The following is a 72089-nucleotide window of genomic DNA, read 5'->3' as shown; positions in this document are numbered from 1 at the left end:
AAAAAAGCAATATGGCCTGGGGCTTTTAACATTAGTATACTTTTGACTCGCTAAAACTAGCTCTAATAATACAGTGTGAATTTTCTTCAAAAAAGTTTCACATCGAATCTTCAAACTCTCATTAATTAAAATCAGTTGATCTGAACGTTAACTTATTGATATATGACAAAAGCGTTAGTAGTATATTGCCGAGGGTTTAAGCTTTATGCCTATATAATGACAATGTTGCTGCTAACATATACATCCAACGCATACAAAGATATACCCATATTTCTCATTTTCATTTTTTTTTTAATTTATGAATCCCATAAAATAAGAATAGGATTTATTGCTTGTCAAATTATATATTTATGCTGAATGTAACTCCCAGCTATTTGTATTTCCTTGTAAAATACTGTAATAACATTTCCTAAGCCGATGTAATCCAGTTTTTATAGGAACACGGTTGGTCTGTAGCTGACATAATTACATTTTGTATACCTACTATAAACAAAAGCGCTAAAGATTTGAAGAGGCCCAGGTTATGTTTGTCGTTTGTTTTGCGTTCAGTGGATGGTAGTAGGTTCTTGATGGTCTGAAGCATTTAAACATATATTTCAGAAATTTCTGTTAAAGTTGAGAAATTAGGATTTTAGAGGTGACATTTGAAATTCAGTAATATAAGCAATCACTCAATCTCCAATTAATATCTTTTATGCCCCACCTACGATAGCAGAGGGGCATTATGTTTTCTGGTTTGTGCGTCCGTTCGTCCGTCCGTCTGTCTTTCCGTCAGACCGATCTTCCATCCTTCCGTTCGTCTGTCCTTTCGTTCGTTCAGGTTAAAGTTTTTGGTCAAGGTAGTTTTTGATGAAGTTGAAGTCCAATCAACTTGAAACTTAGTACACATGTGCCCTCTTATATGATCTTCCTAATTTTAATGCCAATTTAGAGTTTTGACCTCAATTTCACGATTCACGGAATATAGAAAATGATAGTGCGAGTGGGGCATCCGTGTTCTATGGCCACATTCTTGTTAAACTCAATATAAATATAAAAAAGTTGTGGTATGACTGCCCATGAGACAAATAAACTCCAAGTTCCATAGAAGTGTATGTAAACAGTACTAGCTAACCGTAGGGCCTTCAACAATGAGAAAAACCCATACCGATTATATAGTCGGCTATAAAAGGCCACAGGACCCCCTTTTCAAAAGTATAGCAAATAACTAAAGCATGACCGGAGCGGGCCACCTCTAGCCAGTCAGTTGGCCCCCACCTATGAACAATTCAGGATCCGCCGCTGTATTTCTGATCTGTTTTTCTTATACTGTATGGAATAGGTCTAGTAAATTAGGTATATGGAATGATTATAAGGTGTACATGTCCAACTTGCAGGTGTCGTCTAATTTTCATGGCTCAGTGGTCTAAGTTAAATTTTTGAGTCTTGATCCCTTTTTTTTCAAATAATATATGCAATAGGTCTTCTTTATCGGTGTATGTAAATATTTTATGATGTAAATGTCAGCCTAACAGGTTTTATTTGACCGTAACCTCAATTTCACGGTTCATTGCTCATTCGATATGCATTATCTATGTATCAAACTATAAGCAATAGGTCAACTATATGTGTTGTATGGCAGGATTGTAAGTTCTACATGTCCATGTCTGCCTGGCATGTTTAATCTGACCTTGACCTCATTTTCATGGTTCATTGGTCAATGTTTAGTTTTCTTGGTTAAGTCTATTCCGTATAAACTATTAAATTATAGGTCAACTATATTTAGTGTATTGAATGAGTGTAAGGTTTGTACATGTATTTCTCGTTTGGTTTATATGAACTTGACCTCATTTTCTTGGATCATGTTCAGTTTATGTAATAGTTGTAGAATAGCTTTCTACTTAGGACACTATGAACATAATACCAATGATTAGTAAAGAAGGCGAGACATTTTAGCGTGTGCGCTCTTGTTTTCTTCTTCACTGGTTAATAATCTCGTCTCGAATGCGGGGAGAATTGTGTCTAATCACAGGCACGGTCAAACTAGATTAAATGTTTATAGTTGCTGTTTATTGTACATGCACGCAGCTGTAGGAGAAACACCATCTAAAAAAGACAAACAACAAAATATCGCCTTGCTACTCTCATTGGTATTTTTACCATTTTGGACGAATGCACCCCTCCTTCTAATACTGGACCCTTAAATGCTATATGACAAAGCACAACAAAGAAAAAAAAGTTGATTTTAGATGCGGAGAAAAAAACGGATGAAAAGAAAAAAAGTTTTCCCAGCTATGCTAAGTAAAAGAAATACTTACCCTACAATTGAACAGACTTGAATTAATTCCCGTTCAAAATTGCCTCAATTGAAATTCAGATTATATGTTATATGTCAAAAGATAATTTACAAAGGATTATACTTTAAAATCTTCTCTCTTTCTCACGGTAAAGCAAAAGAAATAAAAATCATTAAACTGCAATATTGAAAATTTGAAAGTTAAACCTTTTATTTATTTTCACTAAGTACATAGTTACTTACTCTGAAATAACCTTTTCTGCAAGCACCTGTTTTAATTTTAAAGTACATATATAAGGTAATCGAAAATTCTTTTGGTTTCACTAGACACAAGTCGATGAAAACAACTTGCTAATAAAGTGGAAGTTAGATGCAAAACAACGTGTTTATATAAGGTTGAAGTAAGATGCTAAACAACGTGCTTATAAAGTTGAAGGACTGAGTGAATTGACAAATAAATAGACTTATGATAATGATAGTTGGAATTCTGTTGGATTCATAAAAAAAATCCAACCCGACCAATTTTTGCCAGGAAGCATTGATTAGTTCTAATTTTTATCGATTACTTTGATTGGTTGATTAACATCCAGTGGTCCAATTCTCCATCAGAGAAGTAAGGTATTTTAAGTCACCGTATGGCTTCAACGATGAGCAAAAATCATACTAATATGTGGCTATAAAAAATCCGAAACATGAGAAATGCAAAACAATTGAAATGAGAAAACGAATGGTCCAGAATATGAACAGACTAACAAACGAAACACAAATATAATATACAACAACGAACTGGAACGAAAGTCCAAGTTTTTCCCCAAGTTTCTTTTCCTCAAAGACCCCAACGCGTGGGTATGTGAATAGTAACAAACACATAAGTATGACTATTTTGAATGGTAAGATAAACAACAACCCTTGCATAAAGAAATCGTTAAAAAGACCTTAGACACATAGCACGTGCAGTAACCAAAAGTCCCGTAAATAAAACCCCATGCCTCCACAAATTATAAATGTTCGGTTGTGGTATGTAACATGACATTGTATTTTAGCATTCTCGATTTTTTTGGTTTCAAGCGGCTATATCATTATAGTGTATTTAGCTATTTTCTTAGTGATATCTAATTTTATGTGCAATTGTTTGTTATTCAATCTGATTATTCTTTACAGCGGATTTCATTGAGTGTGTAGCTAAAGGTAATATCTTTGGTAAGCTTGCTTGTTACCTAAACCGTGAATTCATTGTTCGGTCAGGTAAACTACCCTGAAGAGTAGATTAGAATAGCAGATAACCAATATATCTGTCTGTTGGACTAGGCTTCTTTGAAAGGAGGGTAGTATACCTGACCTTACAATGACTTCGCGGTTCAGCTAACAAGCAAGATAACCGAAGGTATTACCTTTGGCTACTCACTTAATGAAACCGACTGTAAATGATATTGTTGCTTACAACTTCATTTGTATGGTGAACCTTAGACACACTATCTGAAGTATACCTATTTAACTACAAAACTAACTTTATGCGATATGGGCTTTGCTCATTGTTGAAGGCCGTACAGTGACATATAATTGTTAATGTTTGTGTCATTTTGGTCTTTTGTGGATAGTTGTCTCATTGGCAATCTTACCACATCTTCTTTTTTATATATTTACAATGAAAATCGTATAAAGGGTTGCAAGTTAACGCAAAAGATTGGACATGAGAAGACGTTCATATTTTCCCACAAAACAATTACAGATCGAGTTACCGGTCCTTGTCGGGAGTGTCACAAAACCTTCTTGAGATATTCTTCCACAAGCTTTAACACAATTATTCGGTGCGTGTGCATAGAAATTATCCGCGGATCTATAATTTTTATAGATCGGTTGAAAACTCAAAACTAATTTTCATAATGGAAATTTAGGCGATAGCGATACATCGGAATGACCTCACGGTCATGTCGATGTAAAAGTAAACAATTAATTGTCAAAGTACCTCTTTCAACACATAGCATTTGCTTACATCGAAAAGCAAGCAATACAGGGTCCCAAAATGACTATTGTGTAATACAATTCAAACAGGAAAACCAACGGTTTAATATACATTAAAAACGAGAAACGAGAAACATTAATGAATCACATCAACAAACGACAACCACCGAACAAGGTTCCTGACTAAAGACAGTTGCAAAAAAGTGCAAAGGGTTTATGACTGCTTGGTTTTTGCTTCATTTTTTTTGCATCAAAAGATATATGCACAGCTTAAAATTACACAAGTTTCAATAGAAGTCACAATGGATGTAGAAATTGTACTTTACAAAACTTGTCCGTATAAGTTAGGCAAAGCGCGATAACTCATTATTCCTCTGCCCTAAGAGAGACAGAATAAAGATTGAAATAAACAATTAATTTCCCATAGGCGACAATGGTAGCCTTTTTCGAGATACAGACTTTAGAAAGTTGATTTTCTTAACGAAACCTTGCTAGAATCAAACGGAAAAGTTATTAGGACAGTATTTTTTGGTCTAAAAAATATAGGGTCGCGTTGCTTTTCTTAGTGTATTTTGTACTTATCTCCCATGTCTATCAATTTTGCCCTTAAAAATACGGGTCTTGTCCTAGCGTTGAAAAGTCATCTCAGTGCCTTTAGGACTACGGAATAATATTTATTTTGCCTTTTGTATAAAGCAGAGTGCACGAAGTCTCTAAAAATAAAAAATAACGGGAGCACATATCGACCAAGTCAGGATTCGCCATACTCTTAATTCTGAATACCATGTTGCGCCCATAAAATCTAATGGTGTATTGTAACCTAAAGCAGTATTCTAAATTGCACCAGATTTTGCTCATAAAATGGCTGCGCCCATAAAATCTAATGGTGTATTGTAACCTAAAGCAGTATTCTAAATTGCACCAGATTTACATTATGGACATGGTACAATAGCTATGAATTTTATTTTTGAACATATGAACCAAGTTATCTGCATATGCCAAAAAAGGAGAAGAAAAAAATATGAAAAATTGCATATCCTGGTTGAACAATAGCTCTATACTATTATTTGTATGGTACCGCCTAAAAACGTTAGAAAGCTACGACTTAAAAAATAGACAAATACTAAAAACATATCAGGATAGTAACCTTTACATTGGAACCGATCATTCATCTTTTCTTCGGGGTTGTTTGTTTTTTTTTTTATTACGGGATAAACATTATTTAAGAATTGAATGCTTCTTTTTGTAAATTTATTGGGGTGTAAAAGCGTTGACCGTAGTACATTTTGTATGAAGCGCGGAAGCGCTTCATTCTAAAAATGTACGCAGGGTCAACGCTTTTACAACCCTATAAAGTTACAAAAAGAAGCATTCAATACTTATAATGACATTTTTTAGCAAGGATTATAAAAACACGATTTTCATGAAGTTAAATTTTTAAATTCACCTGTGCACTTTATTGTGGGACCTCGTGTCATCATGAATGAAATGTTATTGTCTCATGCAATTGCTTACGGAATAACATGTGATGTGCAATTAGCCAATCAGAATAACGTATTATAATGAAACATACATCTAATGTAATTATTACGGGATAAAATTAATCGAAACAATCTATATTTATAATAACATATATATACAGAAATAAGTTTTTTTTCTATGTTATCATTTGTCTTTTACTAGTTTTCTTTAAAACAAACGATGTTCCCAAAATCAAACAAATTATTGAGATAGCATGCCCCACCACATAGAAATAGAATGGTTGATGCCTAAAACTTATGGGTCTATATCATCAATGTCTTTGAAGAGTTTGAAAATCAGTGCCGATCAATTACTTATAAAGAATTATGGCCATTGGAAATATTGGTTATACAGAAATTTAAATTCTATGAAACTTATAGAATAGGTTTACATCAGAAATTATTAACTTATTTCTTTTTTTACGACCTTGGGTGGTCATAAAGCCCTCGCACGGTCGGTTCATCTTTGACAGTTTTGAAAATAAGTTCTGGACAAATAATTTCCGAGTTATGCCCCTTGTAAATACAGATTTGAATGGAAATCACATCGGTGAATAACGTTTGCGCGCATTACCATTTACAGTTGCGCGCAGCTTTTGATTACAGTTGCGCGCAGCTCTTGATTACAATTGCGTGCATGTTTTTTGACAGGTAAACCTGGGTTAAATACAGGTAATGATACTTATTTATTCATAATTTGTGCAATTATTTACAAGTATGAGTACTCGTTCCGTTAGTCTTAGTCCCCTGCTCACCAATGATGAGGTGGAAGTGGGATTGCCCTTGTACTTTGGATAGATAAATTATTTACAACGAAGAGGAAATTAGAACTCAGATCTTTTGCATTTTTTCTTCTTCAATTCCCTCGATAATATTTCAGGAAATAATAATAAAAAAAAGTATTTATCAAAGTTTTAGTTGTCAGTTATTGTAAAAAATACGAAACTCTTACACAAAAACACTGACCTTAATTACTGCTAATTTCCTAATGCTTGTGTAGTAAAACTTTGGCTGGCTTACTTGCTTTGTATAAACGTAAGCCGCATCATTGTATATAATATTTAAGATTGACATCTGCAAACAATATAGGCAGGCTTCATAAAACAATTTGACTGAAAATTATTCCAACTTACAATGGTCAATATACATACAAAGCAAGCAACCTAACCAAAGTCTTACCCTGCAGGCATTAGGAAATTAGCTGTAATGTATAATGTCAACAATAACAAAACGACAACAACCAAATTGTCTGAGTTTCCAGTTTTTATGAATCAACATAGCACGTATATCATCGAACAGAAATGATCGCGACAAACAGTTCATTTATGTATATTCACCACGACTGTTTGCCGAAATTTCGAGAACACCGGTAGTCCGATTATTTTTTATAGGTTTTCCACATATTTAGCTAGAGTTGTTCCGCTTTACTTGCTAACCCATTTTTCGAATTATTCATAAAAATTGTTCAGTATAATGTTATGAATAAAAGACATTAGACATTAGACATTATTTTATTAAAGCAATCATGGGCCCTTGTCGGGCAAGATACAAAAACATCATAATACAATGATTATATAAACCTTAGTGAAATACACAAATAATAAATTGATAACATGAGGCCGATTTAATATTAAAAGAATATGATATAAAGTTTATAAATACGGAAACAAAAAAAAGTAAAAATAGAACCGGGAATATAGTATCTCATATGAATAAAAGAAGCTGTTGCACATACGGCAATGAAACAGCAATCCGACGACAATGTAAGTCAAAAGACCAATTAGGGACACATGCATGTTTTCAACCAAAAAAAAAATCAAACAAAACTCCAAAAAACATGTCTTTTCAAAATGTAAGGCTCCTATATCGTCCCGAATCTCTTAAATTGTAAATAAGTTCAACAGAGACAACCAAAGATTTGGCATTCAAATCATGGAAACGTGACTAAGTTTAACTAATTTTTTTTATATATATCTCAACCCTCTCTCTTTTTAAAACCACGATCATTAATAAAAAAAACGTACATAATAGAACAAACAAAAAACAACCCAGTAAAATAAAAGCACTTTGCTTTAAATAACGGTATCATAAGTAACAAGAAACATATAAAGTATATATACATGTTCTTTATATAACATATTAAAAGCTCGAGGTTACTGTAACAAGCTTCACTGAGACCAAGTTACAATATAAATGGGATATGTCAAAAAATAATTATTATTTTTTTCATCTCTGAAATATAATTGAACGGACTACTTCAAAATAGATATACATTTGTAAAGATACCACGTAAAATCGACGAAAAACAACCTGTAGTTGTTATCCAAGAACTACGTCATTTTGGTGTGGTGGCGAGTTTTCTCATTGGCAATCATACTACATCTATTTACCTATATTTACGTGTCCCAAATTTACGGTCATCGAATTTGCTGAAAAACAAAAATCATCTTTTAAAAATTTACTAAATACATTACTTATTTCAAAAGTCTGGAATAATGGCACAAAAGTCCCCAAACAATCCATAACAGAGGTACAACTTTTAACGATCTAGGATGAAAACTGTAGTCAAAATTAATCACACAAAACCGTCAATTGTAAATTTTGCTGACAAAGTTTGTTAGTTCCGAAGTCTGGAATTATGGAAAAATGTCAGATTCTTGGATGAAAACTGTTTGAAGAATTGATAACACAAGTTAGGTTCCTACTGTTTCCTTCTTCAACGCCAGTCAATCCTTCTGACATATCCGTACTATACGTGCTTATTTTCTTATATTTGGACTTCGTCCGACGCTGCAAAAAAAGATAAATAGCTCGTAATCATCACAAGGAATTGCGGATTGAAAGGCATTTGAGAGAGACGAAATAACGAGCAAGTCTTTTTTTCTATTTTCAGGATGATCCGGCTATCAATGAAATTGTTTTCTAGATTTAACTAAACACTACAAATTACACTGCGGCAACATTCAAGTACACCACTAGACAAGAAGCTATGTACAAGCTTTTTCTATTATTGTTTTAGTCATTTAATGATTCATTCGAATAGAATACATTGTTCTGCAACTTAGTAGTGTAAACATTAGTAAATCGATAGGTAATATTCTATCTAACTTATAAATGACATTTTTCTCCTATTATCAGATAGTAATGTAAAGGTGTTTTGGAAATTTTGCTTTTATTTTCAGCAGAAATTATGAAACTCTATATTATATGTTTACTATGAGGGTAAATCTATACAACCGCTTTGCTGATCAATGGAGAAAAAATTTCCTATATATATATAGCAGTGTGAAAATAACCACATAATTTGTTGCTTGAACCTAACATACTTATAATTTAAATTCTACAGAAAAGATACAATGTTCAATACTGGTCGTTTTTTCAAAAAGTGTGACATTTTATTGTCTCCATTACGATCTTGAAAGCTCCAAAAATAAATTAATATATTTCACTAAAAAGCATATGGTGTGGAAATTAATATGTTTCCGATCTATTACCATGATATAGTAGTAGTGAAAAAAGACGTCTTATGGTCTTCTGTAATGCAGGAAAAGGGAAAAGAGTAATACGTAATAGAATTAATTTGAAAAGAATCTTTATTCTATCTTATGCATAAGATACGGGGCGCCGAATGGGACTCTTATGGTTTTGTACAAAATTCAATTCTGTCATAACAAAATCATTTTTGTCTTACAAAACTATGTGCTACAGACTTGTTTTGTGAGAACTTCAGTTTTGTGATGACAAAATTCATTTATGTAGACAAAATTCATTTATGTAGACAAAATTCATTTTTCTCATGACAAAATTCATTTTTGTAGACAAAATTCATATTTGTCATGACAAAAGTCTATTTTGTCTTAAACATATTTGCATACAAAATTGACTTTTGTTACCTGATATGGAAATTAAATCACAAAAGTCAGTTGTGTGAGGTAAGATTCAATTTTGTGAGACAAAATTGACTTTTGTGAGACAAAATTGACTTTTGTGAGACAAAATTAACCTTTGTGAGACAAAATTGACTTTTGTGAGACAAAATTCAATTTTGTCAATTTTGTTGAGACAAAAATCAATTTTGTGACAACAAAATTCAGTTTAGTGACGTCAAAATTCAATTTGTAACAACAAAATTGACTTTTATGAGACAAAATTGACTTTCGTGAGACAAAAATCAATCTTGTTGACACAAAAGTCAATTTTGTCAATTTTGTTTCACAAAAGTCAATTTTGTGTAACAAAAGTCGATTTTGTATGTAAATAAGTTCACAGAAACCAAACTAAACTAATCTGAATACATAATTGACTTTTGTCGCCCAATTTTCAAATTAGGTAACAAAAGTCAAGTCTGTGTAGCAAAAATGAATTTTGTCATGACAAAAGTGACTTTTGTCCGCTGATAGATAATTTTGTATGACAAAATTTTAAATTTGTAGTATGATACAAATTTTGTTAAACTGAACTCATTTTTGTTGAACAAAAGTCACTTTTGTCCGCACAAAATTGAATTTTGAGTACAAAACCACAAGAGTCCCATTCGGCGCCCCGTATAAGAGTGCATTTCTTTCAAACCCAAATTTTGTGAACGTTGTGTAGCGTTTGTTAATTGTCATTTAGTGTTTGATATGTATGCAAGGCTATTCAGGATGAATTAATCTACAAAGCTAGAACACTTTCCATTTCATCAGCTAAGAGACGTCTAGCTTTTTTTTTCGAAAAGCTAATATTTTTTGGGTTGTTGAGCACAATACTAATCAAAATCAAACCTATATTATTTCGATTTGAAGAAACATCACATCATATTTTTTTTACATTAATTACAAAAGATAATCATCTAGTTGGATTGATGTAGGACTTACATTGATACATTATGTAAAAAAAATAATTTAGAATAGCGTTTTTTCTCTTGTCCCTTACACTTTAACAACCTTTATTTAGAAGTGTAATGCTTGTTGGAATGTCAAAACTCTGTCCTTTACTAGCTTAACCACACTATACTATGTATTGTACATTATTTCCTGTCACTAATTGTTCTCCTTGGACTGAGATTTCTTAATGTGTGTGTCTAATTCTATTGCATAGAGTAAGACAAACCATACAAGATACTTTGAGCAAAAAATGTAATTGATGTAGCCTTGCTTGTCTAATCTAGAGTTTCAAATTCAGGTTCAAGTTCGGTAAACATAGTAGAAATATCGGCCTTTTGTCGATCAGTTGTCGCCTGTCATGAATATGTCTTCATGGCGCTGTGTCATTTACAGCTACATTTTTGAAGATGTAAGGGGTATCTCACTATCGAGTTTTACTCCATTGTAGACCAGACAATGTCCTCTTGGATTCCTGTGCATGGGTATTATCTCGAATTACGTCTCGGGAAGCCTTTTGTTGAGCTCTCCTTTTTCATAACGTTGGATCCGATAAATGAGTTGTCCTTTTCAGGTTTTCTGAAATTTATAGGCCTTAGTTTTAAGTACGTTATACATGTCATAGGATATGTCGCTTGCCTTATATTGCATTTACAATTTCGGGTCTTTGATAATATTTACAATGTAGCATGTTTCTTTGCATTGCGTCTCATTGTCTGTCCTTACTATCTTGTAGAATAGCACCATGCAAGTCTAGAGTTGTCAGTATACTATAGTGACTTTTAGTTCTATTAGAATACAGTGTAGGCGGTCCTGATATAAAATAGTCGATTTATTCGCTTATTGCATTTTTAATAATCGTCTGCTTCAATTTGTCTAGGTGGCTATAATTTCAAATGTAAATCTGTGCTGCATATCATTGTGTCTTAAAAGTAATCTTCAAATGTACTTTCTACACATGTTTTGAGCCTTCGTTCGTGTACGTAGTATTGGATTTTCCTGTAAAGTTTACCTTGAGGAATAAGTTTTGTGTTAGAAATAGATAATTATATCCAGCTGTTTATATCTACACACAACATCAATGTTTCCTATTTAAATGTAATGTTCAATTTATTTAACAAAAAATGCATGCAAATATCCTTATCACAAAAGGTGAAAAGTCGCTGCATAAATTAAAAAAACACCACTTTAATACTGATGTATTTCAGTGATTTATTTCATCTGAAAACCCACCACTAGTTATTATCTGCATATACTTAACAAATAATGTTAATAAAACAGAGCAAAAAAAGTAAACAAAATAAACAGGAAGAATATTATGATAGGTTGGGTAAACTAACTTCCCTAGTGATATCAATGCAGGTACTTTCTTTACACTTTCTTATTAAATACAGTTGGCGTATGTGGTTCCTCATACCAAATGACATCACCAGCTTTTATTGTATTACCTCCCTTTGACTCATGCCTCTACATAGGGCGTAGTTGATGGATTATTCATACTAGTGTAAAATATTTTGTGTAGTGAAGATGTAACAGGTTGACATAGCACGCGATTGATTTTAAATAGGTAAGATTTATGTTATAATTATAAGAAAATTATAAGAAATCACAGTAATTATTGTTTAAAATTTATATGCACTCTTAACTTTGCATCGTTTCATATGTGGCTATTGATTTCATCTAAATGATAGATAGTTAAAAACATTATAGTTATGACTAAACTAATAGTGCATGAATGGGGAAATATGAACACAACTTGAAGATGTTCACCACCGAGTTTAAGTCGAGTACAAGTATATTCATTGAAATATAACTGAATATTGGATAGTTTGACTGTTTTTTATGCAAAATGCATATGCCATTATGGTATTAACATGATTAAGGACTTCATCTCTCCATATTAGTACATTAGTCCGGTTAAAGATTATAAGATAAAAAGTGTTTTATACAATCTTCTCTCATACTTGACATCATTACCATCACGAGTGGGTTGTTTCAGCAGTGTGAATGTGAGGATTCATCGTTTTAACATGATTTTGTTTGTTACTGTTGCTTTATCATATAAAACGAGTGTAACTTCATTCGTTTATTTTTTACAACCGTTTGAACTTGTTGGATTGTCTCCAGCAAAATCCTATTCATAATGCATTTCTAAGACTGTTTTGCCATGGCGAATTTTTACATAAGCATGCCTATTGTGAATCTCAGTGCATCATCGTGGTGGGACACAGTACACGAAGCATAAACGCCGATTTTTGTCCACGCTAAAGACGTATTGGAATTGGAACTCACAAAATGCAACCAACTGTTCAAGCGGTATAAACCCGTATACGTTTCACAAAAATTATAATTATAGAATTTTCATTGGAGATGAACAAAATGCGTTCTCTCTATTATTGTTTTATGAATCAATCAAAACTTAAATATTTTTTTTTTTTATTATATATATTTTATCAAATCAAAGAGATTTACGTTTATATACAATAATTGTCTATTAACACAGATGGCCTAATAAGGTACAAATCTCTCCAGGGAAATTAATAGCTATATTGTTTGATATTTTTAGCATTTAATGGAAATGAAACAATACATGTTATAAATATTTTATTACGTTATGGTCTACATGTGTCCTCGAATATGTGAACTCAAGCATGTCGAGTGTATCAACCGATCTGCATCACTGGCTTGCACTGAATTATTACAACACTTTGATGTAGTTTTTTTTTGTTTTAATGAAGAAAAAACCCAAAGCATTTGACTTAAAGTTTGGATAAATTGACCAAATGTGAATTCAACGCGAAGTATTTTAGCAGACAACACAAATATAAATCTACATAAATTACAGCTGATTTCATTGAGTGTGTAAGCAATGGTAATATATTTGGTTAGCTTGCTTGTTAACTGAACCGTAAGTCATTATTACTTCAGGTATACTACCCTCCTTTCGAAGTAGCCTCGTCCAACAGACAGATAGATTGGTTTTCTTCTGGACTAGGCTACTCTTAAAGTATGGTACCTAACCTAACAATAACTTCACGGTTCAGCTAGCAAGCAAGCTAACCAAAGATATTACCTTTGGCTAAACACTCAAAGAAATCAGCTGTAAAGTCGTCCCGAAGGTTAACTGAGGTATAAAATATGGCCATTCTTGGACTTCTCTCGCCTGCTAAAGTTAGGTGTCCGTTTTGCTGTACGGGGTGTTCACGTTGGGTCGCAATGGGAACGTAATTCGGATGCTAGTGTGGAAAGAGCTCCACGCTCTTTGTGTGTTTAAGAACCCTTCCATCACTTGAACAATCTGAGGCTTGTAGCCGTACGTGTTGTTCTTTGACAAAGTTCAAACCCTACCCAAAATACCCGAATTTTACAGTGGCAGACCAAAATGGCATTCAATATGTCAATCATTTTTACAAATGCAAGATTACTGTGGGCAATTTTCATGTGTAACTATAATTCATAAATCACAGTAAAACTCAACATCATACAACTTCCGCTTGTAATGTACCAAACAGGTAATTCTTATTAGCAGTGTTTTTGGTTTTTTAAGGATAGTGTATATTGGTTCTAAACTGAATTATCAATTGAAAAAAGATCTCTGAAATTATTCTTGTTTTGGATTTTAAGGCCATGTACGACGACAAGGTTTTTTTTATTCATCTCTGTAATAAGGAATGTTTGGACACACAAAGAGCATCGAAAACATGGAAAAATAAGAAAGATAACCAAACCATCTGAGGTCAACCAGGAAAATGTGATATATAAAAACACAGAAAATATTTAAACTGTCCATACTGATAAATTTGACAAAGTAAACGAAATATTGGAGATAATGGTTTAAAGTATATAGGCAAAACAAATATTCATACCAATTGTGTAAACAAAAATATGCAAATACCGCCTACAATTTCGAACAATACGTCATATGTGTCTTACACATTATAATTAATTGGTCAAAGTGCATCTTTTACTAAAGAATACACTAGGTAAACGAATAAATTTATATGAACCCACGCGATTTTTCATATGAATTTCAAACATATCTTTGTAGAACACCTTCAGATTTTTTATTACATATATATGATTGTCACCACGCCTAAGGAGGACTTTGATAGAAATATTGAATGGTGACAAATCTGGTTTTGGTTCTTACTTACCTGTGAGATAGGTAAAAATTATATAGATACATATGTCATAGATGACTGCAGGAAATACACACAAACAATTTAGAAGTTTGCTGACGGGCGTGGTCTTCATTGTTGCTTACTTCTCTTGGCCTTAAGGAAAATCGAATTTCTTATTTGTATGGATGCATTTAATTGAATCTATCACTTTTAAGGAAACCACTTGCTGAAAAGGTAGGCCAATCTGTTGTGGTTATTGTTCGTTGATTTTTTGTCAATTATTTTAAAAATTCCAAGTATGCAATGAGGCGGTTAACGATATATAGTAATTTTACTTAACGTAGTAAATTTGAACTTATTGCAATCCGCATTTTACTAGTAATTGCATTTTTGGAGAGATTATTGCATATGCCTGGTAACCGTAAGTAAAATCGAAATAATATTCGTTTGTTTGTATGTGCGTGTGTGAATAAGAATATGAATTGTTATACGCCTCTAAGTCTCACTCTTGAAGGCCTCGTGAGGACATGTTACACTTAAACAACATGCTTAGAAACTTAATGTTAAGTAATATAGACAATATTATTGACTTAGTATAATGCACATATTATATGCTGTATCTTTACACTTTGATGTCATTGTGGTAGAAAACAATTAATCTAAATACAGTTGTGTGTGAGTGGAAAGGAACGTACGATTCAGTGTTGTAAATAGCATACTGACTTGTATGCAAGTAGACCTTCTCAGAAGGTTTTGTTTGTCTTGCTAAATAATATAATTGCATATGACTATAATCATTGCAATTTATTCAAACGAGATGTACGATCTTTTGTATTTTTGATGTTTTTCCCACCAAGTAGTCTTACCCGTCAGTGCAAATATGTCATTCTGACTAATTTGCTTAAACCTTCTGATAATCCATAAGACATTTTTTTCTTTACCCAACGGGCCAATTTGGTATACCATTTTCTCCTAAGGCACCGAGTCAACTTTCTGTACTTGGTTTAGCTCGTATACCAGCCACCGTTCACGTCAATTTAAACCGTTAAATAATTCAGTAGAGGAAATTTACGATGAAAAAAAACAACCTGCAAAGGTAATACAATTCCAATCAAATTTTCTTAATTCGTTGCTATTAAAATTATATAGAGGTGAAAAATTCATCAGAAAATCAATTTAAAATTTGAAAAGTCCTAAGGGAAAAGGATGAAAGAAACTTGGATCGAATCTTTAATCTAAATTAAGTATGTGTGATGATTTGTTAGTGTATACAATATTATATTGTAATAATCATAACATAAACACTTATACATCTAGTTCAAGTAGGATAAGAAAACAAGAGAATTATCACTTTTACAAATTCCTCTCCATCTAAGATAGTTGTTAAGCTACATTATGTAATAAGATGATTTATAAAGGCGGCTTAAAATGTTTACATTCTTGTTATTACAGGTAACAAAATGATAGATGTATTTAATGCTTGAGTTAATTACTGGTAATTATCTCAGTCATGGACAAACCAGGGGAATTTTCCTACATGTACTTCCTTAACTCTATACTTATTATTCTCACCTCACCGACCGAGCAAGGGCTGTATAGCCAGTCAAGGTCGTTAAAAACTTCCATTTGTTGTCTTATTCTTTTTTTCTAATAAAGTGCGAAAAAATCAACACAAGGCTTATCCTTTCCCTTTTTCCTTTGTTGAAGACCCAGTATGCACAGTCCCCGAGTCCCTATACGAACCTTTAAAAACTGTCCTTTAACCGTGTATAAGGGTGTGTGTGATTTTTGTGAATCATTATATAGTGCATCGGAACGCTACTTAAAATTAGCACACTATCAGACTAAATATTTTATAATTAGGGGAGACGTTCCACATAAACTTTAAAATAAGGGTATTGTCTATTTGAAACTGTGATCCCTTTAATATTGGGTGGATCTATCAGTTAATATTGATTACCTATATTTAAGGATATAATCCGACACAATAATCCCTTATAAAATGATAGATTTGTTACGTTAAACACTATTATAGATGTTTTTATTGGGATGAATTTGGTTTAAACTTTATTGTTGCTCGTTGCGTGGTAACTTTTGCTTAATTACATGTGTAGGTATTCCGTGTGAAGACGTTACTAGTGCTTTCATACACCTACATAAAACGACATAATGTATTCATTTTTACATACAAGTTATCATTTTCCGAATGACCTGTTTGACATACTTTATGACTTAATATGTATATCATTTTGATGTGACTAACCTACAGAACATCGACTTTCTTTATAAAGAAGTCAATAAAAATATAAGTGCTATTTAAGGAATGTCAGAATTTATAAATTGTACCTGTACCTGTGGTCTCAAATTCCAATAATATATCCATTTCATAAAATTTGGCAACTGAAATACAGTTGCTCTCATGCATTGTTGAATAATTTTGGAAGGTGTGCTGAAATACAGTTGCTCTCATGCATTGTTGAATAATTTTGGAAGGTGTGTGACCAATTTCCCTTGAATCTGTTTTATTCACGATTTAAAAAAAAAAAAGGGGGAGGTAGCAAACTAAGAAAATTGATAAAACCGAGGTGGTGTTATACTTAAGGGTTTAAATGATATACTATTAACCTTAGTTAACCGTTTTACACATTACCATTCACTCTAGTAATCAAGATGTTATTTAGGGACGATATCAAAAGTTCAATGTAGGATAAAAAACTTAATTCACATAGTTTTTTCACTGACCCCCACACCCCCCTCTTAACTTAATTTGTGAAAAATTTCAATGTTGACTGAAATTGAACATACAGTTTCTTTTATATACAGTAGGACATCCATATAAACCAAATTGGTACTAGTATCTGAAATGCAACTAGTAATAACTTGGTTTTGGTTAAGGATATGAAATTTTGTATAAATCAGAACTGAAAATAGAAAATATCTATCAAAATTGCAGTATTGAATAAGTTATAATGTTTCTACAATATGGAACAACACACAATCAGCTATTATATATACGTTTAGTAAAGATTGTAATTATAAAAAAGAAGATTTGATATGATTGCCAATGAGACAACCGTCCACAAGAGACCAAAATGACAGAAATTAACAGTTATATGTCACCGTACGGCCTTCAACAATGAACAAAGCCCATACCACATAGTCAGATATAAAAGGCCCCAAAATGACAGTGTTTTAACAAATTATATAAAAAAATGAAGACTTCTAAAATGGACTTCAGTTATGCGTGAATTTTTACAATATATGTTACAAAGTGTCTTTTGAAGTGTCCTGCATTTCGAATGACTCGATTATTTGATGATTGAGTGTGTCTATTTTAGACGATGCGTTTTGCGAACTTTCAATTACGATGTTTAATGTAAAGCCCTCTTTTTCAGTCTGCAATAAAGACACAGCAAGATGGCCGCGAACAACACGACATCAATGATGAGCAACCTAAGCACTACTACTCCATTTGACGTTAGTGTATACACATGTAGTCATGTAGGACTTATACTTCCAGCAATTTCAGAATATACATGGTCAAAATCAGTACGTATATTCTTGTATTTAATTGGAATGTTGTGGTGTTTCCTAGGTGTTGCAATACTTGCGGATGTATTCATGTGCTCTATTGAAAAGATAACTAGCAAGACGGCAAAAGTAAGAGTTCCAGATGCAAATGAATCGAGTGGGTTCCGAATCCTCCGAGTGAAAGTATGGAACAATACAGTGGCCAATCTCAGTCTGCTAGCTTTGGGTACGAGTGCACCAGAAATTCTGCTTTCATGTATTGAGATTATATTTAACAATTTTGAGGCGGGAGAACTTGGACCAAGTACTATAGTAGGCTCGGCTGCTTTTAATTTGCTAGTTATCTCTGGCATCTGCATTGTGTGTATCCCAGATGGAGAAGTACGCCGTGTTAAAAGTATGAAAGTGTTTGCTGTTACGTCTTTCTGTTGCATTTGGGCCTATGTTTGGTTAATCATAGTATTGATTGTATGGACCCCTAATATTGTTACTATTGAAGAAGCTGTCCTGACGTTGTTGATGTTCCCTGCACTGATCTTGGTAGCATACTTAGCTGACAGAGGATTTTGCCTGAAGAAAAAGGAACTTGAACATGAACAACCTTCGATGGTGGGATTTAAGATGCATGGTAAGTTTTCTTATTCTTTATGGGACTAGTGTGAGTAAACATACTGTTCTATTTGTATAAACATGTGTCATGTAATTTATTAGTCTCTTTTACAAGCATTTTACATTCGGGTATAAGTGTAGCAAGCAAAACAGATACAAGATTATGTATTGGACTGGCCGAAGTGCAATATTTTTGGAATGAAAGTATACATGATGGCTAATCGATTAAGTAAATTAGTAGATTCAGATTTCAGATTTATAGTAGAATGTTGGATCGCTTTAAAGTATCTAGAAGTATAAATGAGGATCAATCAGGTACACCACTCAATTTCTTGGGAAAACTGAAAATTATTGTCAGTATCAAAAACATAATTTAGAGTATAGATTAAACTATATTTGGTAGTTGAATTATGCAAAATAATATTCAATTGGTTTATTGTTTTCTAGCTGAGAAGGGTGATGAGGAAAGTCAAGCTCTAGATAAAGATTCGGATGATGAGGACAATGCTGAGATTATGAGACTGTGCAAGGTATTAAATAAACTCTTATTAAAATAGTGCACAACTGTGTGCGTAGTAATATTTAGATGATCAGAACAATCATACTACTCTTTAAAATAGTGGTTTATGCCTCTGGTTACTGAGATACAATGATGGTCAGCAAATGAAAATGCTTGGGCTAGTCATTGACACATTGAACAGTGCTGGTCCCCTTTTCACCATAACACCACTATGTATAAATTTTATATACCTATGATGTTTAAATTTTATATACATATATGTATAAACCATGATATATATATAAATAGAAACTGCCCTGGGTTAGCTTGTCACATATACTAAATAGCATTAGAGAGTTCTTTGATCTTAATAATATATATGTCGTTATTATAATAAAAAAAATGGATTATTGTTGAAACTTTTTAAGTGGAGATTTACTTACTTACTGAAATATATTTTTTTTGCCATATTTAGAATTTTATTATTTATTTAAGGAACTTGGACATGATGTAAAAGATGAAGGATTACCAGCAGAGGAAGCAGCACAAATGGCTGCCAGGAAGATGACCATGGATCAAAGTCATGATCATTTATGGTACAGAATAAATGCTACAAGAACATTTGGTGGCAGAAAGAAGCTCATACCAAGAGTACTTGGAACTTTCCAAGAGGTACATATCATGAAGTTCCAACATTTACACAATTGAGCTTGGCATTGTCTGGTCTCATTTAGTTCTTAATGCCCCCTCCTGGATCTGCCAATTAAACCATTGATATCTCTATGTGCATGATGATATATCTATGTGCATGATAAGGTTGTGATTTCCTGGTTAGTTGACATTAGAAGGGCACTAAAACTTTTGTTTCTACTTTGATTTTGATTTTATAGTTAGCAAAGCTGTAAAGATTGTCATTGGTTATGGAAAGGCTTATCAGGCTATAAATTTAATTGTGTTTAAACAAACAATAGATTATCAGATCATAATACAAACAGCTTTATGTTGAACGAATTTTGATTGTCCCTTTGGTGTTTAATCTGTCCTCTTTTTTCCTCCTTTTTGTCAATCATGTTAAATGATCTACACAAATCACAAAAGATTTAATGACTTTTGACTTGATATTTTTTATGAAGTCTTATAACGAATCACAACAGATTCATTTCTAACACTTATATAATAATAGTACATGTGAATCATTAAATCTGCATATAGCTTATATCTTATATAGATTTGTCAATTAAGTTATGACTCCTCTCTGTACATAGTGGATGATGTTAGTGAGCAAAAATGACAGAATTATTTGTGGTATACAAAACAAAAGATGAAATAACAAAAATTAAAAATTTTCTTGTGTAGATTTATGACCACATCCAAACACCAGAGGAGGAACGTGGAGATTTGGCAGTAACAAAGAAGAAAGATCATTCTGAAGGAGGAACAAGAGCCGTTGTTGAGTTTACCGCAGCTGAAACAGCTGTATTAGAGTCTGAAAAAAGGGTCAGAATTGGTATTCGTCGTCATGGAAAAATGAAGATACCTTGTACTGTCAGGTAAAATTATTGTTCTTTTTACCCCTGTTCATTATAGTCTTTGAATAAAGGAATGAGTATTTAACTTTGACGGGAGTGGGGGGGGGGGTATTGATTTTATTTGATTCTGAATTTTATTCATCAAATATTTTTCACCACCCAAATTTAATTTTTTTGATTCAAATTTTTAAAAATAAATAAACACTAAATTTATGGCAAATACTTTCAAATTGTTTCAATCAAAATTTATTTTTCCTTCACTTCTCAAAGTTGTGATTCACAATAAAAAAAAATATCATTTTTTTTCTAAATCTTCAAGATTGAGCATCTTTGATACAATTACAGGATAGAAACATTGAATGGTACTGCTGTTGCTCATGAAGATTATATTCCATTTGACCAAGAGGTGAAGTTTGCAGAAAACGAAGAACTAAGACAGGTTTATATTGAAATTGTTGATGACAACGAGTGGGAGCCTGATGAATTTTTTTTTGTCAAATTACATGTGCCAAAGACAGATTCTGGAGAGGAACAACATGTTACTCTGGGAAATATGGCAATTACACAAGTTATTATAATCAATGATGATGGTAAATATTTCATTTGATTACTATTTCAGGCCATTAAAAAATAATATGTTTGTTTGCCCTAACCCTACCTACCTAGAAAATAGCTGCCTACTTAAAATCTGTTATTGCCTATATTAGAAAGGTTTTTTTTATCGGATCTGCATGATGGAAAAAATAACAGACACTTCCATTTCTCCTTTTCAAAATAAAAAAAAGAAATGGCCGACCTTCTTACCCACTATCTCTACCTTTGGGTAGGGTTTGGGCGAACCAAAATATTTTTAAGTGTGACCTTATTCATACAATTTTTATGATTAAATTTCTGGGTGAATTTTTTTGATTTACACATAAAGTTTAAACTTAAAAGGTTTAAACTTAAGACTTAGATGAATCAGTGTTTTGATATCTTCATTTAAAAATTTTATACTATTAAATTTTCTTTTCCACAGAACCTGGTAAACTAGAATTTCAGAAACCAAGCATCATTGCCCAAGAAAGTGGACGAAAAGTTCGAGTCCCAGTACAGAGAACAGGTGGAGCTGATGGTCATGTGTCAGTCAAATGGAGTACAAAAGATATCTCAGCTGTAACTGGCGCTGACTACGAAGGCGGAGAGGGAGAACTAAAGTTTGATCACGGAGAAACAACAAAAACAATCGACATTGTTATCCACGATAGTAAGGTATGGCAACTTTGTTGAGAAATATTTAAAGCCTGTGTTTTTGAAATTCAATCACCACATATATATTTTATAAAAAAATAATTTAAGTTAATAACAATATATACTCTTTCAAGCTATGTCTATACAAACTTTGAAAAATCTGAAACATTTTTATAAATGTAAAGATCCAGCTAAAAGTGAATTTGAATATTTCTTTTAGAAAAAGGAAAGAGATGAAAGTTTCCAGATTACTTTGGGAGATTGTGATGGTGGAGCTGTGTTGGGAAAAATCACCAAGACAATAGTTACTATAGTTATCGATGAAGGTTTGTGTTTGACTGATTCTTAACCAGACGTTACTTATATACTGCTGACTTAGCTGTGCAAAGACAAAAGTTTAATTATCAGTTATTAGAAAAGTATAATCTTCTTTGAATACTATATACTGTAAAAAGTTTTTTTTTGTGCAAAGTGACTATGAGGAATTGGCTTTGCTCATTGTAAGGTGACCTATAGTTGTTATTCTGTGTCATTTTGGTCTCTTGTGGAGAGTTTTCACATCATACCACATCTTCTTTTTTATATTCAGTATGCTGTTGTGTTTGAGTTTATTGTAATTTAATGGTCTATGCTCTGATTTCAGAATTCAATGGTCTTGTCAGCAGAATCATGAATCTCACCAAAGCAAACATGGACGCCCTTCAAATTGAAGAATCGTCATACCCTGCACAATTTGTCGAAGCATTAAACGTTAATGGTGGTGACTTACAAGGAGCTACTGTTTTGGACTATATCATGCATTTCATGACTTTTTTCTGGAAGGTATGTAAAATAGGTTTTCCAGTCAAAAAACAATTGATAAATAATGAATAGACACAAAGAATCGTTAACTTTGTAAAAAACATATATAAATTTAATACAATGCTTATAATTTGTTACATATGCAAAAAAAGATGAGAACAAAACTAATGTTTATGTGAGAGATGCTAAGATGTTCCATTAATATAATATGTCATTCTATTTAAGATGAGTAAAATAATATAGATACTTTTTTTTGCAGGTACTGTTTGCTTTTATTCCACCATGTAAATACCTTGGAGGATGGCCAACATTTCTTATCTCCCTGGCTGTGATTGGTTTTATGACAGCTATCATTGGTGACCTTGCTGGAATTTTTGGATGTTTAATAGATATTCCTAATTCTATCACTGCCATCACATTTGTTGCCTTAGGAACCAGTATGCCTGATACTTTTGCCAGTAAGACAGCGGCTATAAATGAAAAAAATGCTGATAGTTCTGTTGGTAATATCAATGGAAGTAACTCTGTCAATGTGTTCTTAGGTTTAGGCTTACCGTGGGTGTTTGCCTCAATATATCATGCAGTTAAGGTAAGTTATATATTTAATGTTAAAACCAGATAACTCTTTTTGTCAGAAAACACTATCAAACATCCAAACATACTACCCACACTGATCTGTGTCCACACTTGTTAATATAACAATATATTATATATAAATACACCTAAACAAGTGACAACACTATGACAGTTCCATTCATTGGATCCCCGATCCCTAGTAAACTGAAGATGATACACTGCTTATTATATTTATAATTACACTATATATCAGCACAACAATGTTAAATTTGCAACCTTAAAAAAGCGAATGTTTTGTTCTTACCTCGCTCGATTTGAACTCAATCTATCAGGATATCGTGACAACACCGTCTGAATGTGTCCAGCGCCCTAGATCACTCGGCCACCTAGACTGAACTTCAAATTCAGCTTTCATTGGCCTAGTGTTAACTATCCTCTTCAGTAGAATCCATATCCAAAAGCTATCTTCTTCAGTAGAATCTATATCCAAAAAGCTATCCTCTTCAGTAGAATCTATATCAAAAATAAGTAAGCTATAAATAAGACGATATTTCTGAGAAACTTGTGTTTGCATTTAATTTGATATATCCTGCATATTGTCCTTTAATAACTGTGAGTTTAAATTATTGCGATTATAACCCTGTCTCTTTCCTGCATTTCTAAAATAATTGCAATGATTTATAAATTTACAGTAATGCAAAAAAGGTGGATAGATATAGTATAGTAACAATATATTGATTCTTTTTCAGGATGGTGGCTCATTTAAAGTCCCAGCTGGTTCCTTAGGATTTTCTGTTGTTATCTATACAGCATGTGCAGTTGTAGCTATCGGACTCTTAGTGCTACGTAGATTTACAGGTGTATTTGGAAACGCAGAACTTGGTGGACCCAAAATCCCTAAAATTATCTGTGGAATTGTCTTTGTATGCCTTTGGGTTTTCTATATTGTAATGTCATCCCTGCAATCAAAAGGCGTCATTAATGGATTTTAAACTTTTGATTACCTAGTTCTATAAATAGGGTAATATTTTCTTTAAGTACCTTAATTTACAAATGGTGTTGAGAAGAGTTACAATTATCATGTGACATGCTATGTTGCTTTCCATTGGGTGTTTATGGTTTTTGAAAGCTTTTGGTTGTATAATGGCAGTATTGCATTGTGGTAACACTATCACTATTTTATGTTTGTACCTTTAACCATCATGATGATAGACAAGTCTTGCCCTGGATTTGTATTTATGTATATATTTTGAAATACGTCCTACCTCTAAGATGTGTATATATATTTTTTTTCTATTTATTTTGCTATAAACATGACATGACAAAAAATTGTCCTAAAGTGAACATAAAAATGAAACCAATTTCTGGTTTTGGTCAAATATCATTCCTCATTTATGTTTTTTAATTTTTATGTCTCAAATTTATGAGAATGTCTCTTACTTTCCTTTTTTTTTTTAACTTTTTTCTATCAGTTTTATCTTTATATATTCTTGTTACTTATGATTTGATAGTTTTTCTTTGTTTCTATTGTCAGTCATGACATTTTATGACATTGTTCATTTTATTTTACAATGCATTAGTTTTGATGGATTCATTTTTGCAGATGAATATAAAGGATATCTGTTTTGAATTTATTGTCATGTTAATATTTACTTGTTTAAACCCACATTTCTTAGTGGAAGGGCTAATAATTTACTCATACTTATCTTGCCTTCATTCCTTTCTTTTAGAATATAAGTTTTACACAATTTTTAATAGTGATGTCAGATATTGACAAATTTTGGGCACTTTTTAAATATAAGAGCCTTGGGCAAGGCTACCTCTTAAACTGTAGAAAATTTGTTGTTTTTCACATATAACTTTCTGAAGTTTGCCCTCCTCTCAACTTTTTATTCCATCTCTAAGCCCATGTTGGGTCCTTAATTGCATAATTTTTAGTTACTGAATCTAATTTTATTGTATGGATTTCAAATTTTTGGGATGGTGCTTTTTAACTCTTGCCTTCACCATTAGCTAGGTCATAGGTAATTTTTTACATTATGGGTAAAGGTCAAATATGGGTTTTGTTCAAGTTTACTAATTTATAACCGAATTTATTACTTTTGTAAATGTTACCTAATCTTTCTGTGGGTGGGATGGGATCATATTCACATCATTCTAACAAATCAACATTTCAGATTTTTTTCTGTCAAAAAAGTTTTGGATGGATTGAGTAACTTTAGAAATAACTAATTTTTCATCAAAATGTTCATCTACATCTAGAAACCTGGGCATTGACATTAATAAAATGAAGTGTAGAGACACTGTATTATGGTCCCATATAATATTATATTAATCTTATATATGGTTGTTATGTGACCGGTGCAAGAGTGCTTATATTTACACAATTTTTGTGTGTATTATATGTATATATGACCTGTAATATATTATGCTTTATATTTTTATATATACGCCTTTGATGTAATTTATTAATGTAGATAAAAGTAGAAATTTAGTCATGTGACAGTTTACCTTAGTATAAAGAAACATAACATTTGACATCCTGAACTCTTTTTAAGATTTTTGTTTTTTATTTCTTTTGATCAAAAACTCAAAGGATAAACTTATAAATCTTTACTAAAAAAAAGAATCATATTTCAATTATTATGAAACAGACTTGCCTGTAAAAATTGGTTCTTTCCTCAAACATTTCCTTTTAAGATCACTTGTCATTTTCTCTCCATGAACCTCCTCTTATTTGTTCATTGGACTTAATAATGGCTTTACAATCATGGTAGAAATGATAAATAAAAAGCCCCTTTCATTACAATCTAATATTATTTCAAGAAAGAAAGACGGTATATCTTTTAATATATAATAGATCTATAACAAAGAACAACCTTTTTGGGGAAATAAATAAGGAGACTATACAATATTCTTCACTAAGTTCTGATCAGTCGGTTCACATAATAGATGTGAGGTAATAGAGAATTCTAGTGTATGCAAACTATTTCATTTTGAATTGAATCTTCTAGAAATGATGCAAAGATTTCTCATTTTGTGATAATGCAAAGGCATACAAAATGACAGGTCCATTGATATTAATTAACATTATTTTCATGTGGTTCTCTGTTTAAAGAGACTATTCTTTAACTAGGCAATTTTCACCAACCATGACAGGAATATTTTTAAAATGCAAAATTATCGATGCTGACCCAGAATTGACCCTATTGGAAAATAAATAAAAAATGGATTATTAAAAACATTAAAGGGAGTCTGAATAAGTAAGGTGCAAGGATTATCAGACAATTGCCATATTTAAAATCCCAATATTTGTTTTTCTTCCCAATGAAATATCAAACTGGTTGGATTTGATATCCTTTGCACATGTATGATTTAAAAGTGCCTAATTAGGGATTTTATTATAGAAAATGATGTTAATATATCAGATAAGTTAGTGATAAAAGTCTATTAAAGGGCTTCTAGTTGTATATCTTGCATTTACAAATGTAGTTGTGTTGATAATACATGGTAAATTGTACATGAATTTATATGCATTTATTTTTTGCCTACAGTCAAATAAATATATAAATAACATGTTGTGTATTTGTGTCTTATTCCTTTTCAGTTGTGGCACAGAAAGAATGTTTCATGCAGCATTGAGAAGTTTATTTCTAATCTCTAATAAAAAGAGATTTTACTCAATGTAAAAAAGGAAAGAGCTTTTTGTTGTATTTGTAAGTGCATTAGAAAGATTACAAGAACACCAGTTCTAGGTTTATGCATTATCTTACAGAAACTAATAGAAGACACATATTTAATCTAATTTTGTTGACTTTCAAATCTCTCTTATATATGCACATGTACCACGCCTAAGACCAACGATATAAGTTAAACAACAAACACATATTACCGAATCTCAACATTGACGACTTCAAGTTTAACCATCCTAAATACACAAGTATAATTAGACTGCACTCGTTACAAATGGGTTAACCTGAGACATACGTTCTCTCCCTATCCTTATCATAGTCAATAACATTTCTCTTTGTAATATGTACAAATATTATAACGTGTACTTTTAGTCATTGACTGTAGTTTTGACATGTTACGTATTGCTTTTTGGATTCAACATTTACATCATGCTTCCAAAATTACATAAAAGGCGAGACATATCTCTGTATCAACAATTTTTATTGTTAAAATGTGTTGCCCTATTTATCCCTGGATAAAACTTTTATTATATATTTTAAATCGATTTCTGGTGGTTTACGGTCTGTATCTGTACCTTTATTATACTGGAAATGAACGCAAATATGGCTGAGCAAAACTTAGTCGATCTATGCAGGAATTTACATATTTACACATGAACAGAGTATTTTTGTGTCCAGAATGTCATCAAATTGATATATACTAAAGTCTCCCAACTTAAAAAAAGTGGTGGAAAAAGATGAGTTTGTGTAAAAATAATCGTTTACATGCAAGTTTGATACAAAAATCAATGAAATCTGGAAAAACTGGGAAATTTTAATATCTATGTATGGTATTGATTGGGACAACAACTTTTATAACTATGTATATCAACTCCCATGAAACATCAAAAACGTGATTGTATAAGGAAACGGACAGAAGTTCATGACCCGAGAGCAGCTAGTGATTTTTTTTAGATAAAACATAAAGACGTTTATCCAGGACCCTTCTATACTACGTGACATAAATGAGGCCGTTAGTTTTCTCGTTTGAATCGTTTTACATTGTCATTTCGGGCCTTTTATAGCTGACCAATACGGTATGGGCTTTGCTTAATGTTGAAGGCTGTATGATGACCTATAGTTGCTAATTTCTGTGCCTTTTTGATCTCTTGTGGAGTGAGTAGGTCGGTATGCAAGAGCTCCCGCAAAATTTCGACTGAATTGATTGAAAAACATGAATTTGAAACGAATTTTGTTTTCGAAAGTGATATATACTGAACATTTAATATGCATCTTGATCTAAATGGGGCAAAAGAGAACAAGGAGCACTGGTAGCCAAACAGGTTTTACACCTCCAAACAAAACAAAATCAAATATGGCGTCGCCCTTTCAACAACAACAACAAAGTTTTTCACAAGTACTGAACCAAGCTCATGACACTCTGCATACTAGCACACCTCATAATTTATCTAACAGAAGTGTGCCCATTCCACCACAATATCAACATAATCCTATGAACCAGACGTTTGAATGTACAAGTATACCAGCAGACATTACATATCCTGCATATCACAATCCACAACCTCCGTTTGCATCCCAACCATTTCCCGTCTCAAGTGATAGTGTACGTACCCATATAACTATGGAAATGTTGTTCTCGTCAATAAATGTGATGAATCAAAGATTTGAAAGGTTTGATTTGGAATTTACTAACCGCTTCTCTCAACTTGACAAAAAATTAGATGAACGTTTCGGAGCAATAGATCAAAATTTAACAGGGATGAGGCAAGAGATAGATGAAATTAAGGAGACACAGAAAATGCATGATGAAATTTAAAAAACTGAAGAAAAACATCATCACGAAATTTCTGATAGAATGCGAGTGGTAGAAAACTATACACAAGATATAGAAATTGATTCAAACAATGTCAGGGAAGATTTCTTAAAACTTCAGAGTCACTCTATGAAGTATAACCTTATTTTTGGCGGAATTCAACAGACCCTTGATGATGATCACGAAGACACAGAAGCAGTGATTAAAAACTTTATAGAAAAAGAACTGGAAATCCCAAATGCAGATGCTATTCAATTTCAAAACGTGCACAGACTAAGAAAACGTCGTGATGGAAAACCTCGCATTATTATCGCTAGATTTACAAATTACCGTGACCACGAACGTGTACGTAAATCTGTGCCCAATAAACTTAAAACAAAACCACAATTCTCAGTGAACCAACAGTATCCAACCGAAATTAGCAATCGCCGTAAAGCGTTGATTCCTAAACTTAAAGAACTCCAGCGCCGAGGTACAAAAGCTTCCTTAATTTACGACCAAATAATGGTAGACGGACAACCTTATAATCCATCCCGTGACGAGCCTCCTAATCCAATACACAACGGTAGAGGAAATTACAGTTAGGACAACACATCAGACAATCATGGACCTTTAAATTGGACAGTTGACAATTTAAAATTTACCTATCTTAACGTTTGTGGTATTAATTCTAAATTGCTGAATCCAGATTTTGCTACATTAATAAAGAGTTATGACATTCTTATATTTACTGAAACTAAAACTGATGATCTAGATGACTTGAAATTACCACACGATTATACTTTTTATGCAAAACATAGAAAAAAATGTAAAAAGAAATCAGGTGGTATTGTTGTTGTTTATAGAAAACACCTGTCGAAATTTTTAAATTTTATAAATTCTGAATCTGAATTTGTTCAGTGGGTAGAAATTTCAAAGAATTTATCAAACTTGCGAGAAAACATTTTGCTAGGTTGTATTTATATACCCCCCGAAAATACACGATATACTTCTGAAGAGTCGTTTTTGGAAATTGAAGATGAATTAATTAAATACTCAACTGATACAAAAAATATTGCATTAATTGGTGATTTTAACGCCAGAACTTCTACTGTCTCAGATTACATTATTCCTGACGAAAACTTATTAGAAATTTTAGATGTCAATGATTTTTATGATAATGATGATAATATATTTTCATACCTTCATCTTAAAGATAAAGATATCCCTCTTGAGAGGTGTAGTAAAGATCGTGGTAGAGTAAATAAATATGGTAATATGTTAATAGAACTTTGTAAAAGAAGTGGTATTTATATTTGTAATGGCAGATTATTTGCTGATAAACATATTGGTTGTACAACTTGTAAAGATGCAAGTTTAGTAGATTATTTAATTATGTCTCCATGTATGTTTGATATAACATCAGATTTCGGTATTGTTGATTTTAATCCTATGTTTTCCGATGTTCACAATAGATTATATTTTTCATTTTCGTTTCCCTCGAGCAATTCATTAAACAATTCGCATAATCATACAATAAACAGTAATACTTACATCAGGTGGGACAGTACAAAAACAGACGATTTCACTCAGGTGTTGACAAACGATACAGGTAGCTCATTACAACAGTTAAATGATATTTTGAATAGTATTGAAATTGACACAGCCACCAGTGAAAGTGTTAACGGTCTAGTAAATGACCTAGGTCGTGTACTTTTAGACACGGCTGAGACTGTATTTGGTAAATCAAAAAAGAAACTACACAACCCCGACCATGAAAATAAACCATGGTTCAATAAAGAATGTCGAATCAAACGAGATGCATTTCATAAAAGCAAAAGTACATACAATAAAACAAAATCAGATGCAAACAAAACCGTACTAAATCACACAGCTCGAGAATATAAAAAAATTCTACAAGTTAATTATCACAAATATAAAGACAAATGTTCAAATGAGCTGAGAACATTGTCAAAGCATGACACAAAAGGATTTTGGAAAACACTAAAAAAAAATGTCTTACACTAAAAAAGAATCTCCACCAATAGATATAAATACATTTTACGATTATTTTAAGGATTTAAACGCGGGTGAAGAAGATGATATACATGCACCCGATCTTGACATTAATCAGATATCTAGTAACCCCATTTATGATGAAATATTGAATGGAAGTATTACTGAACTGGAAGTCTTGGAAGCCATGAAAAATTTAAAAAATAACAAGGCACCTGGTTCTGATAAAATACTTAATGAATTTTTGAAAAATTCACCACCTTTTTTTATGTCATTGTATTGTAAATTATTTAATATTGTATTAGATACTGGAATTATTCCAGACTCTTGGACAAATGGCATTATTAAACCTGTGTTAAAAAATAAAGGCAATCCTACAGATCCTGATAATTTTAGAGCTATTACTCTTATCAGCTGTTTGGGAAAATTATTCACTTCTATTATTAATACTAGACTAAATTTTTTTGCAAATGAAATTTCGCTTATATCAGAAAATCAAGCTGGTTTTAGGAAAGGATATGCAACAACAGATAATATTTTTGTGTTACATGCACTTGTAGAATTATATTTTTCATTTGGAAAAAAACTTTTTTGTACATTTATTGACTTTAGAAAAGCTTTTGACACTGTTTTAAGAACTGGATTATGGCAAAAACTACATCTTAGTGAAATCAAGGGGAAATGTTTCAAAGTTATCTTTAATATGTATCAAGGTATTAAATCTTGTGTTCAATATAATGGTGAACAATCAGAATTTTTTCCATGTCTGATTGGTGTTAGGCAAGGGGAAAACTTGTCTCCTTTTTTATTTTCTATTTTCTTGAACGATTTGGAACAATATTTTAGAAATTTAGATGGTATTCCTTTAGAACTTTTAAAGGAAAAATTTGAAAACGAACTTCATATATTTTTTGAATTGTTCGTAATTCTGTATGCTGATGATACAGTAATCTTTTCAGAAACTAAAGAAGGCTTGCAACATTCCTTAGATATTTTCCAGTTGTACTGTGAAAATTGGAAATTGAAGGTGAATGTTAAGAAAACCAAAGTTATGGTATTTAGCAAGAGGAAAACTAAACAAAATTTGAAATTTACACTGCAGAATGATTTACTTGAAATTGTTGATACATATTCGTATTTGGGTGTCATTTTTAAATATAATGGTACATTTTTTGATACCAAAAAGAAACTTGTAGATCAAGCCCAAAAGGCACTGTTTTATATTTACAAAATTATACGGAATGAATCTTTACCAATTGATCTACAATTTAAACTCTTTGATTCTATGATAGAACCTATCTTACTGTATGGTTCTGAAGTTTGGGGCTTTGAAAACCTGAAAATTATCGAAAAAACTCACTTGAAATTCTGCAAAAGGGCGCTGAAAGTTAGAAACACTACGCCTAATTTTATGGTGTACGGAGAATTGGGTAGATTTCCTCTTGAAATAAAGGTGAAAATTAGAATGATTATATATTGGTGTAAAATTGTAAATAATGAATCAAAACTATGCAGTTTATTGTATAGACTGATGCTTGGTTTAAGGCCTAAATCTAAATACACCTTTAAATGGGTAAATTGTATAGAAGCAATATTAAACGATACTGGCATTGGATATATTTTTGCCAATCAAACAGGCTACTGTGATAAAATGTACTTAAAACAGATACTTTGTGATCAATTTGTACAACAGTGGTTTAGTAATATTGAAAATTCATCACGAGGTCAATTCTACTCAATATTTAAAAAAGATTTTACTTTAGAAACATATCTGCTAAAACTTCCCGAATATTACAGGCTTTGGATCACACACTTTAGGTGTTCAAATCTGCGTCTGCCTATAGAAACAGGCAGATGGCAAAATATCCCGAGGCATGATAGAATATGTACTATGTGTAAGAGTAATATTGGTGATGAATTTCATTTGCTATTTAAGTGTACTTATCAAAATATTGTTGTATTAAGGGAAAAGTTTCTGCCAAGCTATTACACAGTGAACCCTAATTATAAAAAAATGGAAGGTCTCCTTTCAATATGTAATGTACAACTGTATAAACGTCTTTCTGTATTTATCAAAAACATTGCAAATATGTTCTGAAAATGTTAAAAAACCCATGTTGTATGTTATTGTTATATCTTTATACTATGTCATTGATACCACATAATTACTTCGTCATGTTTATATAATGCTATTATGTATGACCTCATGTTACACATGTATCTGTGTCTGAGTGTTCAAATAAAATCTCTTGAAATCTCTTGAGAGTTGTCTCATTGGCATTCATACCACATCTTCTTTTATAAATTACCTTTATTACAAAACATGAAACCGTGACGGGTTAAAATGCATAGTACATTATATACACACAAATGACAAGAAACATAATGCATAATAAATGTTTTAAACAAGTTGAGTTGATATTAATAATATGTATATAATTGACCAATGTGGACCTTATTTTCGCAATTCCATAGATTGCTGTATATACGGTCTACAACACTAGACTAAATATCTTTTTTGGGGATCTAGAATAGTTTTAAGTTTAGAGCCTGAGTCAAGCTGGTTAAAATTAGGATAATGGGTTTTAATTGCATTTATAAGGGAATTTCTTACATTACTATTAATTTGGCAATGAAGGAAACATTGTTCCTCATCATCTAAAATTTTACAAATTTGCACAGTCTTGTGTTCTTTTTGAAATTGTGTATAACGTTTATATATAGTCTAAGTATAGACTGTTCCTGCTTCATCATAAATTCCCAGAAAATAGGAAAACGGAAATATTTCCTCATTGTATCTTTATTTTAACAAAGGTTAATAATGATGATTGAATAAGGAAACTGAAAAATATCATGACCAAACGAGTATCATTTTAAGTCAAAACGTTTAATCTTCGTTAACAGGAAATCGGAAACTGTGTCCAAATTAAAAATTGTGGCGTCAATTTTTTACAAGAACAAAGGAATCGGAAAAGACTTGATTCGCCAGATTGATACGAATCATAGATTAATCGAGTTTAAATTCTAATTCCACTTAAAACTGTATTATATATATTAAGAAAAGGACAACCTTTTGTATGTTTTCTTGAAAAATCTTTCAATCAATAATAACTTTTACTGGAATTATTCCAATTTTACTCTGTCAACAACGTTAATTGACAAGAAAACCAATTTGCTTTTCGTATCACAACTTTTGGAGTTATGTGTCTAAAAGCATTATTTAGTTTTACCATACCCTCTTGATTGTCTTTCTACCATGCAGACATTAATTTCGAATGTTCCGAATGTTTACTTTATAAGTGTGAATTGGTAAAAGCAGGAGTTTTATGTAATCATTTAAGTGATTATTGCTTTTATTAAATCTCTGAATAGGGAAGTACACAAAATCAGTAAAGTAATTAAGATTGTTTTACAGATTATCTGATTTAATTCCGGGAACTGGTCAACAAAATCATAACTTTTTGTTTAATGAAATACATTGAAAAAGTCACATTACATAAGTTCGAGATTAATGTATCCTTTTATTCGATTGATACAAAGTAATCAACTTCCACTGATCAGCTGACAACAATACTGTAGAAAAATGGCCAAGTAACATAATGCTTAAAATTACAAGGAAACATACAATTGAAAATTGCTCTAATTATACGAGTATTGTAATACATGAAACCTAAGAAAATACAAGGAAATTGTATAATTAATTACAAAAGATTTCAATGACAGACAAAAGACATGCCACCCTACCCGGACACAGTGTCCTGTCTCCAACTCTTAAAACTAGCCGAAATATTATAATACTAGTAATTTTGTTTTTTGGCTTGAAATGTAAGACCATTGTGAATACATCTTGTTTTACGACGAGACAAAGTGTTCTTTGTAAAGGCCATTATGATTCTTCCACAAATATATCTACGACTGACATCATCTCAAAACACTTGACAACATATGTGTTAATTATGGTGAATATTTCTTTTCAACAAAAAATCCGTATTTTTCATGGGAACCAAACATACTTCTCATCTGTTAACGGTTCTTATTAAGACGAACGAATAGCGAATTAGATTATATCACTTCAACTATGCTTTCGCTATAAATATAACTACCTATATCTACGAATAATTCAAAGTCTGAAGACTGAATTCTTTTGTTGTTCGTATCTTCTCCATCTAATCTGAAATACCGGTTACTATAGACAGATGAAGCTTAAGTCTACGCTTAAACTTATACTAGGATCAAAGATGTATGAGTTATTGAGGTCTTTACGCCTCCTGTCATAGTGATGTCTGTCTTTATGCCATTTGTCATACTGCTGTTTGTCTTTTTGCCTCCTGTCATAGTGCTGTCTGTCTTTCCGCCATTTGTCATAGTGCTGTCTGTTTTTACGTCCTTTGTCATAGTGTTGTCTGTCTTTACGCCTTTTGTCATAGTGCTGTCTGTCTTTACGTCCTTTGTCATAGTGTTGTCTGTCTTTACGCCTTTTGTCATAGTGCTGTCTGTCTTTACGTCCTTTGTCATAGTGTTGTCTGTCTTTACGCCTTTTGTCATAGTGCTGTCTATCTTTACACCCTTGGCCATAGTGTTTTCTGTCTTTACGTCCTTTGTCATAGTGTTTTCTGTCTTTACGTCCTTTGTCATAGTGTTGTCTTTCTTAACGTCCGTTGTCATAGTGCTGTCTGTCTGTACGCCTATTGTCATAGTGCTGTTTGTCTTTACGCCTTTTGTCATAGTGCTCTGTCTTAACGTCCTTTGTCATAGTGCTGTCTGTCTTTACACCTTTTGTCATAGTGTTGTCTGTCTTTACGCCTTTTGTCATAGTGCTCTGTCTTAACGTCCTTTGTCATAGTGCTGTCTGTCTTTACGTCCTTTGTCATAGTGCTGTCTGCCTTTACGTCCTTTGTCATAGTGTTGTCTGTCTTGACATCCTTTTTCATAGTGCTGTCTGTCTTTACGCCTTTTGTTATAGTGCTGTCTGTGTTTACGCCCTTTGTCATAGTGTTGTCTTTCTTTACGCCCTTTGTCATAGTGCTGTGTCTTTACGCCCTTTGTCATAGTTTTTTCTGTCTTTACGCCCTTTGTCATACTGCTGTCTGTCTTTACGCCCTTTATCATAGTGCTGTCTGCCTTTACGCCTTTTGTCATAGTGTTGTCTGTCTTAACGTCCTTTGTCATAGTGCTGTCTCTCTTTACGTCTTTTGTCATGGTGCTGTCTTTCTTAACGTCCTTTGTCATAGTGCTGTCTGTCTTTACGCCTTTTGTCATAGTGCTGTCTCTCTTAAAGTCCTTTGTCATAGTTCTTTCTGTCTTAACGTCCTTTGTCATAGTTCTTTCTGTCTTTACGCCCTTTGTCATAGTTCTTTCTGTCTTTACGCCCTTTGTCATAGTGCTGTCTGTCTTTACGCCCTTTGTCATAGTGCTCTCTGTCATTTCACCTTCTGTCATAGTGTTGGTCTATCTTTAAGCCCTTTGTCATACGGTTGTGTCTTTTCGTCATTTGTCCTAGTGCTGTCTGTCTTTCAGCCCATTGACATAGTGTTGTCTGTACTTTCGCACTCTATTATATTGGTTCGTATCGTTTCGCCCTTTGTCAAAGTGTTGTCTGTCTTTTTACCATTTGTCACAGTGTTTTCTGTCTTTACGTCCTTTGGTAAAGTGATGTCTGTCTTTTCGTCATTTGTCATAGTGCTGTCTATCTTTGCGCCCTTTGTCACTGTGTTGTCTGTCTTCAAACCTTTGTCATAGGTCTGTCTGTCATTTCACCTTCTGTCATAGTGTTGGTCTGTCTTTAATTCGCCCTTTGACATACGGTTGTCTGTCTTTTCGTCATTTGGCATAGTGTTGTCTTTCTTTTCGTCCTTTGTCGTGCTAGCGTTGTATTCCGTTACTTTCTTCGACATATTGCGGTCTATCTTTACACCCTTTGTCATAGTGGTTTCTGTCTTTACGCCCTTTGTCAAAGTGCTGTCTGTCTTTACGTCCCTTGTCATAGTGTTGTCTGTCTTTACGTCCTTTGTCATTGTGTTTTCTGTCTTTACACCCTTTGGTATAGTGTTGTCTGTGTTTTCGCACTATGTCATATTAGTGTCCGTCTTTCCACAGTATATTCTAAAAATAAATGTTAAAGTATGACCCTTGTACTATTTTTTTTGAAATTCTGAAAACAACATTGGAATTTATACGCTTGAATATTCAAATCCCATATGGCAGGCGGATATCGACATTGTAAATGAACCACATACTACTTTCAAGGTTAAGAGATAAATAGCTGTTTTAATAATTATTTATTCAGAAACTGGCTCATGTACTGACGGAGAAAGAGTAAATAAAACAGTCGACAACCTTTCAAGGAGTAAAGGAATGAAACAAACTAATTTTGAGAACTGTTTCTCTGAAGGATTAATTGTTCGGTTCATAGCACTAAAATCTTCCTCGAATATGGTATCTGGTTGTAACATATGTTCTAAGTCATCTACTAAACACTGTACGACACTCAAATCGTCCATATCGTCAGACCCGTGAACTCTCTGAACTGTCGTCTGCAACTTTGCCTTAACTTCGTCGACTGTTAAACGTATGCTGTTTACAATCATAAGATATTCTCTAAACAAATCAAGACGAACACCAGACGACACACCATGAGTCTTGTTCAAATATGTATATAACTGTAAAAGTTCCGATAGAGAATTAATTTCTTCTTTACCCTTTGGCATAATAATATTTAGTATTCGAATGTATTCGTCCATTGTTTCATCGAAATTCGTATTTCGTTCTTGTATTCTTTGCACATCTTGAAGAATTGTTGCTCTCCACTTTTCATTAAACACACTATTTATGCGATTGTAATCTAAAATAACAGGAAAAAACAAATACAACATGTTAGAAACAATTAGAGAAATACTGTCACGACTTATCAAACATAATCAAAAATATGTTACAATATTTTTTACGACACAACAGTGTAAGAATAAAAGAAAAATGTGTTTTGTTTTGTTGTTCATATTAATATGACACTAATTAAACAATATACATGTAAATGTATATGTCTTATTTTGGTTTTACTTTGTTGTTTGGTTTATTGTATCACTGACACATACCATATACATCTTTTTTCAACATATTTGGATATCGTTAATTTTTTTAAAACTTTTTTACTTTTCGACAAGGTCTTGATGTCCGATTCTTCTACCTTTTGTTTAATCTTATATTCTTACATAAAGATAGACATGACTTTGTTTGGACGAAGAATTGACATGCCAGGCCGAATAGAGTGAGGTGAACTTTGATAATAACTACTTCTGATAGTTGTGTTGAATTTTGAATTATCGTGCATATATTGAACTCGTGTGAAATGATAAATAAGTTTGTTGTAGGATTAAATATTTATACAATTTTCCAAGGGAAACGTGTATACTGCAAGTTATGTTACCAACCTGTCGCCTAATATTGTCAAATAAAGTCATAATTTATCTATTATAAATCTCCTTAGTTTAAACACGTTCTTAGGAAGTTAAAATAGTCTTTAGATAAGTAAATGATTATTGATTAACAATGAACTAGCTATATTAAAAACATTTGTAAATACATGTACACTTTAAACGTGCAAGTCTGAACCGCATACATGTGGTTGTTACTCAAATAATGATAAATTATAACGTTTTTCATGACACATTCGGTACATAAATGCAAACTTGACGTTTCCCCTCAAATATCTCCCCAAAGACGAAATGACTTAAGGCATAACAATTGTAGTTTCCATTACATATTAACCGTTTAAGGAGGCCGATGTCCTCTTTTCTTACCCTTTCAAACCATTCTATTTGCATCTGAAAACGATACTAATTGCTGTACTATTGCAACGCTGCAATTTATATCGGTTAAGATTTTTGTCTATCTACATAGTATGTAAATAAATGGATGAAAAAATAAAAAAGGTACCCGCGACTATTATTGTATTGCTTAAGTTTTCTAATACAATAATACAACCATTTAGCACACACAGTTTAATGATAAACTATTGCAGCCACAATCACTCAGACGGTCTCAGAATTTTTTTCCCTATATACTTTTTTTTCTGAAACAAGTGCCTGTGGACCATGTATATCGTTTGATTGTTTTAATTTGTGTTGTTCAATTGTTTATATATCGCACAGCTATTTTATCAAAACATTATATAAGTAATACTATGTTTTGTTCGGGATTCTTACATATGAGCTTATATTCCCTTCTTAGGTAACCAATCAAATTGCAATATTAACACGGATATTTCACTACAGTAAAGTATATATACATACCATCAATAGACGATTCTAAGCAAGGATTAGATTCAAACGATGGCGGTGGTAATGTGTCTGTTGGATGAACACTTTCTTTAAACTTTCTAGACAAGAAGAACTCTCGACAATGATCAAGAACCTCGGTAGATATTTCGACTTTTATTCCTACATTTTTAGCACCAGTAGTTTTCAAGGCATTTTCTGTAATGAACACATTTTGGCAGATAGCCAGCAGACGACGTGTTTTGTACATTTGATTGAAAGATTCTAATGCTCCCAATGTTAAAATTTTGAATCGTACCAACAGGCTTCCTGCTTGAATGTCTGTAACAGATATTTCACGAATGTTAAGAGCATTTTCTAAGGCTCTCATATGAACTTCTGTATTTACCAAAATAGCTTCATAATATGTTTCTGTCATTTCTTTAAGTTTTTCTCTCCAAACTCCAGTTACTTCATTTGAGGGATCAATATTTGTGACTGATATTTTTAAACGCATTTCACCTAAAACAGAAAATTCAATACAAATGAAACTGGATATTTGAGTCAATGCTATGAATTCAGACTTAAATTAATGAAGCTAATTTCTCGTCCAAATCAATATAAACAGAAAAAAACTAGTAACCAGATAGTTTTCGCTTTTACTCTCATATTATCATCAAGTATAATTGTTATGGTTGGTTTTTAAAAGTCTAGGTTTGCTAAAGCGTAATTCGTCAACAAATGAGGATCCCATGTCACTGTGAAACTTTAAAAAATAAGCTTTTTTATATTGTAGAGGTTCTGTTCTTCTCATCATCTCCTTTTATTCATAAATATTTCATTATATTCAGATCTATAAGTGAAGCTTCTTACTTTGTGTATTTTTATGATAGCTTCGTGACTCTTCAGGTATATACACATGGTACTGCTATGGAATCACAGTAAGACAAGTTATTTACCATCAACTTTCAAGTACATGACTGCGTTATAAAATACCAGTATACATGCCGTAAGTAAGGCCGTTAGTTTTCTCGTTTGAAATGTTTTACATTGTCTTATCGGGGCCTTTTATAGCTGGTTATACGGTATGGGCTTTGCTCATTGTTGAAGGCCGTACGGTAACCTATACGGTTGTTAATGTCTGTGTCATTTTTGTCTTTTGTGGATAGTTGTCTCATTGGCAATCATACCACATCTTCTTTTTTATACCGATTTAGAAATAAGTGTTTACTAGACCTTTTTGATTTTTTTTTTAACTTATTCACAACTTGTCATGAATCAGACGATTTTCAGCTTCATACATGGTACAGGCATTTGCATATTGCGCATCTAAATCTAATTTCATTGGTTTGGTTGTGTTGTAGTATTGCTGTTTCATTGAACAGTACCTGAATCATACTTTACAACAAAAATAACGCCCCATATCTTACTATATATTTTCAATAACATGTTTAAATTTTTTGCAAAAACAATTTAAAAATACACAAAAAGAACATTGAACGCCATTTTCCTTATATATTATTGACTTAGATAATTTATAAATCAAAGACTTTCACTCAGTCAATATGTTATATATGTACCTGTTGGATTATATTCACACTCGGACTTCGTCATCGGTAAATATAATCTGGACAGGTCAATTTATATGCATTGGCCACGCCAAAAGTCCATATTAGTATCCATAAAACCTTGTTTTTGCTACAAATTTGTAGAAATGTATAACATTCAAATTAATGGAGAGTTTACAAGGCAATTTTTGTGGCGACAATGAAGATTTCAACTTCAAAAGTCAAAAGTCAAAAATCATGTCTATGATATGTCAGACTTCAAAGACGTAAGTATCAAAATGTTTACTCAATTTCAATCACTGTTAAAGAAGTAATATCAATGATTTGTTTAGTGTATACAATTATATGCAAATTAAAATTTGTCTGTCCTAAAATATTTTGGAAACTATATAATTAAATATCTAGATTTTAGACGAACTGTAAATTAATATACGTAATGACGACAATTATTGTAATGATTTTATGGTTCTGGTCCTGACTGGAATTAAATATACATGACTTATATAAAATGAAAAAGTATATATAGCTCTATCATGATAACATCTATCAGAACTTTTAATAATTCATTTCAAAGTAAAGTTTTATGTTACACGTCGCAATGTATTGTATCTTGGGTTTACATGTCATACAGTCCCCTAATTTTTAATGGCAATATAGAAAAAAATAACTCCAAAGAAACTGCAAACACACACTTGCACAGACCTGGGACTATATATGTTAGTATAATAGTCCCAGCACAGACACATTAGTATTTTTAGGGATCTCTCGCCATCGTCAATTATACTTTCACCATAGGGCACTCCCCCTCCTGCATTTAGGCCTAAATCAATATATTGCTTGTTACCCCAATCTCGACCCTGCCAAGCCAAGTGTGGGTAGGTAGGTAGAGAAATAATTTTATTTTTTTCCTAAAAGCTGGAACAATGTCGGTTGATCTAGTAAGCATGAAAATCGGAAATGAATAAAATAATATTTAACTAAGTTTGGACAATAAAATTTTACAAATTGGGTGCATATTTATTTCTATAAGTTTTTCTTGTTTTCGAACCAGTTTATGTTCCTTCTGTATTTTTGTCATTTGATATATTTTGAAAAAATGAAATATTGTTTAAACTGAATATATATTGTGTGCAAATAATTGTGTTTTGTTTAATCCATGTATTTGAATACTCACATGCATTTACTCCTCTATTTGAATATGGTTGTCTCCCTTTTGAACTATGACCTCTTCTTGGTTGACTATTTGCACTCCCCGTTCGACTCGGTGGACGTGAAATACACCCTTCAACAAAAAATCATAATGAAAGACTCATATACATTGTACATTACCCTTTTTCGTAACATTCTATAAAACTAAATATTTTTTTGATAATTTTTTCTTTCTTAATTTTGTAAGATCTTTTAAAGAATAAACTCATGGCTTTTTCATTGAATAGTATGACTTCCGCAAAACAGGTATCACTTTTTCTTTAAACATAACAATTACCGAAACTTGCATCATCAATATTTTTGTTACTTTTTGACACAATATATTTGCTACGTCTGGATGTTGTGTTTCCCTTCAGATAGTTGACATTCTTATGGGGTAAATGTGCTCTTCTTCTTGCCGCCTTGTTTATTATTAATTATTCGTACGAAGAAAACTATATGGCTGGGCTTCGCAAAAAAAAATATGAAATGACCTAGCCCTTTCTTTATTATTGAACCTTATGACAAAAGAAAATACTTTCATTTCTTGTGAACCACTATTCAAGGAAGGATTCATAACAGTAAAGTAAAAGTTGTTGCAATAAAATAAATGTAGTTGCCACTTCGTCATGCAAAGAATTGGTGTTATGTAACGTTTGTCTGCGATTATGTTTCATTTTGGCGTCAACATGCACAATTCAACCATCTTATATCACGAGCAGCACGACCGGTGCTACAAGTGTAATAGTATAATAAGTTTACACTCTAGACTTCTTCTTTTTTTATACAACAATATTCCAGAACAGAGTCCCAACGGTAATTTGTAAGGTACGTCATCGTCTTTTTGAATTTTATTTTACTTAGGTGTGTTGCAATAGACACATTTCGGACGCATACAATTTCTTTAAGTGGCATTTTTATTCTGTGGTTTTTTTTTAACCTGAAAATAAGCATTCCAATCCCCAATATATGTTAATTTTAAAATGTGAAGACGTATAGCAGATCATAGAACACACGAAAAGAACACACAGACAATTCATCTCAATCTTAATATCATCCTCGCTGTCTATACTAGCAGTGTAAAAAAATGTTTAAAAAAGGGCAAATAAACATATTTTGAAAAATGTAAAATGTAAGAATAAAATGTCCTTACCAGTATTATTCTGATTGATAGGCGGCAAACGTACAGCAGACATAGTAGTTAATAGAACTGATTTTGTCCGAAAACATGTTCATGTTTGTTTTGATTAAAACTACCATTTAAGATCACAAAAGATATATTTGAACAGTATAACACGTATTGTGTTGAATAAAGACCATCCATGACTTCAGAAAAATAAATAATTGATCTGAGAATATAATATCCAATATTGACCCTAATCTCTTTGACTTCGTGAACTGCAGATATTACATGTGTTTTGTTTGAGTGCTTAGCAGGTCAATTCAGTGTTAAACACGATACTTTGTATTGATCTAAACATTTAATATATGCAGACAAGTGCATTTCTAAAATATAAATCCCTGACTGCCACGATCTTTAAGAAAGAATGATAAGTTACTTGGATACATATTGATAAGAGTAAGTATGAACACCAAAATGACCTTATCATCAAACACTTTTATTATAATTGCATGGGTAAAGGAATGAACATGGATTATATAACAATTATTGTTCATGCAAGAGTAACATGACATACGTTTGGTGTAACAGCTAGCCTACCATGGGATCTGTTGGCTTAAAACACTTTCCCCAATCATTTATATGAAATAATAGATTTTGGTAAATGTGCAGTAACATTAAAAACATGCTATATATAAAAAATAATATAATTTTGATGTTACGCGTCTTCTGATTGGCTGACGTTGTCTGGTTTATCAGCTCATAGACATAATTTAGTCATGTGACCGTGACGTCATCAACGTTTTTTCGTGGTTTTCTCCGGTTTAAAATATGAAAAAATAACATAAAAAATGCTGTGCACACCAAATAACGCGCGTATCGGGTTATTTAACAGTGTGCACCACATTTATTACACGGTCATTATATTACCATTTGGTTCTCTGTGTCCAGTTCCAGGTCGACGTTTTGAAGCTGATGGTTGACGGGACGATGGACGCATTGTCGAAGGACCAACTTTCAGGGTCCGTAACTCAAAACGCTCTATTTCTTCTGCAAAAAAATATGTAACGAGACAATGTAAGCCAGCACATACATTCGTAAATTTAGCAAAGTGACGTCACAATGTTGATAGTAGGTTGAACAAACAGAGACTACAAGGGTGTTCAAATCACTCTCCTAATAAAATTTTGTGAATACCAGCAAATCGCTAAGAAACAGTGACAGCCCTCATTCAAACACAACAATTTGATCAAAATCCACACAGAAAGCAATTTAATCAAAGCAGCATTTCCAGACAATAACACCTAGATATAGAAAGTAAAATAACAGTTTCTGACACTTAAATTTGAGAAAAAAATATTCATTTTGAGCTCGTGTTATCTTACACTTTTTCTTAGAGTTGAGTATGGTGGCCGAATACTTCCAATTTCGCATTTTCACGATTTCGAGTTGTATATTTAAAGGGAAAAGGCGAAATTGCGGAAACACGAAATTAGTCGCTCCTGTCTTCCGTATAGTTAAGTGTTTTTCCTGTACTGATATGTATTGTTTGTTTTTTTATCCACTGATCAATACTAAAATGGAAATATATCAACAAACTAGTTTAGAATTTGGTGTATAGACGGCAGATCTTCGATTGGTTCGGTTAAGCTTTTCTCAAACTTTGGTATTAGAGCTAAACGTATTGCATAGTCACCCGTACACAGTTGAAGACTACATGTATGCTGTCCTCTACACGGAATTTTTCGTTGGATTGCTATTTTCATTTATTCTCTTATAATTAATGATAATATATCCTGCATGTAAGCGTCGTTCGTGCATTCATTTGTAATTATCTATTCTATATATATAATTTGATAGAAACGTCAAAGTACTTCCCGATACCTGCCGATGGGTTTATCAGTACCAGGTATGCTCGACATCAAAAGTTAAAAACAATCTAATGCATATGTTGTGATCATAAAAATATCAGACGGGCATTATCAGAAGAACAGAAATATCGGTGTGTTCCCATTTCGCGTTAGCTGTGAACTCCAGCTAAAAAAGGTTAAAAAAAAATACTAAGGCGATATGGGAATTGTACTGAGGCGAAATGTAGATTTAGATGAAAAAATTAAATAAAAAAATTAAACCTCGGTGTTTTTATAACAATACATGTATAAAAAACATGTAGTAAGGGATTTTTTTTCTCTTGAATTATTATTTTAAAAAGTTATTTGTTCAAAGACACAATTGTGAATTCAGAAAAAAAACTACAATATTAAAAGCCCTTAAAAGATATTAGTCTGTAGGAAAGGTGCTTCTTTTATGCTAAATTTAATAAAAGTTTCAATTGTATACTTTTTTGCAATTAGAAAATTCTTAAAAATTCAATTATCCTTTACATTGTGCAAGACAAAAAGTTGAAAAGAAAGAAAAAAAATGTACTCCCACAGACTTGTGCTATGGCTTGACCAAGAATGCAACTTGAAGGAAAATTTCGCCAGACCACAAGTAGAGAACCATTTCCGCAAGCTGATGATGGTGACACAAACAAGCTACCAATATTTACAAAACTGCTGAAAATTTATGACAACTGCACAGCACCTCCAATGTTTGACAGCATATTCACCATCCACAAAGTCAGATGCTTGCACCAAATTAACAGACTATGTAATTCTGACATGGATAGAAGGCAGATACCCACAATCAACCTGGAACCACCACCAAACAGAAGGACCCAGGACAAATAATCATTTAGAGGGCTGGCATAACAAGCTGAAATAGAGAGAGTCAAAACCGCATATCCCAACACATTTGAAATTATCAATGTGTTTAAGAAAGAGTAAACAGCTAACGAGGTAAAGAAAGTGTAATATGCACCAAGTGGCAAGAAAAGGATAAAAGCAAAGAAGTATAGAGAAATAGAAGAAAGATTCTCCACTTTGAAGGAAACCTTTAATTAACGTGAATAACTGTCAAGATGGGTATTAGAAAAATGACATATCAATTAGAGAAGAGGGACGAAAGATACCAGAGGGACAGTCGAACTCATAGATCAAAATTAAACTAACAACGCTATGGCTAAAAATAAAGACCAACAGACAAACAACAGCACAGAAGACACAACATAGATAACTAAAGACTCAGCAACCCGAACCCCACCAAAAACATAGATGATCTTAAGAGTTACGGAAGAGTAAGCAGATCCTGCTCCACATGTGTCACACTTAAATTAGCCATATACCAAGACCAATACCAAAGCACTATGCCACTACATCACCGCCGACCCAGTGGTGTTTTTTTTAATGTACAATACTGATACTACAGGTTTATTGATGGAATTACATCGATTATTCTAATAATGATAAATTTTAAATCCAATTATATAAAAGTATGGGAACGTCAAATTGAAAAGAACTTAACAACAACAGGGTCACTTTTGCAGGGGAAGTTGCACCCTTAGTTTAAGCAAATTGAATGACAGCAATCATGCATGCAGTATATCAAAAATCCTAAATCCAAAATACATTTTTTTTTACCCCATATCTCCTTTTATTTTATTCGGATGATAATTTGATGTTGCGCATTGAACATTTAAACTTGAACCACCCTTAGACAGATCTAGAGATATTCGAATCGTGTTAATGTATGTACCCTCGCGAACTCAACCTGACCTGTTGACAGTGATTATAATTACATTATTATTGCTCAGCAAACACTGATTTAAAAGTATGTGGTAATAGCCTTGTTAAAGACAGTTTGGTTAAAACCGTATGCCAATTGAAATCAGATGACTTATGAAGTATAAAGAGAGACAGTTTCAATGCTCAATGTTTATATAGCTATTAAATGAAAACTTTGTAAATTGAATATAACACTTAATATCATATTTTATATGGAGCTAAATAAACAGGGGACATTAAAAAGAATTGTTGAACAACATACAGCCTACTCGAAGTGGAGAGTTGAAACCTTATAATTAAGTTTAAGCTTTTTTATTTCAAACTTTATCAACTGAGAATTTGAGAAAGTGCGAAATAACAAACTCGTTTTTAAAGTGGGTGGAATATTTATCACTCTTGCAATAACCGACAACTGAATGATAAAATGTTAAACAAATACAGACGAGAAACTCAACGACCTAATTCATGCTCAAACAATAAACGAAAACCAAATATTGCAGATAGCGACAAACTACAACATCTGCATAAACCATTATAGGTTAAAGTACGGTCTTCAACCTGGAGCCTTGGCTCGCATCGAACAGTAAGCAAGAGAGGGCATACAAAATGACTAGTGTAAAAACCATTCAAACGGGGAAACCAATGGTCTAATCTATATAAAAAACGAGAAACTAGAAACATGTATGAACCACATCAACAAACTACAACCACTGAACATCCGGTTCCTGACTTTGGACAGGTACAAACAAATGCAGCGGGTTTACACGTTTTCATAGGTACCAACCTTCACCCTTACACAAAATAATAGTGTTATACAATAATAAAAAAAAAAAGGCATGTCTAGCAATCGTGTGACAGAGTCAATGTTTCCTTTGTTGGCGTTTTAACTGGATGCCTGTTTTGTTCACTTATCGCTCTTTACTAGCAGCATTGACTTGCAGGAAAATACCGTTTTTTTTTTAATTTACTGTCATAAATCTTAATAAATCGTTTCAATTTAAAATAGAAATTTCATGATCACCTTGTAGACAGCAGATTCTTGGAACACCATTCCATGAAAATCTTAAATACTTTTTGACATTAAAAATATTTGTAGCGAAACTTTAGAAGAAATGAAAGGCATGCTAGCATTTTCGGCGTTTAAGCCTTGATCAATCTGTACATTTCACCCCACTTCAATAGGAGAGTGTTTTTAAATGTAGAATATTTTAAACACGAGAAATTATTGACCACTTGGTGGGAGACCAATGAGTACTCAATCGATATTGATCAGTTTATCATTTTTAACGGTATGTCACAATCATCTTACCCGCTGACGAAGCTTAAAATTTGTCAAGGCAATTTGCTTGATTATGAATGCCTTAAGTCGTACATCAGTCATTTCAAAAAAATGTACATTTTTCGGTTATTGTCTATTGTCTGTTTTATTTGTAAGTTTGACATATTTTTTTAATTTAACATAATAGTTCACATATTGTGCAAGATAGTACATGCAAATATTAGTGTGCAAAAAGTTTCATATTATTTTTATATTCGTTAAAGTATGAAAATTCGACAATTTCCATGCGTTCATTTTTGATAAATAGCATTTGCATTCAAATTATCTGTACATAAAACTGCATTTAAAGGTACACAGAATGATTTTTCTACATTTAGTAACATCATAATTGAAAAAAAATAACTTTCCATGTTTCAAATCATGACAACTTCTATTCCACAGTCCATGGAATGTTTGTTCATCATAATTTGTCCTTCCTGTTACTATCTATTTGTTTACGGAATAAAACTAGTTTCTCCCTCAAATAACGGCAGTTTTTTATGATGACGTCGTAGGCGTTGATACAGGACGTAACGACATGGTGAAATTTTTTTATGTGGAAAGATTTTGGTCATCAGAATCTAAAGATCGGTAGGTATTGATATATGCGTACCTTTTGATAATGTCTTTAATGTTACCAGTTGATAGATGGTTTTTAATTGCATAAGACTAATGAAACACTTTTTACTGTAACTTAGGCATGGGCCGGAAGTATAAAAACACTACATCAATTATTAGGGAGCGACTATTTTAATACCAATTTAAGTTATGTACTAATTTTTCCATCCTGTTACTGTCCTTCCTGTTACAAAGACAGTGGTAACAGGAGGGACAAAAATGGTAACAGGATAGACATACTTTGTAAGATAACTCAAAATGCCTCATACATTATGGCAAATAAATTGTTACACATATTTATTACCGTACGGTATATAAATTCATAAAATGAACATTTGTATTGAGGTATTTCCAAAACAAGTCAAGTGCTACCTTGACTGGTAACAGGATGGACAAAATTATTAATTGTGCAACTAGTATTTAGAATTTAGTTGCCGATATTACTGTACAGTTATTATTCAAGTGTTTCATATAGAATACGCATTGTTTCTTTTCAATACTCTTTGAATGCTTTACCCTTAGCGATTTGTACTTAAATATTTTCTTTAGTACCTGAACCTAATTTGGTTCATTTTGTTCCTTGATGTGTTATTTTGTTTTGCTTGGGTTGTAAAACTATCATTATATTTTGCCAACTTTTGTACTGGTTTCTTCCAGACATGATACTTTCTCGTTACAGGCAAATAAAGATACAGACCTTGCTAGACGACAGCAACACTTATCAAAAACAAAAGAATGTCTTTATTCCAAGAAAAGGGGGGTGCACAACATAGAAATGTCAGTATATTATACCTCCGGTTGTGGTTTGAACTCCCCTGCCCTATTCATTAAATAACAATGTGAAAATCCCTTCTCCGTCACATATATATTTCACAGCTACCACTATCATACTTAAATGAGATGATATACAATTGTACAAATATTAGAACACCAATTTTAATCTACAGTAGGTGCACATTATGTACGTATTGGTCGACCCATTATTTGATATAAGAATTTCTACCCATTGGTTTATAGCCTTCTCAAAGTTGCAGGTCATTGATATATTTGCCATTCCAAATATAAATACGCACACCAGCGGTAAATCTGTGTGTATTATTCATTTTTATAATTTTCATAATGACATACCCCCCTTTTTTGACGCCTCCGTGCTTTTCTTTGCCAAAATAATTGAGAGAAGCTGCTACAAAATAATTGAGAGACGCTGCTACAACTTTAAGAATATAGGCTATCATTCCGATTGCAAACAAAATCAGACTCTCTTCGTGAACTTATGGAGATGATAAAAAAAATCCAAGAATGACAAGCCTTCAGTGTTAAAATGTGTCAGAAACTAGATACGTGTACTAGTATATCAGAATCATTGACAATAAGAAAAAAAATATTTTGAATTTCCGTTCAGTTGTATTGTTGTGTTTTTTAACATGCCCTCCTGTTTATAACATATTAAACTAGTTTTGCTTTTTACGACTACATCTTCAACCTTCTCTAAGACGGTACGATGGGTGGTTGTTCTGGTAATTGGTTAGCCTCCAGTGGACACTTAATAAATGAATAAGAACTAACATGCTGAACTTGGTCTTAAAAGCGATAGTTCACAGAAAGGCATGTCATCTTATGTACTGATTTTTACGACTTGCGGCAACCAAATCTTACTTCATATATATACTTAGCGAAAAAAACTAAAAACACCAATACTGATTTTTTTAATTTTTTTTTGTTTTTGGGTTGATACACGTATAAATAGTTCGTGTATAATGTTTAGATACTTATATCTCCCGTTCGTATCCCTATAAAATTCAAAATCCAGTTGTTTGTTATTGATTTTTGTGACCTAACTTATGTTTTGTCTCTACTGTTACCACTTTGTCCTCCTGTTACTGCCTTTGTTCGTTCCTGTTACCCCCAAAAATGTGTAAAATAATTTTTACACTCAACATAACTGATCTATTAACTAAGTTTCTCGTTAGTATAATTGAAAAGGGACATAATAGTAAATTTTCAATGCCACTGTCTCCACAATATTTTTTTACGAGTGTTTGGAAAATAAGAAATGAGATGAATATCCTGAACGCAACGACTATCTGCAGATTTTTTTTTGGATAATCTACATAAATGATAAATGCATGTAAATGTGATTTCAAATGAACACTGCTATGCAAATGTGAGCCACACTTTTCATTCGATATTTTCTTTTCTATTATCACTTTTGCTATCAGTTAAAAAAAGTAACAGGATGGACAAAATCTGGCACAAGCTGGCACACAATTTTAAAATAAAATTTTCTCAGGTGTTGGTAAGATTGCATATTTTGAAAAAATATTAACAAATCCATATGCTATTGGTTTTTTAAATTAATTTGTATTTATTTTAACTTTTTTTTTTCGAAAAGATTAGATTCCGAATTTGTACTTTATTTTGAAATGACTGACATAAAAACAAACATTAGTTGTCGTTTGTTTATGTAATATATTCGTGTTTCTCGTTTCTCGTTTTGTTTATATAGATTAGACCGTTGGTTTTCCCGTTTGAATGGTTTTACACTAGTAATTTTGGGGCCCTTTATAGCTTGTTGTTCGGTGTGAGCCAAGGCTCCGTGTTGAAGGCCGTACTTTAACCTATAATGGTTTAATTTTTAAATTGTTATTTGGATGGAGAGTTGTCTCATTGGCACTCACACCACATCTTCCTATATCTATATAGTATAGATATAATGATAAAAAAAGTAAGACATCATAAGGCAACAAACAAGTTAGCTCTTATATCTGAAATTCATAGTAAATAGTGATTTACAGATTTGATGATTGATTGATTGGTTGATTACGGTCATGGACTTTGTACCTACGAGAACATATTAAATAAAGAGTCATTTAATTTATATAAAGATAAAACAATGAATCTATTTAGAAATAAAACAAAAGTCACTTGTAAAATATGTTGCAACCATGAATGAACTATCTGCCACTGGACGTTAAGGATGTACTTATGTGAGGTTTATGGATTTGTGTCAGTTGTTCGGACTCCTTGATTTTTTCCATCAATTTAGGGTACAATATTTTGCCCCATAACCCCTTTTTTCTTTTTATATAAAACTTCGATAGCTCATAAAAGGTAATTTACCAAAATTAAAGCGGATTCTTAATTTCACTTATTTGGATTTGAGAACCTAATAATACCAATGCAAATATCATGATATAAGGTAAAAGACCGAATCAGCCTTGTCCCGCCGTTTTTTTAAAAATCCAAATATCTAGAAAAGGAGCTCCATAACCTATCAATATGTTTAGTTTATTTTGTTCCTAAACTAATGTTCTTCCGACTTAAAGTAAAAAAAAAAAAATTCTTGATTTATTTAATTTTACCTTAGTACATAATCTAGCAACAAGCGATCAGTCATTATATATTTTTAATAACGGAATGCACACATTTTTCTAAAGAAAGAATATACGAGTGTGCATATACCAGAAATTCGACGAAAGTACAGTTACACGTGTACCATTGAATACACAAAATAGCAAAAAGAGGTTGCACGTACCTTCTGCTCTGTATAAACCACACTGTTTGAGGGCAGACACAAGTTTGTCTTTAGTTGCAGACTTTCCAACATGTTCGTACCACAAACTCAGACCTTTGAATGCTAGATGTGCTTTTGATGCATGATATTCATGGGCTTCTAACTGGGCCAATTCTAATTCCTGTATGCCCAGCTTCCGACACACTTCTTTCCATTGTCTTATAATGTAAGGGCATATTTGTCGAAATATTTCACGTATATCTAAAAACAAAAATTACAAGTAGCACAATTTTGGAAAGATTCAATACACATTATAAAATATCTCGGTTCTTAATTATTTTTACAGCAAACCCAAATGATTTGCAGCATCACTGGGGTACAACATGATACCACAGTCACACCAACCCAAATTTGAATATCTGGTCGAGTTTCATATGGCACCCTAGAGCATATCAAAAGTTCCCCAAGGGTGACTGGGGGGAATAGAAATATGGTTACTTGGTCTTATTCCGACCCCCAATTTTTTTCATCACATTTTGTTCCTCAAATCATGAAATACCTTCACACAAATTTTTAGGGAAAAATCACTGGTAGAAATGAATAGGCTGTTTGGTACGGAAGCCGATAAGGGCCATTCCAAAAAAAAAATTATGTCATAGCATGTCGTAATTTCGACATAACATGTCGTTATAACGACATCGCTATGTCGTTATTTCGACATATCATGTCGTAATAACGACATCACTATGTCGTTATAACGACATCGCTATGTCGTAATAACGACATCGCTATTTATAAAAGAATATGTATTATGATTGCCAAAAGACTAAATGACACAGATATTAACAACTATACGTCATCATAATGCCCCCAATAATTAGAAACCCCCCGCATAGTCAGCTATAAATGAGGGAGGAAAGATACCAGAGGGAGAGTCCCCGAAATGCTGTGTTGTAGACAGTGTTATTATTCAATTATTAGCTCCCTTGGTAAAACTCCAAATTTCATAATTAATGCATTTTATTGTTAAATAATTTACATGAAGCTTAATAAGTATATATTTGTTGATTGCATAGCTTTTGCTATTTGAACTCATTGGTTAAAGATATTTATTTATATTGTAAAGTTTAATATTTGCATCGTCGCAAAATCTTTGGATACTTTCTTTGAATACCTTCAGTGACAAACTTATATATTTTATAAAACACGATGATTGCCATAACTTAACGTTTGACAAAGAGCTGTACAGACAGTGTAGGAAGATAATACTATGTGAATTTGTGAGCCTATCTTGCCAGCTATGCATCCCATCTCCCTCAAAGTAAGCGCATACTTCTTGGCATTTTGCAATAAGGGGGAATTAAAGTATCTATTACTCTAATGCTACTTTCAAACGTTGCCAAGCACGATATTTCTACAACAAAATGCGACGTCGAAGAGTTTGCAAGTTTTATTCGGTTTTTTATATTGTTGTGGTTGATTCTGGTTCTGTTCGTTTTGTGATGTCATTTTATCAAAAAATTACCTCGAGTTGTGGAAATCGATATAATAATGTTTACCCTTTAAGTTATTTCAGCTTAAAATGCAGTACTGTCGCAAGTAATGTAGGAAGGAAAGATGAGACGGAAGTACATGTATACGGTTTTCATGTTTTTTTTTATCATAGGATGTTTAAAACTTTCAAGTTGCATATCATCTGTCATTGTAAAATTTCTATATCTTAATTCATCCCCAATACAAATATATCTCTGCAAGTAAATCGAACATTTTTACCCTTGGTTAAATTTGAATAGAATTGTATTTTCCCTGACACATAAGTTGTCGAAATACACCCCTTCAATTACTTGAACCTTGGCTTGAGAATAATTTCCCTAGTCATCTTCAGATATATACATTTTAAAATATAGTAATCTACTCCTGGGTCGTCCGCGAAAACGGCAAATACAAATATAATCCCGTTTTTTTTTAATTCGATGAAACGGGTTTCGTTGCTGTTTGGGATTCGTCTTTCAATTACCTCCATTTCATGCACAAGTTTATATTTACGAAAAGTTCCGGCTTCGCTAGTACAGGAATTACTTTCATCACGAAATAGCAGGACAAATCGCGAAGTAAAATGTTCCGTGAACTGGTATTAAGTGTTTTGATATTGGTGATTGCACCTAACTGAAGTGACGACTTTTAATGATCTATTTCGGAGTACTTCCGTAACATAAATTTCAATTTATTTTATAAAATGGGATTTTCCCCCATTTCCAAATTCTTTTAAATAAATCGTTAAAAGCTATACAAATAATAAAAATTGCAAAATTTAACCTGTGTCGAACCTATTTCCCCGGGCGGAGTCTTTAGCAACATGCACTAAAAAAAAATTCGGCAGCAATCATTAACATCTTTCTCCAAATTTCATAACACGATTTGTTTTAATTATCATAAACATTTAATTGAAACTTTAGCACATTTAAAAAATTGGCTACCGTTTTGTAATGTATGGAAGCATTTTATTCCTTTAAGACCCAAATATGTAGTTAATAAGGAAAGAATCTTGGCATTTTTTACTCTTCGTATATCTAACTTTTGTTTTGACCAATTATTAAAAAATACGCCTTTTAACTGCTTTGAAAAACGAAATATCAACTTGGACAAAATGGCTACCGTTTGAAAAACAACTGTGTAGAGAAGATTTTATTGAATCAGCAATATTTGAACTCACACGAGGCAAATATTTGTACTTTTGTTAGATTTTATTATTGTCTTACTATTTTTATTCATTTTCTACTATAATATGCAGTCGAGTCAAATGACATTTGGTAAAATAACGGCTTTAACGCCACAAAGAACCGACCGTGACATGTCGTTGTTCCTGTCAAGAATCAAGAAGATCAGAGAATAGGATCACTATACATAAGAGTTAAAACAGTTTTTCATAAATGTAACGTTGGATGGGGACATCCGTTTTTTTTCTCACATAGCTTTCTTTTTTTAATCCTCAAATATACTAGATATTACTTACTGGAGATGATCAAGAGCTGTAAAACATAATTCAAAACATATATTGAATTTGTTTTAATATTGGTTCGTGTTTTCTAACATTTTTATTTTATTTTGCGGATGAAATTTCGAAGATTCTGTTTTAAATCCTAGGGGTTGTAGGAACATCGCGCGTGCCCAACGTTTGATAGTAGAAATAGAGCTATCAATACTTCAATTCACCCTTTTACCAAGAAGCCATGTAGTTTGCGCTCATTTAAAGGGAGATGGAAAGCTTGGCTTGACTTGGTTGTACAATTTCAGTCCTCTAATAATTCCACATTTCATTCTTCCAATATGGGTGTCTGCATAGCTATTCTACGACCGGTAACTTGTTAATCTTAACAAATTTTTGTTTGACTGTACAGCCTAGCACTATGGACCATGTTAATCTAACAACAAATGGAAGTTTTTAACGACCTTGACTGGCTATACAGCCCTTGCACGGTCGGTAAGTGTTAATCTAAATTGTTATCTATAACATATATAAATTTTGTTAATCTAACAACAAATGGAAGTTTTTAACGACCTTGACTGGCTATACAGCCCTTGCACGGTCGGTGTTAATCTAAATTGTTATCTATAACATATATAAATTTCTCACTGAAGGTATCCTAAGAAGGTATCCAAAGATTTTGCGACGATGCAAATATTAAACTTTACAATATAAATAAATATCTTTAACCAATGAATTCAAATAGCAAAAGCTATGCAATTAACAAATATATACTTATTAAGCTTCATGTAAATTATTCAACAATAGAATACATTAAATATGAAATGTGGAGTTTTACCAAGGGAGCTAATAATTGAATAATAACACTGTCTGCCACACAGCATTTCGGAGACTCTCCCTCTGGAAGCTTTCTTCCCTCTTTTATAGCTGACCATGCGGGGGCTTTTTTAATTATCGGGGACATTATGATGACGTATAATTGTTAATTTCTTTGTCATTTAGTCTTTTGCCTATCATAATACATATTCTTTTAAATATAGCGATGTCGTTATTACGACATAGCTATGTCGTTATTACGACATGATATGTCGAAATTACGACATGATATGTCGAAATTACGACATAGCGATGTCGTTAAAACGACATGTGATGTCGAAATTACGACATAGCGATGTCGTAATAACGACATGTTATGTCGAAATTACGACATGCTATGTCGTAATAACGACATAATTTCATTTTTTTGAATGGCCTTTATCGGCTTGCGTAGTTTGGTCTTTAAACGTAATAGTTATTTTCGCGACGTCAAGTGACTTGTCGGGAAAAGATGCAGTTTTCGGCTGATTTTTATATCATTCAAACTGATTTAACTTGAAAACGAGTTCATGGACCCCTCTTTTTTAAAATGACATTTGGATTGATTACATAAGAAGATTATGTGTACCAATTTTCATGAAAACGTAAATAGTGCAATCTTTTTTTTAAATTTGATGCCTCGGATAAAGAGAGTGCCGCGCTCTTTGAACGTTAAGAACCCTTGCAACAATTCGTTGAGGGGTCCGTACGTGGCCCGTTGCAGGGAAATTTCTGTCCCTATTCAAAAGTATACCCTAATTTTCCAGTGGCAGTCCAAATTTCCCCGACCACCATCCCGCGTGGCCTCTATTATTACAAGACCTACCAATTGTATTTATTGTTAACTTGTTCTTGTCCTGAACATGCATGACATACATGTAGATTGCCACTACAGGACGTTAAGCAAACAACAATCAATCAATCATACTAAAAGAACCCAATAATGTATTACAGTTTATTCCATGGGAGTGCCATGCATAAGGAACTCTTTCCGAATATATTAGTTAAAGCTGATATTTTCTTTCAATTTGGGGTACTCAAAGATACATTTCATGTCCAACTTACCTGGCGATTTCCTAGTTTTACGAAAAACTACCATTATAAATCACGAATCAAATTAATCAAATAAACTCTCAGTCCAATACTAAGTATTATCAATAATAATGTAAGAAATGAATAAAACTAATTAAAATAATAACAATACCTATTTGTAGATTATTTACTAACAAATTAATCTGATTAAGATCAAGAAGAAAGTATTTATTTCGCCTAGGTCGACTATTCGCGCTTTAATTTGATATTTTTCAATTGATGTAAATATGTCCCCGAGCGTTTTAAATCCTCGTAGAGTAATCTATTTAATGTTCGAAGAAAAGAAAATCGCTCGACTACTTATGATAATTTTTTTCTTTTTAATTTCAATACCTGACAAAATGAATAAAAATGTAGTAATTTTAATTGTCACTTTATCCCCAATATTACTTGACCTATATACAATTAAAATCTGTAAGAAAAATATTTTTCATTTATGTTATGTGGTCTTTACCACTCTAGTTATTCTTCAGTTAAGATCTTTTAGTAGATAAAACTCAAGTTTTGTTATAAACCTCCATGGTCACAAAGCAAGGAGATCATCTAAGTATTTTTTTGTAGGTGTTCCTCCCTCTACGTCAATAAATAAAAGTCAATACAAAATGAAATATACCCAATAAAAAACAAAATCATATACATTATCTAAACGCTACATTTATTAATGCTTGATATTCTTTACTTTACAACAGAATGAGTATTGACAAAACTGACTCATAAATGTCTGTATTTTAAATTTTAATGTACAAAAATGTTTAATAAATGTCTGCATTTTAAAGTTTAATGTACCAAAATGTTGAATAAATATCTGCAATTTAAAGTTTATATAGAAAATAACTTATAAATATCTGCATTTTAAAGGTTATGTACTTACCATCAACTTCAACACAGATCTCATTAATAGAAGATGCCATTTCAGTTGATCATTCCGACAAATTCCATCAATTAAAAGTTAAATCACTCTATATACTGCATGTAAAAATCTCATACATGCACTATGTATATCCACAATCTATTGGAAATTGTCAATTGTTACCGCAGAGAGTTCGTGTTTAAACGAAGAAATCTCATTTACTACGCAAAATTCTGACAAACCGTTATAGAATTAAATGATCCTTATAAAATGTCTTTTCAAAACCGTTTGCCGGAAAGTGAAAAAATAGAAAAGACAATTTACTGCAATTCCTCCATGATAGTAAATCGGTGAACTAAAATGACTTATCGCGAATAATAACACTTAACAAAAGTCACCTTATACTACTATTTAAATAGAAGTAATAAATAAAACCTTGAATAAATTCTTATTTTCGATCTAATTTTTATAGCAGTGTCAAAAAGTATTTATCTTATGATCAAATTACTATAATTGACAAACAAGCAGATCGTTTACAAGGCGTTACACATTTGAAGTTGAGTTTACTTATAAACAATTAAGTTTACTTCTAAACAATTATATTTATGATTTACTTTCGGACGTAAAATCGGAATGGTTTTCCAATATAAATATTGACCTAATATTTAACGATTGATTTCTTCGTTGTATTTGATAATATAGATTTATATCATTTATAAAAGTTTCTTTTAAAGTTTTATTTGCCATCGCTTAAATATTAACAATCTATCAAAGTATTAGAGACTTCTCCAATAGAGTTTTTTTTTAATAAATTAAAAGTTCAATCAAATTTCGTACAAATATTCGATTTATCTCGAAACACGTACATTAATTCAACGATTTACATTAGAACATTCATATCTTCTTCTTTTTTTTAAAGCCGGATCTATAATTTTCAGACTAAGAAGGATAATTGTTACGTAATATCTTCTTATCTTAATACTCATATAATTCCAATATCCAGACATTAGTTGTATCTACTTAAAGTAGAGATTGGTCATAAACTAGCATTTTTTATGTTAGCTATGGGCCTAAACATACATTCTCAAAGTTGGAGACTTTTTCAATCGTGTCTATAGACTTATATTAAGATTTTTTACTTGTAGCTAACACTGTGATGTTCACAGTCAATTTTTTTCTTTAACTCTTTTTTTCCTAACGTTCCTGTTAAAATCATAGTTTACTAATTCTGGCGACTTGCTTTTTTTTCAAACAACACAAATGAATAAAAGAAATGGTAGTAACTAGTTTTCTTATCACAGGAATAGATTACCTTAGCCGTGTTTGACAATAACTTTTTGGAATTTTGGGTCCTCAATGCTCTTCAACTTTGTACTTGTTTGGCTTTATAACTTTTTTGATCTGAGCGTCACTGATGAGTCTTTTGTAGACGAACGCGCGTCTGGCGTATACAATTATAACCCTGGTTCCTTAGATAACCATAGCAACAACAAAGGTTCTAAAGAGCTTAGCGTGTTTCTCAACTGCGCCTTCAGCAACTGTCGCTTTTTTCATTACTCATTAAAAGGGAATAACAGTATTCAAAGTTAAATGCAATAACTCAAATACAATGTTGATCTTGTCTTCCTGGTATTATCAATTTCCATCTATCTATCACAGTTTTCAAGATAATGAGCAAAAAACCGCAAAATAATGATATAGGATAATCGTCGTTTAAGGGCAATACTTTCAATAAGGTATCAACTAACAGTTTCGATCATGTTGACCTTGGTAGATCTTGTGTTGATAACTAGCGCCTGTTAAAACTTAAACCATGTGCATGCAGCTACATTTTTTTGCACCTGTTATAATTCAGGAATCTGTTGTTTGGTGGTTGTCGTCTGTTGATGTGGTTCATACGTATTTCTCTATTTCAGCTCACCAGGGCCCCATTTGAGCTTATACCATCACTTTGCGTCCGTCGTCGTCCGTTGTTCGTCGTGGTAAACTATTTCAAAAATCTTTTATTCTGAAACTATTGAACCAAATACCTTCAAACTTTATTTAAATGTTCTTTAGGATATCTAGATTATATTGTATCCGAAATTTTGATCCTTTGACAAACATGACCGCCGTGGCTAAACATAGAACAAATGGTGTCAAATGCATTTTTTGACTTATATTTCGAAATCCAACCCATTGTTGGGTTGCTGCCACTAAATTTGTAGTTTTAAGGAAATTTGGCAGTTTTTTGTTATTATCTTGAATATTATTATAGATAGATAAAAACTGTAAACAGCAATAATGTTCAGCAAAGTAAGAACTACAAAAAAAGTTAATATGACCAAAATTGTCAATTGACTACTTAATGAATTATTGCCCTTTAAAGACAATTTTACACAATTTATTCATTAAGTTTGCTAACATTTAAAAATCGTTTCCTCTGAAACTATTGTGCCTCATAATTCTTAACTTTAAATGAATGTTCCTTTAGGAATCTAGTTTATGAAATGTATCCGAATTTTTTATCCCAAAAAATTGACATGTCTAAAAATAGAACACATGGGTTAAATGCAGTTTTTGGCTTATATTTCAGAAACTAAAGTTTTCAGAGCAAATCTGACATTGGGTGAAAATGATTAAAAGGTCAAGATCTATCAGCCCTGAAATTTGCAGACAAACCGAACATCCCATTGATTGGTTGCTGCCACTAAATTGGGTGTTTTAAGGCCTGAATTTGGTAATTGTCTTGAATATTATTGAAGATAAAGATAAACTGTAAACAGCAAAAATGTATCGCAAAGTTAAATCTACAAATAAGTTTCATGATCAAAATTGTCAATTGACCCTTTAAGGAGTTATTGCCCTTTAATGACAATTTGACACAAGACTGAAGTTGTTTGTTTTTAAACTTTAAAAATCTTCTCACATGAATCTAGCATTAATTTTATATTTTATATCCTAGACACTATGGCTAAAATGGAACATGTGGGTAAAATGCATTTATTAATTTGCTTTTAAAGAAAATATTACAGATACAACGACAATTTTTAAAAGTTATTTAGACACTCATTAATATATATTGAAAAGTAAAAAATAATCATTGAAGAAAGATTTAAGGATGTATTCTTCTGACGTTTCAGTCTCGTTCTAGAATTAATTCCAAAACATGTGATACAAGTGGAAAAAAATCAATGAATCTCAAAAATATTATAATCAAACATAACTCAGTGAAAAAAATGTGTAAATGAACAATTTTTGAGTAATCCAGTTTTCAAATTTTACAACCAATCGAGTCAGTCTTTTTAGCCAAAATTTGGAGAAAATGGGTGAGGGGTACAAAAATTATTTTACAAGAATAATGTACGTCCCATATCATTTTTGTCTTTAAAATTTCTTAGATATGTATTTTTTCAATTATTCATAACATTTAAAAGTTGAAATAAAATGCATTTTGCTCTTAAAAATGAGAAAAATCACAAATTTACAAAATTGACAACATGGTAAATTTTACACGAAAAGCGGCAAAATATTATAAAACTTTCTTATATTAACACCTACCTATAGTTTTTTTTAGTTAAATTTATACTTCATCTTTATTGAAAGTATGAAAAAAAGTTTAATTGTGGAACGATAACAGCCCAAAAATAGGTAAAAATTGATGAAAAATGGGGAAATCAACAAAATTGGGTATTTTCAAAGGGTCGTAGCAAAATAAAGTGCTCCACCATATGATATTTTCTTCACCAATTATTTTTTTAGTCTTATAAACCCAAAAATCAGGTTAAGAAAAAAAGTTTAATTCTGGAATTTTTGGCTCCTTACAGGTGAGCGATTCAGGCTCTTAAGAGCTTCTTGTTTTTATAGAATTAGACTGAGTAAAGTTTTCGTGTTGAAAACCGTACTTTGACCTGTCTCATTAGCACTCGGACCACATCTTATTGACATGGTTTTTTTTCAAGAACGAGTTGTCTTCCTTTGACTCTGAAAATTGTAATACGTTTTGTCCATTTATATAAATACGTAAATGAACTACTAGCTATTGGTAAGAAAAAACGTTATATATAACATAGCATTAGGCAAAATTAAAATCATGTTGAATTACATTTGCTCCTGGATAATCCCTACATTTCAGGTGTGCGTATCAACGTTTTCTTAAAAAAATATCTGACCCCAACTTGATGAAAAAAATAAATCTGGTCGATCAGATGACAAAAAAAGCAAACTATTATGATTCCTGATTTCCCCCTTACCTTATAGTGTTACATTTGGAAGATTTATTTTTGATTGATAGCGTTGAAAAGCTAAAAAAAAATTAAGTTACTATTTTTGGGCGACAAGTAGAAAACATTTATTTTTCTTTCAATTTTAGCAGCTGAGGGTGGAACAAACAATTTTTTTTCTTTCTCTGGGACAAAAACAATTATTTTTTTTCTCCAAAACTGGAAACAAACTTTTTTTCCAAAAAGTCAAATGGTTGCTGCCTTAGAAAGAGGTAGTCCTGTATGTAACGCTATAACGGTTAGTCAGGCATGCAATATCTGACGTCATAGACCAAAAAGAAATTGTCATTTATACTAATTAGGTCACCAGAACAGGATGTCTAGACTGTGAGGTGTATAAATATACACAATGTTGTGCGCGACAACGTCATGTGACTTAATTTCAGTTATGACGTCACTCAACCCCGCTGACGTTTACACGTGACATAAACAGACAAAATGGCTGACGAAGTTGATCTCGGTTTGAACTCAAAGAAAACAAATTCAGATAAAGCAAAAGGTAACTAGTTATACTGTTGAATTAAGCAGAACCTATCATATATACGATGCTTCGTTGGACATTTAAAAATTTACGTATTCAAAAGAAAAATGAAAGATGCCAAAAGGACATTCAAATTCACAAAGTCAAAAAAGAAAATAAACTGACAACACCGTTGCGAAAACGGAAACTGACAGAAAGACAAACAACAGTATACGAAACACAACATAGAAACTAAACACGCATGGGCAACACGAACCACATCAAAAACTGGAGTTAATCTCGTGATGGTGTCAAAAAAGGAGAGAGGCAAAAGATACCAAAAGGACATTGAAACTCTTATTTTATAGATCTATTGAAAACAAACTGACAACGCCAACCGACTTCATACCGGATAGGTGCGAAAACGTAGTTCTTCGGGTCCATTTGAGGATTTTGATATTTGCGGACAATAGACTATGGCAAAAAAAAAAATATGTCAAAGGACAATGGAATTACGTTTTTGCAGCTACATACCGGAAAGAATAAAATGCAGGCTAGCAAAAATCGCAAATAAATAACTATTTTTATGTCCAAATATTGAAATAATTACTACACTAGTTGCATAGCGAGCTATAAAAGGCCCTGTAATGACAATTTGTATGAAACAATTCAAACGAGAAAACTAACGGTGTAATTTATGTACAAATAAATAAACGAACAACACAAATGACATACAACATCAAACGACAACTACTGTCGACATTTCAGGATCCTTACTTGGGACAGGCACATACATAATGTGGTGGATGAAATTAGTATGCTGGCGCCTACCCCTCCCCATAACCCCTGCCAGTGGTGTAACAGTACAACATAAGAACACAATATAAAAATCGGTTGAATAGAGCTTAACTCATCAGATACAAAGCAGAAACAAACATCTTACAAAAGCGCGAACCAGACGTAGCGGGGTATTTTTTCATGAGCCTGCATGCGATCACAATATTGTATGTAATATTTGTGACTGGATGTATTCATTTTTCATTCTAATAATAGACCAATAATTTCGTATTCATCATTCGACAGGGTACGTTAAAAACGGCAGTTCTGAACTTATATACATTTGAATGGAAGAGTTTGCTATCTTTTACATATATATTTATTTTTCAGGGTATCTCGTCATAGACTATGGAGAAAAAATCAAAGCAGAATTTAAGTTTTCACAAGAACAAATTCAACGTCAGGTAAATTAAAAAAGATCTTGACAGTACTTCACATGTTTTCATTGATATAATGTGTTCAAGTAAAGCAGTCAGGGTTGTCTTCTGTAGATTTAAGAATATTTTTAAATCTTCTATACTTTTATATAAAAGATAAAAAATAGTTCACAACCTACGTTTCTTATAGCTTATTATTGGTTAAAATTGAACCAAACTTGCTGCTAGAAGTGAATTCTTATTCCACCAGTTCACTTTCATTGATTATATAAAAAAATTAATTCATATTTTGATTTTTTTATATCTCGAACCTAATGCCCTTTAAATTCTTGCCATTTTATATTTGAAAACCCACTGGCAACCAAGCTAACAAAATGCAGTTACGCTAGCAGTGCACAATCGGTCCAGCATTCAGTCAGAGTAAGTTTAGAGTGCAAAGCATTTTCAAGTTCCTCCTCCTCCATCGCCCTGAACATGCATGAAAAATTTGCCACTGGACGTTAAGCAACCAACAATCAATCAATAAATCTTAATTGCTCCTATTATGTCTTTCGGTCTTGTTTTTATTAAAACAATTCCATGATATATACAACTAAATCAATAACTTTAAAACCCCAGTTTATTGCAGAAAGTTTTAAAGTCCGAAAACTTGGAATTATGGAAGCAAACTTGAGTGATGTGTTTTTGTTTTCAGGTGGAACATTTGCAAAGGGAGATTTCTTTGTTATGGGAGATAATTCGTGACCTTATGATTTTGTTTGGACCAATGGTAGTAGGTTGGATGGGATATTTTCTATCTAGAATGCTGTTTTCACGGATGTGGGAGGTAAATATAATAATAATTATTATCAGATTTGCAAAGTTGCGATGGGGATAGTTTTAGTCTTCCTGTGCTTTTAGGTCAGGCGAGCCAGCTATTGTCACAGCCTGGCTTGCGTCATCCTTTATCATTAAAATTTCACATTTTCGTCTACTTTTCCTTTACCAATTTATAGTGAATTTTTTTTAGTCGATTTTTACAAAACTTTCAAAATTAAGATATACGGAAGTTACTCTAAAATAGAGATAAAGTTCGATATAACAGATTGTTTACGTTTGCCGTTTAGTAATTACCCTTGATGGATTGAAAAATAACACTTCGTTTCCGAGGTTTCAATCCTCTCGATCTGTTATGGTCTCATCTTCGGGACATGTGACTATGGAAACTCTTTTTATTAATTAGGTTTTTTCCAAGTCACTAATCAACCTATTCGCACCGAGAAAATTAATTATGAGTGTCAATTTCATTTCCCCCCTAACTGTTTATTGCTACCTAAATCCTGCCCTTACACTTCATACCATGGATCATTATTTTAGTAAGTAGACAAGGGTGTTAACCGTTACCTATTCACAAAAGGGTAGAATATACCAAGGGTGCTATTATCAAGAACAATAAGTCGACAAATTACAGACAGCACCGTGGCCAAAAGAAAAATGACAAAAAGACTAATTACAGTACACAAAACGCTAAACTGAACAACTAAGCAAGCAACACAAATCATTCAAAATTGAGGGTTTACTCAGATGTAAAAGAAGGACAAGTTGTTCCTGCACTACATGTATGGAGTCGTTGTGTTGCTCATCAGTCATACAAAGTTAATATTCAAGATAAGTCGTATTCAGCGATGCCACAATCGTAGAGAATAGGAAGGCAATGTGGCTACGATCAATGAGGGGGATAACTTCTACAAAGGGAGATTAGAAATGGTATATTTAAGGGGATATCCGAGGCGGTAAATTTCCAAACAAACTACAACATCGATAGATAATAAGCAATCTATCATATGTTTCATCAATATTTTGTTTCGAGTCAAATTTTTAAATTAATGATACAGAACTAAATGAAACCCGTTACGTTACGGTTGACTTTTAATGCAAATGATAGCGCAGTAATACTGATTTTTTTAGTTTTAGAACAAATTAGAAAATAAAGGGATTGGAAAAGCACAGTTTAATAATACTAGTAGTCAACTCAATTTTACATTTCAGGGACTCTTTGTTGCCTTCAACAGCTTTTTGATGTCAGCCTGCCTTATTTTGTTCATGACACCACTGAATGAATCACTAGTCAGACTAATGGCTGCTTTCGATGAATTCAAGGATTTACAGGCTTCACAGGACCACTTTGAGGATCCTTATGTCGAGGAGACGGGGCATGGTGACGGCGACTTTATAGATACTGCAGAGAACTATAGTAATGACCCTACTGAAGAGCAGACAACTGTTGATAATTTAGGAGCTATCCAAGAGGAAAACGACGGAGAAGTATCGGATGACGGAAAAGAAAATACTAACAATAATGATTTAGAATAGATATTGATTACCTGTTTGTTAAGTTTTGCAAATTAATAAAATAACATTCAAAATAATGAAATATCTTATCAATTAAGGCTGGCAATTTTATCTCATGTGAAACAATGAGCCATTTAAATCACCCGACACCCGTATTCTTAAAAAAAATCCAAAATTGAAATGAATTATTCTTTAGTTTTAAACTCATATTACAAAATCATTTCCGACATCTAGACACGCTATAGCATCGCAGTGTGTGTAACTGTTGTTGGAATTGAGTAAACAGGTTTTTTTCTAAAACAGTATTGTCCATACTTAAAAGCATTGTTTAACGTTTCATAACATTCGGTTGAGGCAAACTAGAAGTTAGAAAAACTAAAATTTCAGAAATTTTGCTATTTATAAAGGGACATAACTCGAACGATTAAAGTTACACAACCAACATTTAAACTTGGTCTGTGTTTTGTAGTAACAAGCATTGTGTACAAGTTTCATAACATCTGTCTAGGCAAAATAAAGTGAGAGAACGGAAACCAACTTTGGGACGCACGTACGTATCGTACGAAAAGGCGGACAAGGATAAAACTTAATGCTCCTTCTGTTACGGCGGAAGTATAAAAGAATGTAATAAACAATTTTCGATGCATAAACTCAAAATAATGTATATGCATAAACTCGAAATTATGTATCAGCAGTTCGTGTGAATTTAAGTCTAGACGCCATATATTTATCCTTCGAGTTGAACATCCGAAGAATGCCGACGGTTATATAACCCGTTGTAAACATAAACATAGATGTAAATAGATAGAGAAATCGTGCATTTGACATTTTTTTTTTTTAGGTCTGTTTGATTTCATATCATTGCCATTTTTTTCAGTCAATCAAATTGTTTACACTTGTTACACTTTCAATGTGGACATTTTCCCCTCTATTGCTAGCTTACCACGCTTAGTTTATGTACATCATCGGCCGATCTCTAGCAAAGAAGCTCAATTGAAGTTCACATGGTTACGGGTTTAATAAGGTCCAATTTTTCACTAGCAAGTGAATACTTCATTAGCAATGTGTCTATGCTTATTTTGAACCTGAACCAAACTGGTTACTGAAAGTAAAAGCGAATGTTTACTTCACTATCTTACGAAATAATGATTAAACAAAAAAATCTTTCAAATGACCTCAATTGGATTTAGGCAAGATATTGTTCTGTCAGTAATCAGAGGTGAAGAGATATGGATAAATTGGATAAAAGTGGATTCTGGTTAAAAGAAGGACAAATGAGGGTTTTCGAAAACAATTACAAAAGGCAGAAATTGGGAAACTTTCTGGCCCTAAACACTTGTTTATATTTTTGCGTTGTGTTTAGTGTACATATATCTGCTTTAGGACTTCAAACTTCCGATTTCTTACACAAATGTAAAATTTATTAAAATATATAATGCCTTAATTTCGAACATCATGTTCTTTAAACTCGATATTATCGAATTGCGTATTTTAAATCTTATTCCGCTTCCAATATATAATAGGACTTCTATTTGATTATTTCATTTTCTGTGGAAACTTTGTACAATTTTTTTGGAACAGATAACACAAATAAAGAAGAAAATATTTCTTCTCACACGTATAGCACATATTATTCAACGTGGAACGTATGAGATAAAAAAATGTTCATGAAAGTTTGAGGATGATACCCTGTATGAAGTTTTGATCCAATCTTTCAATGAATGTAAATGAAAACGTTTACAATGCTTCCGCTGTCTCAGAATCTTTGGATTTTTGAATAAAATGTAATGCATCTGAAATGTCATAGAATACAGATTCCGATGGAAAATTCTCGAAAACTCCAGCGGATGTCAAAGTATCAAGAAACACTGATGAGCAGTTAGTTAAAAATATTTCAATTTCAACAGATTTATACTCCTTAATAACCTGAGAAAGCATGCTTGTTCCTGAGAGATCAATGTGTGATATCATCTGGCAATCTATAATGATATAATGTATTGTACTTTGGGCCAGCTTTTTTGAGGCCATACCGCTTTCAATATCTTCTGACAATTTGCTGTTTTCACTAGATTGACCATTTCCCATTTCCAAAGCAACGGTCTTTTTCTTTGATAATTTTTTTAATTTCATTGGATCTATTACTTTTCTGTTTATTTGAGTTTTGAATTGTCCTGCATTTGCAAAATATAACGGTGCTTGAAACCGAAATATTTTAATGCTCTCATGGTCTCGTACATTTTTCCTTTTCTCGAAATCTAAAAACACATTTTCATTTCCTGCTTGACCGATCAGAATACCCGATGACACTTGATGCTGAATAACGACGGAAATAATAGAAAACGCTATCCCTGCGATTATACCATAGTCCAGATTTACAAGCACAGAGACAAAGCACGAAATCATCCATATAAAAAAATCTAATTTGTTTATTCGCCATATCTTTGGCAGATCACCAAACTGTAAAATCAAGTTTTTCATAGCAACAGTTATCATTGCCGCTAAAACAGACATCGGTAACGAATTAAATAATTGCCCGATCCATAATATAACAAGAAGCATGAATACAATTGTCGGTAGAGAATTCAGAGTTGTTTTAGCACCTAGATCACTGTCTAACATGGTTCTGCTTGGTGTGGCTGACTGCGGGAAACAAGAGAAGAAAGATGAAAGAATATTGGTTAAACCGTATGCCACCATTTCCTGGTTGTCATTTATGCGTTGATCGTGAGTTTTTGCAGTTAATTTAGCCAATGATATAGTCAGCATCAGTGTAAGAATAGCCATAACAAAGCAATCTACTAGAATTCTTGGAGCTATATCTAAAGATGGGACAGCTGGAGGTCGGAACCCAGAAGGAATATCCCCAATGACATCAACGCCAAGATTTTCCTCAAACTTTGCAAAATGTGATATAAGTGTAGAAACTACAACTACGATCAAATCAATTGGAATAGGAATCTTCATCCGTTTTTTAAATCGATCATTTACACAAACTTTCACTACAAGTATCACTGCTATACATATCACAGTAATAACAACATCGGAAACCACAGTCTTTTCTAGGTTGGAGAATAATTCTACATACATCTTCACAAGCTTTCCAGCCCCAGTGTGTGCGGACACTTCTATACCAAACATCTTCGGCACCTGACTGGAAACAATATGGATACCAGCAGCCGTGGTAAATCCTCCGATAAAACTTTCTGACATGTATGTCAAAAGAAAGCCGAGGCGTAGCAGGCCGAGTGTTGTTAGTATTATTCCGACCAATAATGATGCCGCCATAGCAGTGGAAGCTTTGTTGGCAATGATATCATATTCACTTATACCATTTGTAACCAAGTTTGACGAGTTATTGTTAATGTCGGTCATGTTTAGAAACACGGTTGTGTTGGTACCTGAATTCAGTAAAGATGATTTGAAAAGATCTGCTTCTGATAACACAATCTTTTGTACAATTAAAGCAATCACTGCATTTGTTGCAAATGCAACATATGGTGATGTTCCAAAGAACGTATAAAATAATAAGGGGAAGAATGTAGTGTAAAGTCCAAACACGGCTGGCAAACCGGCTAGAACAGAGAAAGCCAATCCTTGTGGTAAATGCATGAAGCTGACAGTCAAACCAGCTATTAAATCTCTCAATACATAGTCTTTCTTATAGTCCTTCACTATCTTAATAATTGGAAAGAAAGAAGTCAAACACTTCCACGTTCTCCTTTTTGAACAGTAGCACTGCTTTCTCAATCTCGTGAGGAGAGATTCTTTTGGTGTTTCTTGGACTTCAAACAAGGTGTCAAGTTTGTCTTTCGTATAAATACGACGGCTTATGTGTAGTTCATTCATCTTTGTTTCTGGAATAGAATGAAGACAATAGTGACAGAAGAAATATATACAGATAAAAAATAATTTGATAGCCAAAGTTTGCAAAGAATATATTTTAATAGGGAAAAATATAAGAAATAATAAGAATACTCACGGTTGTGTTTTCTTCCTTTCCTCAAGGACGAATATATTTATACGTCACGGCCTACCTTTCCTGAATGTCGATTTAAATCTGTATACTACACCGATTACAGTTTGACATTGGGTGGGATATCCGTATTTTATCAAGTATTTATCCATCTTGGTAAATATGGAATTTCGAATATACATTCGAAAGAAAATAACCAAAATTATCTGTAAAAGTACTGTGATACAAATGAATGAAACTGATTACACACAGTTCGTGGATAATGTAGGTTACTATATATAAATAATCGATAAGTATATTGTTATTATCTGCTTCTGACCTCATTTATTGCAGGGCAGGGGGTGTGTGTCAGAACCATTTTCTATGTGGCCGATCAATGCATTTGAATGGGGACATATAGTTGGACCCCGCCCCTTAATCATATGTAGGGAACCAATCAATCTAATTGAAATGTTGATCTCTGATTACGTTATACACCAATCTTTTTTTTAATTGGCGGTATCCGCCTCTGCCTTCCAAGTCGAGAGTGGAGACATATTTAATATCACACTACGTGATCATGTGACGTATAATCGCTACTGAATTTTGACAATATCCAATATGTATAAGCTGAATTTTATTTTTCATTTACATGTTGTTCTGTTAAATCAATCATCCTTAATCAGAACGATAGTTGTACATGTATGTGTGAGTGTATGCGATTGGGAGCGAAAGTCTTTTTATTTTTACTTTATGTGATTACATGCTTGTTATGAGCACTATGCTTAGGAAATGAAATATCTTTATCTTATCTTATCTTATCTTATTAGCAAATTACATCTTTCTTTTCCTATTATCTATAAAAGAGATTTGTTTTTTCTTTGATCTATAAAAACATGCATGGTCTTTTCCATTATGTTATACCAACAAATTCAAAGCCAGGCAAGAGTATTTGCCTTTGACCAGAAGCACACATATCAAACAAAGTGATTGTAAGCAGCGAAGGGTTAAGATTGCGTTATTTTATAAGTGGGGAGTAAAAAGTAATATTTTATTATCATTATAAAGCATTGGTTGTAGTTGATTGAACTACAATACTGGACAATGGGAGATAACTCCAATTTTTAAAGATGACTTTAACAATGACATCATTCATATTTTAGAACTGATACAATATAATTGAACCTTGCAAAAGTAATGTAAGTTCATGCAATCTTTATCCCCCCCCCCCTCCCCAAAAAAAAAAAAACAAGAGTGCACACGCTGAAATGTCTCGCCTTCTTTGATATCATTGATATGTTGATAGTCCTAAATATTTATAAAGCTTCATAACTACTATCACTTAAACTTAACATTAACCAATGAACCATGAAAATGAGGTCAAGGTCAGATAAACATGCCAAGCAGACATGTACAGCCAACAATTTTTCCATACAACAAATATAGTTGACCTATTACTTATAGTTTTAGAAAAAACAGATAAAAACACAAAAAACATGAATTGGCTAGCAAATTAATTACCCATTAATCTATTGTGTCAAAAAGTCCGGTTTAAAAAAAAATGTTTTATTACTTGTTAATCTACATAATATTTATAAAAAAATAAAGTATATTAGTGTTGATTTTCAATCGCATTGATAGTAAAATATCAAGCAACACATTATTTTTATCATGGAAGACAAGGCCTAACCAGACTAAATGGATCAGAAAACAATGTTTTTCAGATTGTTATGCCTGTAATTGTTTAAAGCGTGTAGTTACTTAGAACGTTAAATTAATGCCGTAATTTCCTTTTAGGTTGTATATGAACATTAAACATACAGACCCAT

At 32.4% G+C, this 72089-nt stretch overlaps 4 protein-coding genes across 7 annotated transcripts; 1 reads left to right on the top strand and 3 right to left on the bottom strand.

Annotated features, from left to right (window-relative positions):
- Positions 1–12043: 12043 nt before the first annotated feature.
- Positions 12044–27091, top strand: LOC134725362 (sodium/calcium exchanger 3-like). 3 transcript variants are annotated; one of them, XM_063589114.1, is made up of 11 exons: positions 12044–12186; positions 18136–18899; positions 19328–19410; positions 19875–20051; positions 20736–20929; positions 21254–21498; positions 21927–22159; positions 22359–22464; positions 22782–22960; positions 23199–23528; positions 24265–27091. In XM_063589114.1, the coding sequence occupies exons 2-11, from the start codon at positions 18158–18160 to the stop codon at positions 24505–24507; spliced, it is 2532 nt and encodes an 843-aa protein (XP_063445184.1). In that variant the 5' UTR covers positions 12044–12186; positions 18136–18157; the 3' UTR covers positions 24508–27091. The 3 variants fall into 3 exon arrangements, with proteins under 3 accessions (XP_063445184.1, XP_063445186.1, XP_063445187.1); XM_063589116.1 differs by lacking the exon at positions 12044–12186 and adding an exon at positions 14796–14974; XM_063589117.1 differs by lacking the exon at positions 12044–12186 and adding an exon at positions 14981–15161.
- Positions 27092–35839: 8748 nt separating this feature from the next.
- LOC134726537 (putative uncharacterized protein DDB_G0292636) lies at positions 35840–36454 on the bottom strand. The gene has a single exon (XM_063590942.1). The coding sequence runs from the start codon at positions 36452–36454 to the stop codon at positions 35840–35842; it is 615 nt and encodes a 204-aa protein (XP_063447012.1).
- An 820-nt stretch (positions 36455–37274) lies between these two features.
- Positions 37275–58613, bottom strand: LOC134725361 (uncharacterized). 2 transcript variants are annotated; one of them, XM_063589112.1, is made up of 6 exons: positions 58063–58613; positions 52280–52519; positions 44074–44193; positions 42010–42117; positions 39304–39789; positions 37275–37856 (listed from the first exon to the last, which is right to left on the bottom strand). In XM_063589112.1, the coding sequence occupies exons 1-6, from the start codon at positions 58100–58102 to the stop codon at positions 37294–37296; spliced, it is 1557 nt and encodes a 518-aa protein (XP_063445182.1). In that variant the 5' UTR covers positions 58103–58613; the 3' UTR covers positions 37275–37293. The 2 variants fall into 2 exon arrangements, with proteins under 2 accessions (XP_063445182.1, XP_063445183.1); XM_063589113.1 differs by lacking the exon at positions 58063–58613 and adding an exon at positions 57165–57264.
- Positions 58614–67707: 9094 nt separating this feature from the next.
- On the bottom strand, positions 67708–70156 carry LOC134727157 (prestin-like). Its single transcript, XM_063591539.1, has one exon. The coding sequence runs from the start codon at positions 70152–70154 to the stop codon at positions 68046–68048; it is 2109 nt and encodes a 702-aa protein (XP_063447609.1). The 5' UTR covers positions 70155–70156; the 3' UTR covers positions 67708–68045.
- Positions 70157–72089: the final 1933 nt, after the last annotated feature.

This window comes from Mytilus trossulus, chromosome 7, assembly GCF_036588685.1.
Source record: "Mytilus trossulus isolate FHL-02 chromosome 7, PNRI_Mtr1.1.1.hap1, whole genome shotgun sequence".
In the NCBI taxonomy this organism is placed as follows: Eukaryota; Metazoa; Mollusca; class Bivalvia; order Mytilida; family Mytilidae; genus Mytilus; species Mytilus trossulus.
Note: the sequence above shows the minus strand (reverse complement) of the source record. Positions and strands in the feature narration are given on the sequence as shown.

What these genes read in the sequence shown, in the direction of transcription:
- LOC134725362 (XM_063589114.1), top strand. Translation starts at nt 18,158, where the DNA reads ATGGCCGCGAACAACACGACATCAATGATGAGCAACCTAAGCACTACT. An exon ending in TACTATAGTTATCGATGAAG is followed by an intron (nt 22,465 to 22,781) that starts GTTTGTGTTTGA and finishes CTCTGATTTCAG; the next exon opens with AATTCAATGGTCTTGTCAGC. An exon ending in TCATGACTTTTTTCTGGAAG is followed by an intron (nt 22,961 to 23,198) that starts GTATGTAAAATA and finishes TTTTTTTTGCAG; the next exon opens with GTACTGTTTGCTTTTATTCC.
- LOC134726537 (XM_063590942.1), bottom strand. Translation starts at nt 36,454, where the DNA reads ATGACAGAAGGTGAAATGACAGAGAGCACTATGACAAAGGGCGTAAAG.
- LOC134725361 (XM_063589112.1), bottom strand. Translation starts at nt 58,102, where the DNA reads ATGGCATCTTCTATTAATGAGATCTGTGTTGAAGTTGATG. An exon ending in TGGACACAGAGAACCAAATG is followed by an intron (nt 42,118 to 44,073) that starts GTAATATAATGA and finishes TTTTTGTTGAAG; the next exon opens with GGTGTATTTCACGTCCACCG. An exon ending in AAATAGAGGAGTAAATGCAT is followed by an intron (nt 39,790 to 42,009) that starts GTGAGTATTCAA and finishes TTTCTGTTTTAG; the next exon opens with GTGAAATGCGTTTAAAAATA.
- LOC134727157 (XM_063591539.1), bottom strand. Translation starts at nt 70,154, where the DNA reads ATGAATGAACTACACATAAGCCGTCGTATTTATACGAAAGACAAACTT.